Genomic DNA, 72,089 nt, shown 5'->3' with positions numbered 1-72,089 from the left:
GGTAGTTGGGAAAAATACTTGCCATTGGTAGAGTTCGCCTACAACAACAGTTTTCAAACGAGTTTGAAGATGAAACCTTATAAGGCCTTGTATGGCAGAGAGTGCCGAACTCTATTGTATCGGACAGAACTCAAGGAGAGTCAGATTCACAGAGTTGATCTAATCAAAGAAACTAAAGAAAAGGTTAAAGTGATACGTGACTGTTTAAAAGCGGCATCAGATAGGCAAAAGTCATATGCTGATCTGAAAAGAAAAGAGATTGAGTTCCAAGTCGGAGATAAAGTATTCTTGAAAGTATCTCCATGGAAAAAGGTATTAAGATCTGGCTAGAAAGGCAAACTGATTCGGCGATTTATCGGACCATACGAGATCACTGAAAGAGTTGGACCATTAGCCTATCACTTGGCATTGCCACCAGAACTGGAAAAGATTTATGATGTGATCCATGTATCTATGTTAAGGCGATATTGATCAGACCCCTCTCATGTGATTTCACCGATGGAGATTGAAATTAGACCGAACATGACCTATGGTGAGGAACCAGTCTAGATTTTGGCTCGTGAGGTTAAACAGTTGAGAAATAAAGATGTGGCTTTCGTAAAAGTCTTATGGCATCGACATGGTGTGGAAGAGGCTACATGGGAGCCAGAAGAAACCATGAGAATTCAATATCCAAACTTGTTTATTGGTAAGACTTTCGAGGACGAAAGTCCCTAAGGGGGGAGAAATATAACATCCCGAAATAGGGCCTAGTTGGAACAGTGGTTTTGGGACCACAAATCTGACGTTGAAATAATTTTTATGATTATTATGAGGTCTAGAATATGAAAATATGCATGTGTTAAAGTTTCATGAAGAAATTCTATGAATTAAGTGTCTAATTGGAAAATAATGACCAAATTGAACAAAGTGCAAAACTTGGATTCTAGAAGCAATTTGCATGAAATTTCTTTAAATTATTAATTAGAACTCCTTAAAGATCAATTTACCTAATTTCTAAGTTTTTGGACAAAAATGGGCATGTATAGACAAAATTTTAAAGAAATGGCTTAAGGGCATTTTGGTCATTTGGCTATTTAATGAAATAAAATGGGAAAATTAGCCAAAAATCAGCTCATCTTCTCCACCTTGCTACCAAAATTTGAGAGCCACCATAGCTAGGGTTTCTTCACTTTTCAAGCTCAATAGTAAGTGCTCCTTAGCCCCATTTTTAATGTTCTTCGTATTTTTGAAATCCCAGTAGCTTACTCTCTCCATTTCTACCCATATTTTGAGTTAGGGTTCATGTTTGCAAAGTGACCCATGTGTGACATGTTTATTCTTTGATGTTTTATGGAGGAATATGAAAGTTGGATGTGTGTTAAACATCTTTTTCTAGGTGATTTTCATGGAAAACCCCTAAAAAAACCTTTTTGCAAAATGTGTAAAATATGTGGTAGAAATGTGAAATAATAGGAAAATGTGGGCTTCCATAAGAGGAAAGAACATTCGGCTAGGCTTGGGTAATATAGAAAATTCATGCATTTCATCATACGAGCCTAGGGACTAAATCGTATATAATGTGAAAAGTTAGGGGTAAAATGGTCATTTTGTCTAAGGGTGAAATTTAGACTCGAAAAGTATAATGTGAGGTATTAATAATTCATTTTTATTGTTATAGGCCCCGAGGAACAAATTTCGGAGGTTGATCGAGGGAAACAAAAGGTTTCGGAATAACCGAAACATGGAACCGACACAAATACCAAGTAAGTTCGAATAACTTTAAATAAACTATTAATATGCCTAATTGTATATGTTATGAATGTATGATAATTGGTTATAATGATGGCATGAAAATCCATGAAATATGTTAATAATAATGACTTGATAATACATGTCCCAATTGAAGTAAAAAGGGAAATTCGATGGATAAACCATGGCTTACATGACTCGAGATCCTGTATGTGTTGCGGAAAAGGATTTAGCCTGGACGGGTAATCTGTTGATCTCAAATATAGAAAGGATCTAGCCCGAACGGGTGTTCCTAGAGTGATCGAACCTCCCGAAGAATATGTGTGCATTGTGAATTTAGCCCGGATGGGTAATCCGATTAGGGTCTGAATTTAGCCTGGACTGGTAATTCAGATCCGAGCTCATCAAGGGTGTTTGTCGTTATAAGAGATTTAGCTTGGACTGGTAATCCCGCCGTAAGATGTGAGGTTCGCGGGAGTGCGTACTTGAGATGATCGCTCTTATGACTTGACGGTAAATGGAAAGTCCATCGAGATTTCTGAGAAACTCAACGGGATTAACATGAGATGTAAAAATGAAATTGTTGGATGATGAGATTATCTGAGACAAATTACATGGTGTACTATTATGGGACTAACTTGTTGATTGAGTGCATGTAATAGGGAAACTATTTCATGCTTGTTAGGTTTACTGCCTAATATAGATGTATGCTAATTAATCAATAAGTTTACTTTCCAGTTATTCGGGCTTACTAAGCATGTAAGTGCTTACCCTTCTCTTTTCCCTGTCTTACAGAGCTCGAGGACTCATAGAGGTTGGAAGAAAGTTGGAGAATCAACACACTATCATCTTGTCTAGCTTTGGTATATAGATACTTTTATTTTGTTCAATGGCATGTATAGGGCTTTTGTTATTTTGTTTTATGTGTCATTTGATTAGCCAATATGAAGGCTTATAAAAGTATACATATTCACTTGTATATGGCCATGGGAATTGGCTCATTTTGGTGTAGGTTACAACCTACCAAATTGTGCATGATTATGTTCCAATGTTCTTGTGATGATTAAATATGGTATATTACAATTAGTCATGTGTAATATGACCAAATCACATGGGGTGGTTAGGCCACAATTTGGCAACGAGTTAAGACAACGAGCCAAGCTTAGTTGAGTTACAAGTCATAGAAATCCTTGATATAAAGGGGATAACCGAGCATGTATAAAACTGATGAGATGAGGTTTACATGCAATGAGGTATATTAAGGTCATTTAAGAGTATATTTAGACCATGTTAAGTGTTATGGAAAACTATAAGTGGGTATGAGCATTAGAGGGTGACCAAAGGCTTGGAAAATAGCCCAACAAGGTCCACAAAGGTAGACACATAGGCATGTGTCTAGGCCGTGTGTGACACACAGATAGCCCTATGGGCGTGTAGTCTGTCCGTGTGTCCCCTGCACCTAAAATTTTTATCTCAGACTGCATGGTAGTAAACACACGGGTAGAGGCACAGTTGTGTGTCTCAACCGCTTGGAGGGCATGGCCTAGCACACGAGCGTCTTGGTCGTGTGCCCCTAAATGCATGCTGACGTCATAAATAGAATGCTCGAGTTTTTGGACACGGGCCACCACACGGGCGTGTCTAGGCCATGTGAAGGACACGGGCGTGTGCTTGGCCGTGTGAAAACCCCCCGTAGGTTTGAAATGAGAAGTAAATTTAATAAAATATCCGAGTATTTGTCTAGTAATGCCTCGTGCCTAGTCCCGGTCTTGGGAATGGGTAAGGGGTGTTACATGGCCTTTTAACCAGCTCCCAGTTTTCATTCTTCATTTTCATTTTATCCAACATTGCTTCCTTCTAGACTTGTAATACTTCTGCTTCTTCATAATTGATTGGCTCAATAGCATCTCAACCCTTTCATACACCTCACAATTAATCTGGTTCCTCTAACAGGAAAATCATCAAAATCCATTTCTTGCTGAAACTAATCAACTTCATTTGACCCAGTTACTAAATGTTCAATAACATTTTCTAGCTCAGCTTTATCCTACTTTCATGTTAACTTCTTATCAAACACTACATCCTTGCTTACAAACACCTTGTAAGCTGATGGATCAAGTATTTTGTAGCTCTTTTTGACATTTTTATATCCCACAAAAATGCTTGGTTGAGCCTTCTTTTCCAATTTTTCATTTTTAACAGCAAGAACTTGTACATAACAGATGCAACCAAAGATTTCTAAGTGTGCAACCGAGGGTTTGAATCTAAACCAGGCTTCAAATGGAGTTTTGTCCAACAAGGCTTTGGTTGGTAGTCTATATGGAAGATAGACAGTAGTGTTTATTGTTTCAGCCTAGAAATTTTTTGGTAAAGTTCTTTCAAACATGAGACATCTGGCCATATCCATCAAGGTTCGATTCTTTCTTTCACTCACACCATTTTTCTGATGTATGTAGGTGTTGGTGAGTTGATGCTCAACCCTTGACTCTTCACAATACTTTTAAAACAAATCGGAAGTGTATAATGTCCCATTTTGTGACCTTACAATTGTAAGCTTGCAACTTGATTGAGTTTCAACTGCTACTTTAAACTTCTAAAATACAGAAGCAACCACTGTAATATCCCTAAATCGGGTCTAGAAGCTTTGAAGTATATTTTTCGGGTTCTGAGTGTAAAACTAGGAATTTATGGGGTTTCTAGTAATTTTTAATTTAATTTAGGAGGTTAATTTCATCTAAAATTGATTAAACAATAATCTGGAAATAAAAATATTTTTGGAAAATTAATTATAAAGTAATTAAATAATTATTAGTGAAAATAATTAATTTGGGTCAAAAAAGAATTTTAAAATAATTTTTATTAGGAGTTAATTTGAGCTAAATTTAAATATTAATTAAATTGGGTTTAATTGTAAAACAATGGAAAATTTAGAGTATTTATTTGACAAATAAACCTTAAAATTTAGAATTTTGGAGGGAAATGATTAAATGGTAAAACAAGAGAAATGTAGAAGTAGCTATTAGGCAAATTTTCTAATTTTTAAATTCTGGTGGATTGTTTCAGCTTTAAAAATAATGCATCTAGCCTACTTTTCACACAATTTACATCATATTACTTTTCACATGATTTACATCATATTAGAGAGCTATAAATTTTATTTTCTTTGCATGGTTTTAAAGATCTATAATTAGAAAATAGATCCAACAATTTCCCTTCTCAAAATACTCTCTCAATTCATTCAAAATTATTCTCAAAAGTAGCAAAAAATATTCTAAAATTTCTCAAAATTCTTGAATCAAGATTTTCAATCAAAGGATTTAGAACGAATCAAAGGTAATTATTATTCCTAAACTTGTTTTTATGAAGATTAGAAACATTTTTACATGATTTGAGAGTCAATTAAAGGATTTTTTTTATCAATGTAATCTTCTTCAAAAGCTTAAGGTGTTTTAATGGTGGATCTTGAATTTTGAGAGGAAATCCACAAATCAATGGATGTTCCAACTCAAAATGGATCTATTAGAAGGTTTTTGGTCTTATTTATCAAGATTAAACATGATTTGTGAGGTAATTTGAAGAAATCCAAATTTCATCATCTTCTTGAATTAAATTTCTAGATTTTTGTGCAATTGTGTAAATGTGAAATTGATGCTTCATTTATGTGTAATTGGTTTAGTATTGATGTTTGGAAGTGATTAGGTGGGTTGGAGAGGTCGATTTTGTGAGGAATCAAGTTTTCGACTTGATGTTACAAATTCAGTAAGGTATCTTAGTGAGTGAATTTCTATTAGCATAGTTAATTAAAAATTGTGTTTAATATAGCTTTGGAAAGGTGATAATGTCTACTTTACCTCTGTTGAAGCTCCGAATCTTGAAGAGGACCAACATAAACCAGAATTGAAGCACGAAATTGCCTAGTTGATCACTTGTTGTAATAGAATAAAATTGTGAGGTGAGTGTTTCTAAGGGAAATTTGGTAAATTAACCCTCAATTGTGTTTAATTAGTACATTGATTAATGATTAAAATTAATTAATTATGGATGAATGGTTGATTTTGCAAGATTTGTATTAAATGTGCAAAAAATTGAATTTGTATTGAAAAAAAATGGTAAGTGAATTTTTGGGTGGTGTTGTGCTATTTAATTAAATTAAATTAAGGATGATTTTAAGCATGTGTACTGAAATTATTTATCATGATATGTTGATGTTTCAATTGGTAATTAATTATGGAAAATTGGCAAATGAATTGCTTGATTTAATTGGATATTAAATGTTATGTTACATGTTACACATAAGCATCTTACCACATTAAATTGAGCACACTAATGATTGATTTCTATGCTATGTTTGATTGAATATATTGGCAACATGCATGGTGGATCCATTGGATATAGTTGGCATGCCATAGGATTTGTGGGTATTCACCTTTATTTATGACATTGTGAGCATATGGCTCTAGGTGGACTGATTTGTTGGAGTAGATAAGGGAGTGTTGAACATAAGTCTCTACTCAATGAGTTATTTGAGGCACTATAAGGGAGTGCGTGCTTTGGCTTGCTCAACTCGATGGACTGTATTTGATTTTTTTGGGAGTTCAGAGATCCATTTATCCGATGTATGATCACTCGATTAAGCCATGAGAAATGAATGCCAATATATTTATGTATGATTGTTGCTATATCAATTGATGATTAAAAGCCATGAATGATTGATTTTTGGTATTGAAAATGCTTATGAAAATTAAATTGACATGTTTAATTATTTTTCGCTGACAATTGGTGAATGATTGGTTGTGAAATAAGCATGAATTGGATGTTAATTTACTTATTATTTTTATTAACATTCATTGAACTTTTTAAAGCTTACACCCTCACATTTGTATAGATATTCGTAGGGATTGAGGAGCTGAGGAGCTGAGCAAGAGAGTTTCAAGAGATTTAGGCTTTGTATAGACTTTATTACACATTTTAGAGATTTTCGGGCATTGTGGAACTCCCAGAAAATAGTTTGATTTTTTGTTGTAAATGGACTTTGGATAATGAACATTTATTTTGAATGATTTTATAATAATTTTGAGGCATGTTTGAGTTTAATTATTGATTGATTTACTGTGTATTGTTGCTTGATAATACAGTGATTGATAACATAGTGTGCAAAGCATGAAATTTATACTAACAATTGTTTAAATGAAGCTTCCATGGAGTGGTTTACTAGCGACTAAGGTATGCCACTTGTTTGATTTATTTGGTGTTTGATGTGCATGAATATAATTGCTTAATTCTATTTAATTGAGGCTTAATTAATGTTAATAAATTCAATTAAAGTTGTGTGTATATTTATGTTAATTAACTGTAGTTAAATTGAGTTTAATTGATCTTTAAAATATGAAAAATGGGGTTTTAAATCGAGTTTTTTACAAAAATAGGTGCAGTGGTTTTCACACGAGTGTGTGCTTGTCCACACGGGCGTGTGAGGGGTTGCACACGGGCTTGTGGAATTTCCACATGGGCGTGTATGATATGCCACAAAGTTTTTCACAACACGAACATGAGCATTTAATGACACACGGGCTACGGTACATGGTCGTGTGGGTTTTTTGGGATTTGAATTTTTGTCTTTTTAAATTAATATTCTAATCTGTTAAAGTTACTATTCAGTCTTAAAAATTGATTAGTCTAATTAGAGCCCTAGATGATAAGGAAACTTGGTAAAATTTTAGGATTAGTCTTGTAACGGGTAAAATTCGTTAGAAACACATTTAATTGGTAATTTGGAATAGATTCTGATAGATTGTATTTGTTATAATTTAGTTCATAATAGTAAAACTTGAATTAGACATCGCAAACGAACTCAATTTAAGTTGAAATTTTTTGGATTGCAAAATTTTGACCAAAAAAGGTCTGTAACACCCCTAGCCCGTATCCGTCATCAGAATATGGTTTCAGAGCATTACCAGAACTTTTAGAAACATTTACACATAAGTCATGCAAGTTACTATTCAAACTCCAAAATCATTCATAACGTCCCTTGATTGGGCCCTCGAGTTTGTGTTTTCTAGATCTATATAAATTAATTTAACCATCAATTTCATATATTTCATCTTTAAATGGACTCAATTTTTGTCTTAGGAAAAATTACCATTTTGCCCCTAATTTTTCTATAAATTTCGATTTTGCCCCTAGACCCGAAAAATGAAATTTGTGCAAATTACTCCCTATTCCAAGCCTAACCAAAGCCCCATTACAAATTTTACAGCACATGTATACATAAAATTTCAAAATTTTTCCTTCAATTTTACAAGTTTACATTTTAGTCCCTAAATTAAGTTTTCAACAAAATCACTTTGTAAAAGTTGTTTATCTATCAATAATATTTCATTTTCTACCATAAATTTCTAATTTCCTGCATAATACATCCATGACCCATTTTTATACCTTGATAACTTTTCAAATTAATCGCTCAAATAGAGAGATTAAGCTATCTCGATTTCAAAAATACTAAAATTACTAAAAATGAGACAGGAGAACTTACCCAATTAGGCATTGAAAGTTTCTTTTCTCTCACTTAGGGTTTCTATGTATTTTTAAGGTTGAAGATGACAATAATAAGATGATATTTTCTTTTATCATCTTTTAATTAATTTAATTATTTTAAATTCCAATTTAGTCCTTTTTCTATATTTCCATTGATGAGTCACCATGAAAAATCTACATACTTTTTTTAATGGTCTAATTCCAAATAAGGACCTCTAGTTTTGAATTCCATAGCTATTTGATCCTTATAGCTACTAGAATTCAACTTTCATATTTTATGCGATTTATTCCTTCTTGTAATTAGGCACTAAATCGATAAAATTTTCATGTCAGAATTTTCACATGTCACGTCTATCATATTATAGACCATAAAATAAAATAAAATTATATTTTGAGTCGAATTTGTGGTCTCGAAACCACTGTTCCAATTTCACTGAAAAATAGGTTGTTACATGGTCAGTAAATATTTAGATCTAAAATTGGATTAGTTTTACCATAGGTGGTAAAATGACGAAATTTCCCTTAGGTTAAATTACCTAGGAAAAGTTTAAAATTGGCTCATAATTCGCTTCCGCATTAATAGATAACTAATATTTAGATAAGTTTGAGGTATTATAAGGTCGGGGTGTGTCTTGGGTGGTTGTTAGCCAGAGAGTCACTTAGATGGCTAATGTAACGCTTCGATCCAGTTCGTCTCATTCGAGTTTGGGGTGTCACAACTACTGACTTCATCTTAAGGAAAAAAACCCAACAAAACTTGGAATAATCATCAATGAAAAGGATGAAATACCTACTGCCATTCAAAGATTGAGTCCTTATTGGACCACACACATCAGTGTGAACTAATTGCAGTTTTTCAGCCTTGTTTGTTGGAAATAAGAGCCTAGCTTGCTTTCGCAATTGGCACACTTTGCAAACACCATGTTGTTAAACCATTTTTGTAAAATTGTCAACCAAATCCTCCTTAGATAAATAGAGTAAGGATATACAATTGACATGATCCATCTTCCTATGCCACAATTTAGACTTATCTAATGTAGTTGTATAAGCACTAGTAGTTGCTTTATTCTAGTCAATAACAAAGCTCCTATTAGTCATGGCCACTAACATAAGTTTACATCCACTTGGATAAAAAATTAAACATTCTTTGATCTTAAACACATTCAAACACCTTTTCTCAAGTAACTGATTAATACTTAGTAGATTTCTATCTATTTCATGTGCTAAAAAAACATTTGAGACAAGTTTAAAACCTGAAGGAGTGTCAATCAACACATGTCATTGTCCTTTTACTTTGATGTAGTATCTATTTCCAACTTTCACCTTAGAGTTGAAGTTTTTGTCAATCCACTTGAAGATACTAGCATTAGGAGTCATGTGATTGGTACAACCACTATCAATCAACCACCATTATATGTTCTTCTCTTGATTGCAGAACAAGAAACTGCAAACACTTGCTCCTCCTGAGCATGGCTTTCTTAAGCTATTTAGCTTGAGTGATCAGTTGTTGTGGTTTTTGTTACTTTTTTTGGCCTCTGTTTTTGCAAACTTTTTCAACATGGCCTAACTGCTTACAAGCTTAGCATTGCACATTAGGCCCTAACCAACAATATGCTTCTAAATGAGTAGTCTTTTTACAATGAGAGCATGATGGGTATTTTTTCTTTTTTTTAGACTTCTTTTTTTTGTCAACCTAACTCTTCTTCCATTTGTAACTAGAGAAGCTCAAACTTATTTTGCTTTTGGCTTGAAATTTACCTTCATGATGCTCCTGCTGTTTGTTGGCTCTTCTTTTTTTCCTAAGAATAGAGAGCATGAATTAGCTCAGTAAAAGAGATTATTGACAAATCTTTCGAGTCTTCCAAGGAAGATACCTTAGCTTCATATCTTTTAGGTAAGGTTACGATAACCTTTTCTACTATTCTGCTTTCACTGAATTAGTCTCCAAGTAGTCTTATATTGATCACAATAGTCATGATCCTGTCTAAGCATTGCTTAGGTATTTCAGTCTCCTTTATCTTCAAGTTTCCAAAGTCACTCTTCAAATTGATAAGTTATTGCTATCTTGTTTTCTCAGTGCCTTGAAACTCCTCTTTAGGCTTGTCGCAAGCCTACTTCGGAGTATCACAAGCCATAATCCTTGTAAAAATCAAGTCTGACATACTATTTTGAAGGCAGGACATTGCCTTGTATCTCTTGGCTCTATCATCAAGGTGTTGTCTGATCTGAGCTATCGTGGGGTTAGCTCTCAAAGATGGTAGTTTAAGATCAGCATTCACTACCTCCCATAAGTAAAATGCTTATAGGTATGTCTTCATTTTTACTACCAAAATATGGTAGCTTTCACCATTGAACACTGGTGGTGGAGTTGGAGAGAAACTAGATGAAGACATATTGACTTGAAAACAAAAAAGAAAAAATGGCCCTCTAAGAAACAGGCTCTTGATACCAATTACTGGTGTTTTTGAATAACAAAAGAAGAACAAGTACTTGTTTTAGCACAAAAATAGAGATGAAAAATGGATAAAAAGTTCATCATCAATATATTTCAATTGAAGCTTACATATAAACAAGCAATTAGCTTGAGTGAAAAGAAAACTATCACCTAATACTTTCCTAACACCACTGATACGTCTTGAAACTCATAAAACTAAACTTGTACACATAGCTAAGCTGATTTACTCAAGTTAATCAACATCTAATCACAACAAAAATCTTACTAACTTAATTCAAATGAAACTAAGCAACAAAAACAACAAAAGACAACATGCTATCGTGCTGCAACTACAAAAACAGAAAAACCTTAACTACATGTAAGCCAATTCTTAACATATGTCCTCCTACTGACATTTCTTGATGTCAAAGTTATTTTTTCTTTATTTCTCATTCCAATTTCCTATAATAGATGGGAAGATCAGTTTCTGTTATAAGGAAGGAAGATGAATTTCTTTCTCCTATGCTTGGTGGGTTTTGAGCCTTTTCTTTTTCCATGTTAGTGAGGAGATCACCTGTTGAATAGTTAGTTTATTTGCATAGTTATTTTGCTAGTAATACATGATAATCATTGATTAGCATGCACTTTAACCAATTAAATATTGTAATTCGTATGAACATATAACAATCAAGAAATTCATGTTGGAAAATATGGACATCACATATATAGTAAGGGTAATTACATGTTATTATTTACTATCATGATAGGTTAGCCCAAATTAAAAGTGATATAATTTGGTTAAAGTTTTATTGGGCTTTAATTATTAACTAAAGTATGGGTCAAATATGTGTAGATACTCTAGTAATTGAGTTCTAATCAAATTCTAATTAATGATGGGCTAATTAGGAATTAGAACTAATATGCCAAGGTTATAAATATTAGGGTTATGGTCTTAAAATTACACAATAAGATATCTTTTCTAATATCCGATCATTAGGAAAGGGAAAATATTCTCTCAATTTCTTGTGTGCTAATTTGGAAGATCAAATCCCCAATATCTAAAAAAAAAAAACTTCAAGGAATTCATGGATTCAGTTACACTTCCACATCTAGTTCTGTTATTTATTTATTCGTGATGATTTGACATGATAAATCTTGATTTACAATTCTAATTTTACATTAGATGTTATTTAAAATTCTAACAATTCAATGTAGTAATAACTTAAGTGTCAATCAATCTTCAATTTGTTTAAATTTCCCAAGCCTTGAGTAATCATCTAAAAGCCTCTTTTGCACATTCAGTTGGCTAATATCGCTACCTGTTTTGAAAACTTCACTTTTGAACACTTGATGGCTAGAACGTAAAAGAAGAGGAAAATTTTGATAAACCTTCTAGGTTAATCATACATAAAATAGATGTGATGTTATATACTGATGACATTTTACCTATGTTACTTGAACTTTTCAAGTATTAGATATGGACATGCGTCTGCCATGGGTTTCTCCAAGTTTTTCCTTATATTTGGAGTGTCTCAGATACCCATGTCTGAAAATGTAACGGACATCGGTGTTAAACACAAATGCTTCAAAAATACTGACAAGTCCGAGCAACATGGGTTTAGAGTTTTTACCGTGCCACTTTGTTGAAAAGCAATAGATTTTTACTTGTAGATTTGTGCACTGATAGAGGGCTAAATTCTTGCTATTTATGCTCATGCAGAAAGAATCGTAATGCCTTCTCCAAATAAAATTATTGTTATTGGTAAAGCAACAGAAAACAAACACATTCTCGGGTTAATTACATCCATTTTTGGTTGTGATGATTATACCAATGGATGGTCTAGTATGTTGTCATTCACTCTGGGTTGACAATGAATTTATATTGTAATTTGAACCTTTTATCAGTTTCTTTTGTTATATTTTGGTTTAGACCATATGTTGAAAGTTGGCAACATATCAGTAGCATGCAAGTGTCCAAGTAGAAATGAAGCAGCATACATGCAGCACGCAAATGTCCATGGTGTATTTCAGTCTTTGAAATTTTGTAACATGTGACTTGTATTTGATTTGATAGCAACCTTTTGATTAGCTAAGGTTAGCCAAGTACTTAGCAATTTTTAGTAGGTTTTAGGTTATCATTAAACTGATTTTACAGCTTAGTTATGTAACAACCCAATTTTGGGCTTAATCGGAATAGTGGTTTCGAGACAAAAAATTCAAAGTCAAGAAATTATTTTTATTATTATTTTTTGGTGTCGTAGTATGATTATATGATTGTATGAAAATTTTTGTGAATTAATTTTAGCATTGTGAGCCTAATTGCAAAAAAGGACTAAATCGCATAAAGGGAAAAAAGTTGTGATTTACTAGACAAAGCTGTTAAATAGCTAGAGAGCCATAATTGGAGGTCTTTAAAGTGTAATTAGACCCTTAAACAAGGCTTTTCCAACCATAGGGACAAGATTTGACCAAATTGTCAAGGTTAGGTGGGTGTTGGAGACTTAATTGATAAATAAATAAAATAAAGAGAAAAGCTATCATATTTTTTTACCACCTTATTCTCCACTTAAAATACCAAAAAATTAAGGGTTTTGGAAGCTTGAAACTTTCAGCCACTTATTCCTCTCTCAATAAGTGATTTAGGTAGTTATTTTTGATGATTTTGGTACTTTTGAAACCCTTGTAGCATGAGCTAACTAATGAGGGGACTATTGTGCAAAATGGTTGAGGGTCTAGGGTCTTGCCATGAAATCATATATGTTGTTAACTAAAATTTTATGGAAGAATATGAGTTATGGTTGTGAAATAAACAACTTTTGTGAAAGAACTTCTCATGAAAACCCTAATAGGACCATTTTGTAAAGATTGTAAAATAGATAGTAATGTGGTGAAGTAATGGAAATTTTGGGTTGCTATAAGAGTAAAAAGGGTTCAGCTAGGCTTAAGGCATGAAGAAATTCGATAAAAATCAATTTTCGAGACTAGGGGTAAAATAGTCATTTTGTGAAAGTTTAGGGGCAAAATGGTTATTTTGCCAAAAATGTGAATTTTTGGATTGTATAAATTTATCTAGTGATTAAATGGATGAATTTTTTTTATTTTAGATCAAGAAATACAAAATTTGAACCTAGACCGGGGGAAGGCCGAGCAAGTAGATTAAAACCGATTATTCGCCAACATTTTGTAATCCGAGGTCAGTTGTATGCTAATAATACAAGTATATTGTTATGATGTGTGATTGAATTGATATTGCATAATTTTTTTTGCTTGTGAATATAAGTATGCATGTTGAGAAATTAATGAAATAAAGACTCTCGGTTGAACAATAGGAATGGAATTGGATATTCATGCCATGACATTGGGTGATATGTGTGCTAGTGTAAGACATGTCTGGGACATGCATTGGCCACATTACGAGAACCAGTGTAAGACATGTCTGGGACATGCATCGAAATTGAGACGAGAGCTAGTGTAATACATGTCTAGGACATGCATCGGCCTCGAGATATACAAGCTAGTGTAAGACCTATCTGGGACATGCGTCTTCTTGTTGTGTGTCAGTGTAAGACCTGTCTAGGACATGGCATCGACACCGATAGATGAGAGCCAGTGTAAGACCTATTTCAGACACGGCATCGGCCTCCATATATGAAAGTCAGTGTAAAACCTGTCTGGGACATGGCATCGACTTTGATGTGCTAGCTAGTGTGAGACCATGTCTGGGACATGGCGTCGGCATCTTATCCCATGTTTGGGGCTATTGAATATCCTGTAGTATTCCAAATGGTTCAATAGGAGATTTATGTTTTATATCGAAATGATAGAGCTTATGACCATGTGGTGAGTGGTACAGGTACCTAAATGAGAATTACAACGTACGAGTTTCATTTACATTGTATGTTTAGTAAATGAGGAAAGTGAGTAAGTTATGCATATGACTACTTGTGTATTTTACACGAATTATGAAATGTGAATTCAAACTAATGTTGTATGATTGGTAAGAAAATAATATGAGCAAGTAGTGTTTGTGAATCCTTACTTTCATATGCAAAAAAAGATATGTTGGGAGTATGATCCCTTGTGGTAGCTTATAGTTACTCATTATTTGCATGCGACTTACTAAGCTTTATGCTTACCTCTTTTCCTTTCCATTTTCTTATAGTACTGCCAAAGTAGCTCATGGATCATCACCTTATGTTGGAGAAGCCAGTCACACTATCCCTAAAGCAATTGGTATATCTCGTTTTATCATTTTGAATATGGCATGTATAGGAACCAGTCTTTTTGTAATGGTCACATTGTTTTGGGCTAAATGAGTGGCTTGTCATAGCTCTTTAGTCATTTTGTATAATGCCATGGATGGTGGCTAATATTGGTTATTGATAAGTGCAAATGATGATGATTTCATAGGTGAGTAAATCGCATGACTAATCAAGTTCTTGTTAGATTGTTAAAGTGTAATATGGTTGTATTAGATATCTTGTTGTGGTTGAATTGGCTTTGTGTTGCCGTGTGAATTGTTAGTACGTATTGCTTTGTAGGTAGGTGTTAGTAAGGGTGGCAAAAAAGCTGGGTAGATAGCCTATTTTTGTCCACACGGGCGTGTGCCTAGGCTGTGTGTGACACACAGACAGCCCCATGGGCGTCTTGTTTGACTGTGTGTCCCCTGCACCTCGAATTTTCAAGTCACTATGCATGGTAGTAAACACACGGGTAGAGACACGGCCGTGTGTCTCAGCCATGTGGAGGACACGGCCTTTGGCCACGAGCGTGTGCCTTGACCGTGTGCCTCTAATTTGTTGCTGATGTCAGAAACAGAATGTCAAGTTTTTTACACACGTGTTGCAACATGGGCGTGTCATGGCCGTGTGAGGGACACGGGCTGTAGACACGGGTGTGTGCTCAGCCGTGTGAAAACCCCTATTGGTTTAAATTTTGAATTTAATTCACACAGGCTCGGGGCATGGGCATGTCCCCTTGTGCTTAGGCCGTGTAAACCACACGGGCCTTGTAGCTTATAGTTACTCATTATTTGTATGCGACTTACTAAGCTTTATGCTTACCTCTTTTCCTTTCCATTTTCTTATAGTACTGCCAAAGTAGCTCGTGGATCATCGCCTTATGTCGGAGAAACTAGTCACACAATCCCTGAAGCAATTGGTATAGCTAGTTTTATCATTTTGATTATAACCTGTATAGGAACTAGTTTTTTTTGTAATGGTCACATTGTTTTGGGCCAAACGAGTGACTTGTCATAGCTCTTTAGTCATTTTGTATAATGCCATGGATGGTGGCTAATATTGGTTATTGATAAGTGCAAATGATGATGATTTCATAGATGAGTAAGTCGCATGACTAATCAAGTTCTTGTTAGATTGTTAAAGTGTAATGTGGTTGTATTAGATATCTTGTTGTGGTTGAATTGGCTTTGTGTTGCTGTGTGAATTTGTGGTATGTATTGCTTTATAGGTAAGTGTTAGTAAGGGTGGCAAAAAGTCTTGGTAGATAGCTTATTTTTGTCCACACGGCTAGACACACGGGCGTGTGCCTAGGCCGTGTGTGACACACGGACATCCCCATAGGCGTGTTGTTCAACCGTGTGTCCCCTACACCTCGAATTTGCAAGCCAGTATGCATGGTAGTAAACACACGGGTAGAGACACGGCCGTGTGTCTCAACCATATGGAGGACACAGCCTTTGGTCACGGGCGCGTGCCTTGGCCGTGTGCCTCTAATTTGTTGTTGATGTCAGAAATAGAATGTCAAGATTTTTACACACGGGCTGCAACATGGGTATGTCATGACCGTGTGAAGGACACAGGCTGTAGACAAGGGGTGTGTGCTTAGCCGTATGAAAACCCCTATAGGTTCAAATTTTGAATTTAATTCACACGGGCTTGGGGCATGGGCATGTCCCCTTGTTCTTAGGCCGTGTAAACCACATGGGCCTTCAGCACGGCCTAATCAAAATGGCCACATGGGCGTGTCATCTTTCCACATGGGCGTGTGCCCCTATCTCAAGTTACATTTTTTTAAAGTCTTTTAAGATGTTCGATTTAATCCCGGATAGTTTCCCAAGGATGATTTGGGCCTTGTAGGCCCATATTAAGAATTATTAGATTAAGAGCGAAAAGTTTTAAATTTGATGTTGTTTTTATAACTCGAAAATGATCGTATGCATGAGTTTAAGTCAAGTAATGTCTCGTGCCCAGTCCTGGCCTCGGACTCGGGTGATGGGTGTTATAAGTTACTTGTACAAGCAAGTTTTTTTTACCTATTTAATTTGAACTACTTATGTATATGGCATATTGCTTTTTCAAGTAATGAAGTTAATCTTTTCTTCATCTGATTTTTTGCTTCTGTTTTTCATCTTTCAACATAAATTTTAGTTTTTTTGATATTGTTTGTGATTCAAAACCCAACAAATGGTATCAAGAGCCTGTCATCTTTAAAGGCCTTTACTATGTGTTAGTTGTTTGTGTTGATTCTTTGAGTAACTCGTGCTTGTAAGAAAAGAAATAGAAGCTATCTTTGTTGGCTTGTTCAGTTGCTGCAAAAGGATGAGCTTTTCACCACCGCCACCACCACCTGTCTTTGTTGGTGAATACCACAATATTTGGGCTATGAAAATGAAGACATATCTGCAAGCTCATGATTTGTGGAGTGTTGTTCTTGCTGATACAGAGCCACCACCTTTGAGAGCTAATCCGACCATAGCTCAAATCAGGCTGCATAATGAGGACACTGCCAAAAAGTATAAGGCTATGTCATGTCTTCAAAATGGAGTTTCAAATGTTATTTTTACAAGGATAATGGCTTGTGGCTCTCCAAAGCAGGCCTGGGACAGACTCAAGGAAGAGTTTCAAGGGTTAGACAAGACCATGCAGCAGCAGTTGATAAATTTGAGAAGGGACTTTGAGAATCCGAGGATGAAAGAGTTTGAAACCATCAAGCAGTATGCTGACTGGATTATGGCCACAGTCAACAACCTAAGACTACTTGGAGATGAGTTTAGTGACAATAGGGTAGTTGAAAAAGTCATCTACCAGAGAAGTATGAGTAAAAAAATTCTTCTTTGGAAGACTTGATGGGCCTATCAACTATACCCTTGACAGAGCTAATAAATGCTCTCTATGCATAAGAGAAAAGAAGAAAAAATAGAATAGAGGAGCATTCTGAGGAAGTCTTTTAGGACAGGAGTAGAGAGAGCTCAAGTTCGAACTCAGGTTACAAGGGAAAGAAGCTTTGGCTAGAAAAGAAAGAGAAAGGGAAGAAGGATGCTGCCAAAAAGAAGTTTCCACCATGCACTTACTGCAAGAAATCCACTCATTTGGAAAAATATTGCTGGTACAGGCCTGACATTCAATTTATAAGCTGCAAACAACTTGGCCACATTGAGAAAGTTTGCAAAAACAAGGCAAAAACACAACCACAGCAACAAAATCAAGCTCAGGCTGCTGAAGATGTCCAAGTTCAAGAGGAGTAAGTTTTTACTGCCTCCTACTTTGCAAGTTCAAGCAAAGTCAGCAAGAATTGGCTGATAGACAGTGGCTGCACTCATCATAGGGCTTTAGATAAAGGCATGTTCAGGGAGCTAGACACCAGCTTTGTGTCCAAATTTAGAAATGGAAATAGTGAGTTCATCAAGGCCAAAGGCAAGGGCAAGGCTATGATTTGCACTCAGTCAGGTAACAAAACTATCTCAAAAGTTCTCTTTGTACCTGATAGTGACCAGAACCTACTTAGTGTTGGTTAGTTCTTGAAGAAGGGTTACTCCTTTATTTTTGAAGGAAAGACTTGTACAATCAAAGATCCTTCTGATCAAGTGCTGGTGACAGTAGCCATGCATAATAGATCCTTCATTTTGGATGTGAATCAGTTAGAAGCAAAGGCACATACAACTTTGATTGATGAATCATGTTTGTGGCACAAAAGGCTGGGGTATGAGAACTATAACTCACTTGGTTTGCTGCACAAGATGAATTTAGTTGAAGACATGTCCAAGATCGAGCCTGAGAATGATGTGTATGAGGTTTGTCAGCTTGGCAAGCAGACCAGACTGCCTTTTCCTGTCAACAAAGCTTGGAGAGCTCAAAAGAGGCTTCAAGTGGTCCATACAGACATTTGTAGACCTATGAAGACCTCCTCCTTGAATGGCAGTAGGTACTTTGCTTTGTTTATAGATGATTGCACTAGATCCTGTTGGGTAAGCTTTCTAAAACAAAAGTCAGATGTGGCTGACTTCTTTTGCAAGTTCAAGGCATTGGCTTTGAATCAAACCAATTGCAAATTGAAGACTTTGAGGTCAGACAATAGGACTGAGTATGTATCTCAAAGGTTCCAAAAGATTTCTGATGAAGTTGGAATTCAACATCAATTGACCACCATCTACACACCACAACAGAATGGTGTTTATGAGAGGAAGAACAAGACTGTTTTTGATATGGCTAGGTGACTTTTTTTTAAAGGAAAAATGCCTAACAATTTTTGGGCTGAGGCAATAAATACCTTTTTCTATTTGCTAAACAGGCTGCCAACTAATGCAGTCAACGGTAAAACACCTTTTGAAGCTTGGTTTGGTCAAAAACCAATTGTCGCACACTTGAAAGTGTTTGGTTGTTTATGCTATACATTGGTGCCAGCTGAAAAGAGGACCAAGCTAGAAAAAAAGTCCGTACCTGAAGTCTTTGTTGGCTACAGCAATGTGAAAAAAGGGTACAGGGTCTTTCATCCATCTACTATGAAGATTTTTTTGAGCAGAGATGTGAAGTTCAATGAAGGAAGCTATTGAGAATGGGATGGAACAGATGCAAGCTTGTCTGAGCAAGACTAGCATGATCTCGATCTGAAGCATGTTGAGATTGAAGCTGAAACAGAAGATGATTATGATGATGCACCTCTCAAAGGCACTAGAACCTTAATGGACATATATGAGAGGTGTGATATGACCATTGTTGAGCCTTCCTGCTTTGATGAGGCTGCAAAGGAGGGCTGTTGGAAAGAAGCAATGGAAGCTGAATTGAGGATGATCTACAAGAATGACACATGGGTGTTTTAGGGCCAAACACAATGCTGATGGGTCACTGAACAAGCACAAGGCTAGGCTGGTTGTGAAAGGGTACAGTCAGCAACATGACATCGATTTCTTCGAAACCTTTGCACTAGTTGCAAGGTTGGACACCATAAGATTGTTGTTTGCCTTGGCTGCTCAGAAGTAGTGGAAAGTGCATTAGCTGGATGTTAAATCAACTTTTCTGAATGGATTTCTCAAGGAAAAGATCTTTTTTGAAAAACCTGATGGTTTCAAGGTCCTTAGTGAAGAACACAAGGTCTACAAACTCAAAAAGGCACTGTTGGCCTAAAACAAGCTCCAAGGGCCTAGTATGACAGGATTGATGCATACTTGTCAAGGCTGGGGTTCGAGAAGAGTATTAGTGAACCTACACTCTATGTGAAAAAGGCTGAGAAAGAAACCTTACTGATTGTGTCTCATTATATAGATGACTTATTGGTTGCAAGAGTGAGTTGATTGAAGAATTCAAGAAACATATGCAAGATGTTTTCGAGATGACTAATTTAGGCTTGATAACCTACTTCCTTGGTATGGAAGTGAATCAGAATGAACATGGTATTTTTATAAGCCAGTAAGCTTTTGCATTGAAGATTCTAAGCAAATTTTGCATGGCAAATAGCAAGCCTGCTAGCACTCCTATGGTACTACGAGAAAAACTCTCAAAACAATAGTGTACATGATTGTGTGGATGAAAAGAGCTACAGAAGTCTGATTGATTGCCTACTCTACTTGACAGCAACATGGCCAGACATCATGTATGCTGTTAGCCTTCTATTGAAGTTCATGCATTGCTGCAATGTAGCTTATTTCAAGGCCGCTAAAAGAGTCTTAAGGCATGTTAAAGGGACCTTAGGCTATGGTGTAAACTTTGAAAGAGCTGAAGAATTAAAGCTGATTGGCTATTCAGACAATGATTGGGCTGGTTCAATTGATGATATGAAGAGCACATCAGGCTACTTTTTCACTCTAGGTTTAGGAGTTTTTAGTTGGAGTTCTAAGAAGCAACAGATAATGGCTCAATCCATTGCAGAGGCAGAGTATATTGCAGCTGCTACTGCTGTTAATCAAGCCATTTGGCTTAGGAAACTTTTAAGAGATTTGAATGCTGATCAACTGGAAGCAACATAGATCAAAGTTGACAATCAGTCAGCTGTTGCAATTGCCAAAAATCTTGTGTTTCATGGCAAGAATAAGCATTTCAAGATCAAGTACCATTTTGTGAGGGAGGCACAGTTGTCAAAGGAAATCAACTTGGCCCATTGCTGCTCGGAGGCTCAATTCCCAGGCATTTTGACTAAGCCATTGGCTACCACAAGGTTCGAGTATTTGAAGAAAGAAATTGGAGTCTGTTGCTTTGTAGCCAAGGAGGAGTGTTGAAAGTTGGCAACATATCAGCAGCATACAAGTGTCCAAGCAGAAATGAAGCAGCATCCATGCAGCATGCAAATGTCCATGGTGTATTTCAGTCTTTGAACTTTTGTAACATTCGACTTGTATTTGATTTGATAGCAACCTTTTGATTAGTTAAGGTTAGCCAAGTACTTAGCAGTTTTTAGAGGTTTTAGGTTATCATTAAGCTGATTTTACAGCTTAGTTACTTGCACAAGCAAGTTTTGTTTTTTACCAATGTAATTTGAACTACTTATGTATATGGCATATTGCTTATTCAAGTAATGAAGTTAATCTTTTCTTCATTTGATTTTTTGCTTCTGTCTTTCATCTTTCAACACAAATTTTAGTTCTTTTGATCTTGTTTGTGATTCAAAACCCAACACCATAGATGCGTAGGACATATAAGTCCAATATCTGAGTTAACTGATTACCTTGTACTTCATTATTTCAACAGTGACGGATATGATTTCCACAGGAGCTGCATTGAGGGCTGCTCATGGTTGGTCTTGCCACACAAAAGGTAATAAGCCAATCTCATCTTTGTTCCAGGACAAGGTGTTGCAGGAGAACCTTTTGTACCAATCTCGCAGCGCCTGCGGGAGACCAGAATATGGCTTTCAAGTATGCCTTACTGATGAAGAAGAGAATGGAAATCGAGAGGAGTCTCGGCGGTTCAAACTAAAGTCAGTTTTATGAAATGAAGGCGGCAAAAGCTCATGACAGCATTGTAATAAAATGTCCACAAACAATAAACTTTCTTTGGGATTCGGGTGTAAGTTCCTCGGAGTTCAATCTGAAATGGTTGTGCTCTTCTACATTTTGCTATATCGATTGGTTGCTTGCTATATTATATTATATATATATATAATCTTTGCATATACTTTGACTGGGGAAGTCATGGATTCGAAAAACATATCATGCCCAACAGACCCCTCTGCTGGTTTTACTGATTATATAACTAGATTAAAATTATTTTTATACTAATATGTTTTATAACTAAATTAAAATATGTTTTACTAAAGCCTTATATATATAAACTATTTAAATAAAATACATATACATTTTTATCAAAGTTGGAATCCCATACCCAATCAGGAAATCAACATTCCACATTCAATCAATGGAGTTCCTGGCATAGTAAAAGCCTTGATAAACTTGTTTATTGAAAATACCATGAACTGGAAATATCACCCAAAGTTGCCAAAACCCAAAAAAAAAAAAAAAACATTGAAATCTAAAGCAACATCATAGTCGTAAAGGTGTAGTCGTCCCTGACCTTCGCTCAGTACTCATCTCCCTCATCCTCCTCATCTCCTTCAGCAGAGTCAGCTCCAACTTCCTCATAATCTTTTTCCAGGGCAGCAAGGTCCTCACGAGCCTCTGAGAACTCTCCTTCCTCCATGCCTTCACCAACATACCAGTGCACGAAGGCACGTTTGGCATACATGAGATCGAATTTGTGGTCAATGCGAGAGAACACTTCCGCAACACTGGTTGAGTTAGAGATCATGCATACTGCCCTCTGAACCTTGGCAAGGTCTCCACCCGGAACAACAGTTGGTGGCTGGTAGTTGATACCGCACTTAAATCCGGTGGGGCACCAATCGACAAATTGGATTGTGCGCTTGGTCTTGATGGTAGCCACAGCTGCATTCACATCTTTGGGCACAACATCACCTCGGTACATGAGACAGCAAGCCATGTACTTTCCGTGGCGTGGATCACATTTGGCCATCATGGAAGAGGGTTCAAAAGCAGTGTTGGTGATCTCAGCCACAGATAATTGCTCATGGTAAGCTTTTGCAGCTGAAATAACAGGAGCATAGGAGGAAAGCATAAAATGGATCCTGGGATAAGGGACCAGGTTTGTCTGGAACTCGGTCACATCCACATTCAGGGCTCCATCAAACCTCAAAGAGGCGGTAAGAGATGATATAACCTGAAAACATTAAAGCCAAACAGCACGATCAATGAACAAATTTCTTCACATTTATAACATAAAAGACTAGAAGTTGTGTAATAATTCTTATTATTACCTGAGAGACGAGGCGGTTAAGATTGGTATAAGTGGGCCGTTCAATGTCAAGGGAACGCCTGCAGATGTCATATATCGCTTCATTGTCGAGAAGCACAGAAACATCAGTGTGCTCAAGGAGTGAATGTGTGGACAGCACACTGTTGTAAGGCTCTACAACAGACGTAGAAACCTGAGGTGAAGGATAGACAGTGAAACCAAGCTTCGACTTCTTTCCATAGTCAACAGAGAGACGCTCAAGGAGAAGAGACCCAAGACCTGAACCAGTACCACCTCCAACAGCACTGAAAACCAAGAACCCTTGGAGCCCAGTACAATTATCAGCAAGCTTTCGGATACGATCCAAGCAGAGGTCAACAATCTCTTTTCCAATTGTATAATGGCCACGAGCAAAATTGTTTGCAGCGTCTTCTTTACCGCTGATGAGTTGCTCAGGGTGGAACAGTTGGCGGTATGTTCCAGTCCTCACTTCATCGATAACAGTAGGCTCCAGATCAACAAATATAGCTCGAGGGACGTGTTTTCCGGCACCGGTTTCGCTGAAAAAGGTGTTGAAAGCATCGTCTCCTCCACCAACAGTCTTGTCACTAGGCATTTGTCCATCAGGCTGAAAAGATACATTTCAAAAACAGAAAAAAAAAATCACGACCTAAAAAAACAGAAATCATTCAGCTGCAAACAGAAATCATTTCAATTGGTCAAATCTGTTGATTTAATAAGTTCCATCATAATTTTACAATTTACAACAACAGCGTTTCGATTCACCGCAATAAATTCAAATATAATCGAACAAAATCAAACTGTTAAAAGATATAAACAAATAAGACAAACAGAAATGCAACGAAACATAATCAACATCTAGAAACCGAATCTCGCCTAAATTATCCAAGGTAATGGAAACCGTTAATCTAATATTAAAATTGGTTCAAATCAGTTAAATTCATAAGTTCAATTACAATTTAGAAGAGAAGAATACTAATTAACCGCAACCAAATAAGATAAAATCGAGCAAATTCACAGTAAACCAAAAAAAAAATGAAGAAAGAAAAATCTAGCATCGAGGAGATGAATCTAATAATTCAAGAATAACGAAAAATCACCTGAATGCCATGCTCGAGACAGTAAAGTTCCCAACAAGCATTTCCGACCTGAATTCCGGCCTGGCCAATGTGAATCGAAATACACTCTCTCATTTTTCTTCGTTGATGAAAATTATTGAATGATAAAAGTAAGAAGGGGCGTGTATCAAGACGCCGCTGTGGATATGGGATTCGAAGTTATCGGGAGGGGGTTTATATAGGGAGAGGGAGGTTGTAGAAGAAGGATAAATCATTGGGGTAGAGAAACGAGGGTTAGTTAACCGCGGTTAATGATGCCAGCGAAAAGCCGGTTGTCGTTATTGTTAGTTAAGGAAGTGCCAGCCTGGCATTCTCTAACTGCGAATTAAAATTAGTTATGGTTATTATAATTCCCGCTTAAATTTGATTTTCTGATTTTGGGATTATAGCCATAAAAAGGGTTCCTCCCCTCATTTGTTTGAAATTGCGGACGTGGCTGGGATTTTGTTTCATCGACATCCATCGTTAAAACATATAGGTGGCTGCATGAGTAGTGCTTTTTTTTATTTTTAAATAATTTTGTTTTTAATTTTAGAATGGTAAAAGACATAATTATATTTTTCCAAATAAATCCTTTAAAAGATCGATTTTTTTTTGTATAATGATAAATTTAACCTTTAACATTTATTTTTTTGTTAATTTAGCTATTATTCTTTTTTTAAATAAACATGATCTTCAACATTTTAAAAAGAGTCAAATTTAACCATCAAATTTTCAAAAAGAGACAAGTCGTTTTCCTAAGGGAAATACTAACTAGAAAGTTATATTTTTAAATAGCCCGCATGGTAATGCACTTATATATCATGCTAATTTTTTGAATTGTTTATGAAAAATATTAGTTTGCAGTACAGAGAATTTATTAAACTCAGAGTTCGTTGCAACGATAAATAGAACGAAAATAAAATGTAAGACTAAGAAAGGTAAGGAAAGAGGAAGAAAAAAACAATCTTTATTTATGATTGTAGGAAATATACTACTGCAAAGTAAAATCGTTAGCACTGATTAGATAAATAAATCATGTGTAAATAAATTAAATAATAATTATGTCATTGAAGAACCAATGCCTTAGAAGCAAATTCGCCCAAATTAGTGTAATCATATATTGGACGTCGCCCCCCAAGGTTAGCACACTCTTCAATATTTGTACACCTGAATAAAGAGGATGAAACAAAATTGATGTTGGTCTTTTCAAAAAAATAGAAAAATAACTGGAAAATAGAGCTAAAAAATGATCGAAAAATATACTAAAAAGAAACATGTGGGCTATGGGAGAAAAGATAGGTTGTTGTTGAGTATTATTGTATACAATAAGGAGAATATTTGAGCAATTTATAGGACATTTTGAAGGAGAAAAATGGTAATTTACAGGGTTGGTCCAACGATCAGAAGTAACCATAAGTCAACGGTTAGAAACGCCTAGGTACATGTTAACACGGACGCGGGCCGACTGGGCGGGTAGTGACGCACGTGTGTTGGGCTTTTAGCCCTAATTACTCAATGAGGGTAAGAGGCAAGACTATATTTAAACTCTTTTATAAGTATTTCCTCAACCAATGTGGGATATGCCATTTTGCAATACAAACATTCCCCCACTAATGCAAAAGAATTGAAAATTTTGTAAACATGAGAAAAGGTAAAACGTGGGAAGAGAAACAACGAAATTAGTCGCTTAAGAACTAATATCTTGTGGATTTGAAGTAATACATAGTAAAATGAGTGATTCTTCTTTTTAACAAGTGAACGAATCTTGAACTTGTTAAGATAAGTATTAACTTATGGCACACTACTTATCTTAGATCAAATTTATGTTCAGTGATAAATCAACAAGTTTTAGCCAATATACCTTAAGGTGCTAGTAAGTGCACTAGAAAGACTACCCAATGTCTTTCATAGAAGGTGGCTAATTCTTCACACTTATGTAGGTGATTTCATCAAGTCTATCTCAATATAGACTACCCGAATCAAGTCTATGAAATCATTAAGAGCATTTATTAAGCTCATCCTCTAAATTTTAAAGTTGGTGAATTCATCAACTATGTTTCAGTAGGACCACCCAAACTCTGGGACATGAACTCATTATGAGTAAGAAACTCAACCTCACATGTTGGTGAATTCATCAAGTCCATCTCAATAGGACCACCAAAACTCGGGGCTATTAATTCATCAAAAGTAGGAATTCAACGTTATGCATGTACATCGTTCGTTAGAGGGATAGGTAAAATGTACACTATGAGTCTTTTCATGGTTTCGTTTGACCACATTAAACTTGGAAAACTAAGTTGGGTATCCACCATGAATTCCTCAACAACTAGGTTTGAAATCGATCCCCCTCAACGAATTAAGAACCATTTTCCTACTTAACCCTTTGGTTAGTAGATCAGTTAGGTTCCTTCCAGACCTCACGTACTCTAAAGTAAGTACTCTATTCTTTATTAAATGTCTCACAGATTCATGTCTTATTCAAATATGCTTCTTTTTACCATTGTAAGCTTGGCTCTTATCAACACAAATTGCAGCTTGTGAGTCACATAATAGAGATACGAGAGATGTTGGTTTTCCTCGTAAATATATCTTTACAAGTAGATTCTTAAGCCACTCGACTTCTTACCTAGCTAAGTCAAGAGCTATAAACTCTGATTCCATCGTGGAGCAAGCAATATACGCCTGTTTAACATACTTCCAAGAAATAACTGCTCCACCCAGAGTAAAGACATACCCACTTTTAGAACTAACTACATCGTTATCAGTTACCCAGTTTACATCACAAATATCCATCTATAAATGCAAGGTATTAAAAAAATTTCAATTTCCAAGTTATTGTACCTTTAAGGTATTTAAGCAAACACTTTAGAGCATTCCAATACTCATTGCTAGGATTATGGGAATATCTACTTAATCTACTAATTGCATAAGCAATACCAGGCCGAGTGTAGTTCATCAAGAACATAAGGCTTCCAATAATTTTAGCATACTCTGATTGAGAAACACTGTTTCCTTTATTCTTCATTAGTTGTACGCTAGAATCAAAAGGAGTTTTCACAAGGATTACATCAGAGCTATTAAACTTATTTATCACTTTCTCAATATAGTGAGATTAGTTTAAAGCAAATCCCTTTTTTGATTTAGTAAATTTAACTCCTAAGATTGCATCTACCTCTCCTAAATCAGTCACATCAAACTTGGTAGATAAGAAATTTTTGGTTCTGTTAATGGCTTCTATATTACTGTTGAAAAGTAACATGTCATCCACATACAGAGTTATGATGACTCAATCAGAACCAAACATTTTAGAATACTCATATGCATCTGCACCATTAACAATAAAACCAAAACTAAAAATAGTTTTATGAAATTTCTCATATCATTGTTTTGGAGCTTGTTTGAGACCATACAAAGATTTTTTGATCTGCAAACTTTATCTTCCATACCAGGTGCTACAAATCCTAGAGGTTGCTCCATGTACAACTCCTCGTCCAAATCACCATTTAAGAAATTTATCTTTACATCCATCTAATTTACTAGCAAATTGTGAAAGGAAGCTAAAGAAAAAAACACACGAATGGTTGATATCTTAGTCACAGGAAAGTACGTATCATAATAATCTATTCCAAATTTTTGAGTGAACCTTTTTACAACTAATTTTGCCTTATACCTTTGTATTGACCCATTTGGTCTAAGTTTCTTTCTAAAGACATATTTGATTTTAATAGGTCTAAAACCTCTAGGCAAGTCTACTAGTTCCCAAGTGTGATTAGACATAGTAGACTCTAGCTCATTATTGATGACATTTCTCCAAAAACTAGCATCTATTGATTTTATGGCTTTATCATAGGTTTTTTTATCTTCATATACCAAAAAGGCATGAGTAATAGAATCACTAATCATGTCTAAATCACTAATCTCAGTTACAAAGAAAGTGAAGAAATCAGGTCTGAAACTAATGGCAGTCCTTTGTCTTTTGCTCCTCTTAGGTTCAACATCATCATTAAGAACATCTCTATTATGTACACTAGAAAAAACATGCTCATCTAACTGTATATCAGTACTTATACTAGATTTCTTTAGAGGAAAACATTCTCAAAGAAAACAACATTTCTAGATTCACATATGAAATGATCATGTAAAGACATGAATCTATATGCAGCATTATTAAGAGCATAACCAACAAATACAACATCAACAATTTAGATCCGATGGTACTCTTTTAAAAGCAGGCAAGCCTTCTTTTACTAAGCACCCTCACACTTTCAAGTATTACAGATTAGAGACATAACCTTTCCACAGTTCATATGGTGTACAATCAAATTTTTTCTAAGACACTCTATTAAGAATATGGTTTGCATAAAGTACGGCCCTTCCCCACATATTGTCAAGTAAACTAGAACTGAGTAGTAAAGCTTTAGTAATTTCTTTTAGAGTTCTGTTTTCCTTTCAACTATGCCATTTTGTTATAGAAAATAAGGAGTTTAAAATTCAAATATAATGTTGTCTTTCTCACAAACCTTTTTAAGGAATTAGTGCCATATTTATCACATCTATCGGATCTAAGACATTTTATTCTCCTATCAAGCTGATTTTCCACTTCTTCTTTATAAAGTAGAAAAGCTTTATCAGCTTCATCTTTCGATATTAAGAGATAAACTTTTATATATCTAAAGTAGTCATCTACAAAGGTGATGTAGTAGCGTTTTCCACTCTTACTCTTTGTGTTTTTAAAGTCTTCTAGATTAGTATGACCTAACTCTAAAAGTTTAACTTTCCTATAAGAAAGAGTTTTAAAGGAAGATCTAGCATGATTGGTTTCAACACAAATTTCACATTTGTTAAAACTACTATAATTTAAAATGGGGAGTAGATTCATTTTCCTGAGTTTTTTTTAGAGAATGAATATTCACATGACTTAATCTAGCATGCCACATATCAATTAATTCAACAATATAAGTAGAAGTAGTGGTGTTATTATCATTAAACATAGTCTCAATCACAAATAGACCTCCATTAAATAACTTTTGTAACACCCTTCACCCGTATCTAGTACCGGGACAGGGCTCGAGGTATTACCGGAACTTTACACTTTCAGTATACTAACTCGGGTCACAAAATTTCACTTGAAATTAAAACTTTTCAATCATGAATATCTCGTCCTTTGTATAGGCCTTCGAGACCTATAACATACCTAAAGGCAATGCGGGACAAATTCGTGCATGTTTGATGAATCTTAGTCTCCTCAAAAAATTTTCCTTAACATAAAGGGTCACACGCCAGTGTAGATGGGCCGTGCAGACTCACAGGCCCTTGTGGCTTGGGGCACCCCATGCCCTTCAACCATGGGTAACACTGACTTGTTAACACGGCCAAGACACACACACGTTTTGCCTGCCCATGGACGACACTGTCATTTGAACACGGCCATGGCACACGCCCGTGTGGCCTACCCGTGTACAACTTTGAACTAAAATTTTAAGTGAGGGGACACATGGCCATAGTACACGCCCATGGGAGGGAACCATGTGTCACATACGGCCTAGACACACGCCCGTGTGTCTAACCATGTGGACTCTAATAGGCTACTTTCCAAGCCTTTAGTCACCCCTTTTTACTACTTGTGCTTAGTGGTTACCAAATTCAAAGTAAAACACAATTATACATTTGTAAATAATCTTGATTAAACTAGATGTATGGAAGCCTCATATCATTGCTTTCATACATGATAGGTTATTTCCCATTTAGTGATTATGGGTTTCCATGTCACTTTAATTCATCCAAAATTGGCCCGTTCATGTGACTTATTGCCAATTGGTAACGACCCATCACTTATAAATAAAACCATGCATAAATTCTTAGGTCATAGCCTACCTCAATTAAGCCAATTTTCGTGGCCATATACAAAGAGATAAACATATTTTTACATGCCTTCATTTGGAAAATCAAATGACACATATAACAAAATACTCAAAAATACTATACATGCCATTGATCAAAACAAACAAAGTCTTTATACCAAAGCTTGTCTAGTTGATAGTGTGTTGACTCTCCAATCATCTTCCAATCCTTTCAAGTCCTCGAGCTCTGTGAGATAGGGAAAAAGAGAGGGGTAAGCATTTTCATGCTTAGTAAGCTCGAATAACCAGAAAGTAAACTTACCGAGCAATTAGCATACATCCATATTTAAATAATGAAATCATCAATTATGAAATGATTCCCTATCACATGCACTCAATCAATGAGTTAGTCACATAACAAAGCATCATGTAATTTATGTAGATGAGCTCATCATTCATCATCTAATTGACATACATCATATTAATCCTGTTGAGTTTCTAGAAAATCTCGATGGAATACCCATTATCCGTCAATTCTTATGAATGATCATTTCACATATATGCACTCCCGCGAACCTCACATCCAATGGCAGGATTACCAGTCTAGGCTAAATCCCCCATATCATAAACTCATAAGTTGATGTTGGGATTACCAGTCTAGGCTAAATCCCATATAGCGACAAACACCCTTAATGAGTTCGGATCTGAATTACCAGTCCAGGCTAAATTCAGACCCTAATAGGATTACCCGTCTGGACTAAATCCATAATGCACACATATTCTTTGGGAGGCTTGATCATTCAAGGAACACCCGTCTGGGCTAGATCCTTTTCATACTTGAGATCATGGATTACCCATCTGGGCTAAATCCTTATTGCAACACATGCAGGATATTAGTTCATATGTCAAACAGGGTTTATCCATCGAATTCCCTTTTTCAACCTCAACCGAAACATTTTCCATATGTTACCATCCAATATGCATTTTATAAGATATTTCATGTCGATAATAAATGCTAAAATCATGCATTCATAAATCATGCAATTATGCATATTAGGGGTTTACTTTAAGCTATCCGAACTTACTTGGTATTCTTTTCGGAGTTGTGTTTCGATTATTCCGAAACCTTGCGTTTACCTCGATCGACCTTCGAAATTTGTTCCTTGGGATCGATAACAACAAAATTATGTCATTAATTCACAATGTTATGCATTTCAAGTTTAATATCTACCCCCAGTCCAAATGACCGTTTTGCCCCTAACCTTTCACATTTTTACAATTTAGTCCCTAGGCTCGTATAATGAAACACATGCACTTTTTATCTTACCCAAGCCTATCCGAACACTTTTCCTTCTTATGATAGCCCAAATTTCCCATTGTTTTTTTTCTCATTTCTATCACACATTTTATAACATTTGCAAAATGGTCCCTATAAGGGTTTTTCATGAAAATCAACTAGGAAAAGATGTTTAACACATATTCATCTTTCATATTCCTCCATAATCCATCAAAATAAAAATAACTCATGCATGGGTAAATTTTTAAACATGAACCCTAGCATGAAATATGGGTAGAAATGGAGAGAGCAAGCTGCCGAGATTTCAAAAGTACAAAGAGCATGAAAAACGGGGCTTGGGAGCACTTACTATTAAGCTTGAAAATGTTGAAAACCCTAGCTATGGTGTCCCTTCAATTTTCAGCAGCCATGGAGAAGAAAATGGCCAATTTTTGCCTTCTTTTTCCCATTTTATTTTATTAAAATGCCAAATGACCAAAATGCCCTTATGCCCTTTCTTTAAAATTTCATCCATGCAAGCCCATTTTTGTCCAAAAATTTAGAATCTGGGCAAATTGCTCTCCAATACCTTCTAATTCATAACCCAAAGCAATTTCATACAAATTGCTTCTAGAAATCAAGTTTTGCAATTTATTCAATTTAGTCCTTAATTTCCAATTGAACACCTTACTCAAAGAATTTCTTCATGAAACTTTAACACATGCACACACTCATATTCTAGGCCTCATAATAATCATAAAATAAATATTTTGATGTCAGATTTGTGGTCCCGAAACCACTATTTCGACTAGGCCCTATTTCGGGATGTTACAACTTTTCCCACTAGTTTAGTGATTGCCTTATTCAATAATCCACCACTGGTCAAATTACTACGCTGGGTAGGTACATAAAAAACATTATTTAATGCTAATATTTTGCTAGAAGTAAGTTTAAGTAAGATATTTCCTTTACCGAGTACTTCTGAATAACTAGAATTACTTATGTAGACTTGTTCACCTTTAGCTACACTTCCAAACTCGATCAAAATTTCTCTATTGGTGCAAAACAATTTGGAAGTGCCTGTGTCTACAATCCATTCAACATTGTTCTCGACTAGGTTCAATTCAAAAACCACCTCGACTATTGTGTCATATGGATTCTCAAGTAGATGTGCTTGTGGTTTGTTCTTATTCTGGCTGTCATAGCGTTGGTAACATTGGTATGCTTTGTGTCCAACTTTGCCACACACGTCGCAGTTCACTTATTTGTTAGATTTTTTATTCATCCCTAATTTCTTGAAGTTGATAGCCTTCTTGTTCCAGGGTTTTCCAATCTTTTTTAAGTTTTCAATCATTTTTGACCTATTAAACTTGGAACTAGAACCATATTCTGCTTGAATAGCTTTTAAATGAATTCACTTGAAGTAAATAAAGCCTTATCTTTAAGACGATTGGCTTCTTCAATCTTCATATGGAAAATCAGTTCCTCCAACGAAATGTCCCGTTAGTCGGACCAGGACTTCGACAACTTTTCAATTAAGACATTTGCTTAGGGATTTTCGCATATCTGCATCCCTCTTGCTAGGTTGTCAGAAACTAACTTGTCGTAGGCATGTACTTTATCCATTACTGGCTGATCAAAAGTTATATGGAATTTGAGCCACTCTCCAATAACATACTTCATGGTTCCAACATCATCAACTCAATACTTCTTCTCCAAGGTTTCCTAGATGGACTTGGTTGATTTATTCCTAAAAAACAGATCGAAAAGGTTGTTAGCCATATGAATTAACATGTGACATCTTACCATTCTATTTTCTGTGTCAAATTTGGCTTTCGTTATGGCATTGATGTATGAGTATCTGGTAACAGTAGTAGAATCTCCGGCTTCCTCAGTTATAGGTGGATTGAAGAGGACGTATTCAACTTCAAGTTGCTCGAAAAATATAACCATCCTTTAAGACTAGTGTCAGTAGTTGGTTCTATCAAGAGGCTCGTGCTTGGAGAGATTACAAATGTATTTGTTCATCATGGCAAACATGTTTAATAGTAGTAAAAAAATTGCTTCTAAATTGTAGGAAATATACTACTACAAAACAAAATCATTAGCACTGACTGGATAAATAAATCATGTATAAATAAATGAAATAACAATCGTGTCGTGGAAGAACCACTGCCTCAGAAGAAAATTCACCTCGAACGGTGTAATAGTATAGTGGATGTCGCCTCCCAAGGTTAATGTTGGAAAAATTTCTATTTGAAAATGGTTTTCTTGGACAATGAAAAATTAAAATTTTGAAAATTGACCCGATTTGTTATTTTTATAGCAATAAAACTTAGATTGAAATCGTACATGTATTTTCAAAAAAGCAGATTCATGATGTTTTTTGGCTTTCAACCAAATGATCTTCTCTACAATTCCTGTACCACGAACTACTTCGAGTGTGGGCTCGAGAACCAATTGAATTCAAAACACAAAACTAGAAAATAATTTCTTTTCATTTTTGGGTGAAATGAAAACTCTCTATATTTAATAGAAATCGGTAGAATCATTATTCTTGAAAAATATATTTAATAGTTGAGAATAAATTCTCTCTATTGTTTTAGCAGAGTAACAATCTTTCAAAGTCATGTTAATAGCCATACCGGTATCATCTATTTATAGGAAGAGTAGAACCCTTGTTGAACTGTAGAGGTTTATTTCAACTAGAAAAATAACTTCCTACTTAGAGTAGGAGTAGGGTGGATGACATCCCATAGTATTCCTACTAGGGTTGCCTCCCCTTCATATTCCTTGAGGGGATTTTGGGCCTCTCTCACATCAGGTCCAATTATGAGTACTTCCCAGACTTTTCGACACAGTACTTTTTAATTTGAACCAACTCAATTCTATTTTTCTATTTCCCAAAATAAACTTCAACATATTTATATTAAATAATTTTCTTATTCTAATTTTACCCCTAGTAAAATTATAATAATTTTACGTCTGGTAAAATTTCTAAAAAATTTATATATATTATATTTCACAATTCAACTTGTTCACCATGATTGAATGATTTATTTTCATTTTAGAGCTTTAAAATAGCTCAAAAACATAAACTCATTTTCCCAATCATTTTTAACTAATTCATTTACATTTGCAAATGTATCATTTCCCATTTTCATTTCCATTTTGAGAAAACCACGTTCATTTCCAAATGATTCCATTTCTCCATTTTAGATAAAACCATAACCATTCCTGAATGTTTCACATTTCTCTGTTTCTATTCATTCTGTTCATTTTGATTTAAACACACAATTCATTTTTGGTTTCAACAAGCTAGCGGAGGGACCAACTAGACATATGCAATTAGGACTTAATTGATTTATAATTAAGTTTCGACTTTGCACCTATTAATTATAATCTCATTTAGTCACAAAGTTGTTTTACTATAGTATCATGACTGAGCTCTCCCTAACGACATAGCATTACAAAAGGATCTACTCAATATTCATCCAATGACCTTGTCATAAGTGTGTTACCCTTATAGGATATCCTTAATCTCTTTCGGATAATATTTGCTCACCCAATATGATCCTATTTTATCTCATGGTAACCATTACATCTTCCTTAATGAAAAGTCAATTACTATCAAATAGTAATCAAGTCATTCATCAAAAAGATGAACGACTCGTGGCCACGTTTACTTTTCATTAGCCATGTAATGCCAATGAGAGTATATCATTTACCCATCTCTCGAGCTATGAATTATTCTATTGTGAATGATGCTACATATTGCAGAATTTATACACCCAACACACCAGCTTTCGGTTCCTTATATATTTGAATCCAGGCTTTTACTTACATCAATGTGTACGAGTCACACATGCATAGTCCGTCATCCACTCAGGATTTAGGTATGTCACACTATAACATCACAAGTGAATAAATCCATAAATGACTTTTAGATCTATCTTCTTGGGTCCTATCCGATTTACTGTTAGTCTAGTCAATCACATTTATATCTCTATCTTCTAAGCATCATCTGCTCCAATGGCCTTGATAGATGACATACTAGTCTTTCAATAAGTTTGCTTATTTCTAATTAGACTAAGACATGTTTAGGTTTGTGTTACACCCGAAACTATTAAAATTAAATATTGGTCTTTATTGCAAGGAAGACATTGATTAAAATGATTATATTGAATTATATTCCATGGTAAGTAGAGGTATCAAATTAAGAAACTTTCAGTTCATGAGGGATTTAGTGTGAATTATTGAATCTTGTGAACCAATTGGTAGACAAGTTAGTTACTGTTCTAGTTCCATTACATTTGAACTAGATAGTATAAGTGGGGAACAACATTATTATAGCATTAATATTTTATATTTTATATTGAATGTTGGAATTGGTGAGTGACAATGAGAGGGGTATAAGTAAGAAAACTGAAGAAACAATACATTAACATGATACATGACAAAAATAAAAAATAATTATTAACAATTAATATTATCGAATGAATTTAATTGATATATTTTCATTTTTTTTAAATAGAAAATAAAAAAAACTTAACTAATATTTTAAAAAAATTAGAGTGAAAAGAGTGATCTGCCATGGTAGACTTTGTGAAGTGCTCATAGTTTTGCTGCTATTTGGCAATTATCACATAAACCGACACTCATGATTTATGAAGATGACACCTTAATGATCTTTTGACTTATGCTACTGCTTTATCATATGGTTGATGAAATTGGATACTAACAACAATATCAATCATATTCTTCACATTTGCCATTGCAATGATTTTTTGAATTGATAATTGATTAAAAGGAAAAAAAATAGACGTATTAGCTTGAGACATTAAGAATCTAGTGAGCTGGTAATCTTTCTAACCCTTATGTAGCTTTTTGATTGAAGAAAAGAGGTAAGAAACTTACGATAAAGTTAACGACTGTGAACATAAAATCTTAGATTGCTTATAAAAATATTTTGCATGTTAATGAATTTTGATTGTTTCACTTATGAATGTTGCCATTTGGATTGACGAATGATTATTTTGTTTAGCTAGCCAAAGAGGAGGCCAGTATAACAAAGGAAAGGCTAATCATGTATGGGGTTTTAGTATTTAGGTTTTTTTTTGGGTGAGTTTCTGAACTCCAACTCTCAATTTTCATCTTGCATGTTATAGGGTTGTGATAGTTCGATTATGTTGTTGGTAAATTCTGTTATAATATTTGGTGATGTTGAACTTTGTTGTTACTGATGTTGTTGTTGATGTTGTTCTGTTGAGTGTGAATAAGCGATTTAAAGTGGAATTTTCTTACATGTATAATTGTTGTCCACATGAATAATTGAATGTGAAAAGGTATGTAAACCTCAAACCATTAAGGTATTGATTGGTATATGAATTGCTATTGTGTTAGCGAGCTGTAAAACTTAGAATAGGAGGCATGCTAATGTCATTTTGGTAGTAAATATTGTGTCCAAGAATGAGATATGTTATGACGTATTGGCATTGTGGTGGGATATTTATTAATGAAGTTCTAGCATTGTGGCAGGATGTTGATTGAATTAAGTATAGGGGTTGTGGCAAAAATTTAATTGAAAAAGTATTGGTGTTGTGGTGGATGATTGATAGAAGAAGTTTTGGCATTGTGGCGGGATGATTGGTAAAAGAAGTTCAGGTGTTGTGGCAAGAGTAATTGAAAAAAGCATTAGTGTTGTGCCGAGATGTTAATGCAGGAGGACTAGTGTCTGTAGAAACTTGTTCTCGTGTTTATAAATTACGACAGTCCATAGGGACATGCCCTCAGGTTTTAAGTCATTATAGTTGGCACCTGTCATGTTAATTCACACTTTCTTTAAGCTCACAAGTGTGCAACCATTCTAGAATGAATTTGCACACATAATAATATGCCAAGCTTGAATCTTCACAGATTATCATCCAAGTTTAAGTCCATAAGGACAATGTTGTAAGTAAGATAGTCGGTAAGTCTTGTCTTCAAGCTTTCAGGCTAAGTCGGTCCACTGAGACTCCGTTATATGAAAGTTAATGGAAATAAGTTTGCCAAGTACAAGTCCGTGTGAGGAAATCGCCTGGTGTAAGTTTGCAGGTCTAGGTTATCCAAGCATGATTGCACGAGAAATATTCATCGAGCAAGAGTCTGCAAGAAATATTTGTAAGTATAAATTGGTATATATGAGTGTACGTATGAATCCGCAAACTTGAGTCTGAAGAGTATGTGTCCGCAGACATGAAGCCACAAATGTGAATTCACGCATATGTGTCTGGTGTATATTAGCCAAGTATGACTTCGTTGAGATTTTTCACCTTGTATAAGTTGCATTGGTCAAATCAACCTAAATATTTCGTAATATGTATATCCGTCAAAAATAAAGGCGGTTTATTTATATGAGCAAAGTGTGTGTATGCATGTTACTTATACTCATACATGAACTATTTAATGTATTATTTGTCTTTATGTGAAATTATATTCCTCGAAAGCTATATGTGTGGGCGAGTAAGCATCTTGCAAACTCACTAAGTTCGCTTGAACTTACCATGATCCTTGATTTATTTTGTTTTCAGGTAACAATAGCTAGTTTGAGCTCAGAGTGAGGGACTAAGCCGGAATTTTTTGTATCTTGCGTGAGCTTAAAAAATTTTGAGTTTAAACATGTACATATTGGGGCGATCTATATACTTAGCTTATGAAAGTCTTGTGCCAACTATGATGTGTATATATTTAATGTTGGGTATATGAATGAGGAAAAAGTTATAAGAATGGTATTTGTTTTGGTTTGAAGCACTGTGAATAGTACATTGAGTGAAAAGTTCTAAAACTTAGATAAACTGTTCACCAAGTCTGAAATCTATCAGAGTAACACCTCGACTTGGTCGGCCGTCTGACCAATCGGCGAGTGTGTTACAATTAGAGGTATTAGAGCTTCAGTTTAGTCGATCTTTGGAAGTCATGAATTCAATATATACATGTTACATCTTTCTGGCTCAATCCTTCACGATGTTATTAAATCTAAATTTTGATGTGTAGTTTATATACGATGGAAAGTAACGATTCTCCTTCCCAATCCAGCAACCTTGTTGCTATAAGGAATTGAATGGCTAGAGGTGTTGAAGCGTAGGAGGCTCTTTTAGCAATGATGGGGCAATGGTTTGACTGCTTTATGGAAGTTGCACCACCAACGCCACCACATCCACAGAATAATCTACCCCAACCACAAGCTCCTACTCCTCCCGCCCAAGTTGCAGCAGTATTGAGTGGTGATCTAGTTAAGGAAATTAGGAAGTACAGTGCCAAGGAATTTAGGGAAGGAAAGAATGATGATTCTGTAGTAGCATAAAACTAGCTATTCCAAGTGTTATGAGTTATCGAAGAATTGTAATGTACATCATCTGATAGCTTTCCCTGTGCAATGTCTCTACTCGAAAATGAGGCATATCAGTGGTGGCATACCCTTCTCAGCATTTCCCCAAGTATGCAAATTAACTAGGATTTCTTTTTGTGGAAGTTTAGAGAAAAATATATCAACCGAATTTTCCTTGAGTAGATGATAAGAGAGTTCTTGAACCTTAAGTAAGGGCGGATGAAAGTATTTGGATACGAGTGAGAATTTGTTAGACTAAGCAAGTTCGCTCAAGAGTTGGCACCAATTGAGGAGGACCTTTGTGTCCGATTTGAGTGGGATTTAAATGAAAAGATTCGTATATTGTTAGCAACAATTGAAATTTAGGACTTGGATGATGTGATGGGTAAAGCTCAGAGGATGGAAATGATGATATAAGAAAGGAACAAGACAAAAGATCGGGGAAAAAGATAAATGGAGAGGTAGAAGTCCGTGTCTAGGCCCTGGAGTTAAGAGAACTTAGGGCGAACGTGTTAGTGTATGCCAAAAGACCAATCATGAGATGATTGTAATAACATATTTATTTTACCACATTTATTAATATAAGGCATAGCCATTATTATTTTAATTTATTTTCTGTGTATATAAATACACTGTTTTATAACAATGTCCTGAGAATAATATGATTATTCTTAAAAGGTCTTTAGTCGAGTATTATTAATGGTTTGGACAACAATAATGCATTAAGACTAACGTGTAGTTCATTGATGACAAAGTGTTGTCATAGACATGAGATGTAAAAATCAATACATGAGTATGTGTGTTAGAGAACAACATATTGGACTAACCCTTATGACTATGTTTCTTGGATTATTATGTAATAGTCGTAATAGTACTCATAGTGATTACTATATCCCCAGTCTTGGGATCATCATTATCCCAACATCGTGACTCGTATATTTGATACAGCCAAACGTCCACTATAACTGGTTGTTCTATAAAGGCTAATGTTGGATATACCACAATCTATGTAGTGGGATATGGTTGATCAATATAGAATTTGTCCCTCCTACATAATAGTTAATCATTATTATTATGTAATAGTCGCAATAGTACTCATAGTGATTACTATGTATACGATCCCCAGTCTTGGGATCATCATTATCCGAACATCGTGAGTCGTATATTTGATACAGCCAAACGTCTACCATAACTGGTTGTTCTATAAAGGCTAATGTTGGATATACCACAATCTATGTAGTGGTATATGGTTGATCAATATAGAATTTGTCCCTCCTACATAATGGGAGTAATATCCTAGGCACCTTGATTGAGTGAGACTAGAAATGCAAGACCATGCTCGAACAAGTTAATATGAGATATCATACTTACTTGTTTTTCATAGTCTACTAAGGATATCAAGAAACATTAGATGGGATATGCAAGTGTGACTATTCCATGACTTGTGTCTACTCTAGATATAAAGGATAAAAGGATTTAATACATGAAGGGTTAATCATAGAGAGGTTATATCGAATCATGACTTCTTGTAACATAGGTAGCAATGATGCATTGCTAGATGCAACTCATTGTTTGTAATGTTAGAATCGTTCTAGTGTTACTACTAAAGTTACAACAACTTACAGGGTCACATCCTATGGTTGAAACGAACGGAATCTAAACATAGTTGGTATTGCGTTTAGCTGTCACGTGAATTAAATTGATTATAGAATTAATTCAATTGGGCAGTTCAATATTGAAGGAATTATATGTACAAGTATGTTGTATACATAATGAAAAATATTGTTAAATTAATATATGAATTTGATTCGCATAAAAGTTAACTAAAAATAATTTACCAAAATCTTTGTTATAATTATTGTAATTATAATTTAGGATCAAATATGATTATAATTATTGTAATTGTATTTTTTTTGGTCAAGCATTTTTTAATTATGTTAATTATAACTATTATATTCGGTTAATTATTTTGATTTGATTCATATAAAAAAATCAGTTATTCCTGAATTAGGAAATATAAGGTTTTAAAGAAAAATCCTATATACCTGAAAAATAAAGTGTGTGAGGTCTAGCAGTCGTCAAGAGATTTTTCTCTCTGTAAAAAAGTTTTATAGAGTGCTTGCCGTTTGCTGTCACACCGGGTCGATTATGTAGAGGTCGAAACTTTTTGTAGTGGCTTTGAATCGACATTCAACAGCGTAATCTATTTCTTTGATTTTTCAGACGATTAAAGGTAATCGATCATACCCTTTTCACCCTGGTTCATTCCTTGCACATGGATCCCAAGATGTGATCATCATATTTATTTTTTTCTATGCCATTGGGTGTACCGGTGATCCTATAGAATGGTGTAACATCCTCACCCAACTTGATCGTCGAATTCAGGTATAGAGTGCCACAAATGGACCGGTTTGGACCTAACACAAATTTTTATACTTAACAATTTTGAGGATTGTCTTTATTACATAACAATAAATACTTCTTACAACGGAAACCTTAAATTAAAATAAAAACTTACAACCTCTAATTTCCAACTCTAGGGGAATTGTTTAATTACAATATATTTATCACGTTTCCTCCGCATCCACCACAAATCCCTTTTTTTTCTCAAATTATTTCTTCCACCAAGCGGGTCGTACCGCGAGTTTTTCGGGTTGGATGAAAACAAGTACCTCAATTGTAGGTAACAAAAGTAGAAGGGACTTTTAATGATTCATTTTTAAAAAATTGGATAAAATACGTTGTATTATGTTTGCTATGTAGGACATTCACAGTTTTTGAAATGTATAGTTATAGCCCAATAATCATTTGAGAAGGTTGTAAATTTTATAAATACGACTTGCATGTCGTGCCTTACTACATTTCTCTTGAATTTCTCTTCTCATCTTACTCCCTCGTATGTAAAACAAGTTTCTACAAATTGTAAGTTGCATTAGTTGCTGCAGGCCAGACGAGAAGAAAGATGGGCCAACTAAAATGGATGAGAAGCTTGTGAAGCCACTTACACCTTTAGGATTCCTTTTGGTTCTCCCTTTTTCTTAGGAGGAAATACCTTAGTTTATGGGAAATAACTATTGCATTTATTTATTGCTTTACTTATTCATGTATGAGATTCTATGAATGTTTGAAACATGCCAAATTTTAAGTATGTTAAAATTTGATAGCAATAAACAACATTAATTGATGAGATCAATTAAAGGACTAAATGAACTAAAGTAGACAATAATTAGTGAGATGCAACCTTAATAAAATTCCATCAATCAAAATATTAAGTCTATCTTGGTTAAACATGAAGAATAAGCAAGTGATATTTGCTGGTTAAAACATTGGTTAGTGACTCAACTAGGTTACTCTAATAGGATTAGAAACCTAGAGGCAAGTAATTTGGATAAATCATAAGATTATTAGAACAAGAGCTTTTCACCAAATATTTAGGAGTTAAATATGATGTAATTAGCAAGATTTCCTTACCTAAATAACCATAATCTTGAGAGCAAAGCCAAAGTTGACTTAAGAGGAGATGATATATGGATCTTTACCCACAAAAAACTTCCGAGAAAGTCTTTTCAAAATTAAAATATGATGGTTATTAATTTTTAATAAAATAGTGAGAGCATCATTTAATAGAGTCCTTTTAATGATTAGTATAAACTTGGTAAATTTACTCACTCGCATATTTTATTATTATAGATATATTATGGCTACAAACACAAATTCACTTTTATTGCGACTGGTCCTTAAGAAGGACAAATTGAATGGTTTAAACTTCCTTGAGTGGTTCCATAACTTGAGAATTGTCCTTAAATAAGAACTGAAATTATATGTCATTGAACAACCGCTTCCTGATAAACTATCTAGTAATGCCTCGAAGGCTGATAGAGATGTTTACAAGAAGCATCTCAATGATATGGTAAATTTGTATGTCTTATGCTTGCCACTATGAATCCTAAGCTTCAAAAGCAACACGAGGACATGGTTGCTTATGATATGATCGAGCACCTAAAAGAACTTTATCAGAGACAAGCATGGGAAGAGAGGTTCGATACCTCTAAGGCTATTTTCTAATGTAAGCTGATAGAAGGAAGCCCAATAGGACCTCATGTTTCTTAAAATGATAGGCTATATTAAATGCTTATCTAAACTTGGATTTCCACTAAGCCAAAAGTTGGCCACTAATGTTATTTTACAATCTTTTCCTAATAGTTGTAGCCAGTTTGTCCTCAATTTCAATATGAATGAACTTGACAAAACTCCGCCATAGTTATTTAGCATGTTGTGAACTGCTGAATGTAACATGAAAAAGGTTGGACTGAAGCCCGTTTTGATAGCCCGTAATAACAAGGGAAAGGGTAAAGCTAAAGCTAAGCCAAAGCCCAAAGGCAAAGGTAGGCCCAAACTTGAAAATGGAAAAGTTGCACTGAAGCCTAAAGGAGGGTGGCTAAGCAAGGAAATTGCTTCCATTGTGGTGTGACTAGACATTGGAAAGGAACTGCCTTGCCTATCTTGAGGAAGTTAAGAAGGCCAAAACAAACGGAGCATCTGCTTCAGGTATTTATGTTATTGATATTGATTTATCAACTACTACTTCTTGGGTATTAGATACTGGTTGTGGTTCTCATATTTGTACTTCTATACAGGGACTGCAAAGGAGTAAAACTCTAGCTAGAGGAGATGTGGAACTATAAGTTGGAAATGGAGAAAGAGTTGCTGCATTACTTGTAGGAGCATATACTTTGTCTTTCCCTAATAGACTTGTTTTATGTTTAGAGGATTTTCTTTTTGTGCCCAATTTGACTAAGAACATTATTTCAATTTCTTGTTTAGAAAAAATTAGTTTTGAGATAATAATTAAAAATAATTATTGTTCCTTTTATCTCAATAATATTTTCTATGCTTCGGCACAATTGGTAAACAACCTCTGTATTTTATATTAAGTTAATCCCATTTACAACATAAAGAGTAAAAGATCTAAAATAAATGACTCAAATCAAACTTATCTTTGGCATTACCGTTTGGGCCACATAAGTGTGAAACGCATATCCAAACTCTATAAAGATGGTCTCTTGGATTCATTTGTTTTTAAACAAATTGAATTATGTAAATCTTGCTTATTGGGAAAAATGACTAAAGCTCCTTTTATTGGTAAAAGTGAGCGAGCTAGTGATTTATTGACCCTAACAAATACTGATGTATGTGGACCAATGAATACATAGGCCAGAGGTGGATTTCAATTCTTCATTACTTTCACTGATGATTTTAGTAGATATGGGCATGTTTATCTCATGCACCATAACTCTGAAGCCCTTGAAAAGTTCAAAGAATTAAAAAATGAAGTACAAAATTAACTAGGAAAAACTATTAAGACACTTTGATCTGATCAAGGTGGAGAATTTTTATCCTAGAGTTTGATAACCTTTCGAAGGAATGTGGGATAGTCTCACAACTTACTCCTCTTGGTACTCCTCAATGGAATGGAGTTTTTGAGAGAAGAAATTGAACTCTGTTAGACATGATTCGATCAATGATGAGTCATGCTGATCTACCAACTTCCTTTTAGGGACATGCACTTGAGATAATTGCTTTCACATTGAATCATGTTCCATCCAAATCGGTGCAAAATATGCCATATGATTTGTGGACTGTGAAACGTTTCAGTATGCCTTTTATGAAGATTTGGGGTTCTGAAGCTCATGTTAAATGTCAGACCTTTACTAAGCTTGAACCCAAGTCAGAAAAATGCATCTTTATGGGATATACTAAGGAAACTAAAGGATATTTGTGACAGCCCTAATGTGACCCTAGTCGGAAAGTGGTTTCGGGACCACAAAACCGAGTCATAAAAATAATTAACCGTCATATTTGATGCTTATTATATGTATATATGCATGTGTGAAAATTTCAAGTTTGAATTTTGTTAATTGTAAGTGAATTTTATTAAATAGGACTTGTGTGAGAAAATTTAGAAATGTGCTAGGCAAATGTTAAAGTGGCCTATTGATGCATGTTAGAAAATGCTTGTACTTGCATGTCAAATTGGCCAAATTCTAGATGGTGGCCGGCCATGTTATGGACTAAAACATATTATAATTATTTTGTGTTAATATTTTATGCTAATAATTTTATGTTACAAAATGAAATAAGGAATAAGGTTAATAAAATACTAGTTAATGGGAGGAGAAACCAAAGTTTCTCCATCCTTGCTCCTCATTGCCGTAACTAGAAGAGAAAAAGCTTTGAGAAATTCAGCTATGGTGGTTAGCTAAATCAAGGTAAGTTCAAGGATGATTCTTGGATTTTTAGCATTTTTTTTGAGTTAGTCATTAAGTTCTTTGCTTAACCCATGACCAAATTTGAAATGGTGTGGTGTCTTGAGTATTCGGCCATGGTAGGAAATGGAAGAGATATATGGTTGTTTTCATGTTTAATGAATAAGTTACAAATGGTTGTTAATTAAGATAGTTTAAGGTATTTGTAAGTAGTTTGAATAAATGAACAATAATAATAATAAATCATCTAGTGAATTGGTGTAATTGTTGAATTTGAACTAGGAAATTATTGAGTAAAGTTTGTATTTTAAGTGATAGAATAGAGTGAATGCTTGGAATGTGATATGTATGAATTATAAGTTGGATTAAAGGCTGTTATATTGCCTTATCATTTTCGGAAATGTGCTTTGTCAAAGAAATTGAGGGTTGATGTTTAAGTGAGGTAAGTATAGGTATATTCGGCTTGTAGTTTTATAAATGTGATATGAGTATTTTGTTTTGTAAATGAGTAGTAAGTATGTTAAGAATGGTTATTGTATATATACGTATATGCAATGATGTTTAAGTACGAATGTATTTGGATGGATGTGCTTATAAGAATAACTTGAGACAAAATGGTATTTAGTCAATACAAATAACCATATTTGTAGAATGTATTAAATATATAATCGGCCTTAACATAGATATGCATATATCTATAAAAATTGTTAATGCCTAAGTAAGATGTTGGGTTGTGCATGACTAGAGAAAATATATATATGCGTATGGTGTTTGATAGTTAACCATTAAGTCATATGTACCTCAACCTTATAATATACATGTATTATATTAAATCGCCTATTTGATTTGAAATTAAATGAATTCAATTGTTTTAAATTAAGCTCAAGAGCAAAGAGGATCTAGATCTGATAAGGGAAAGGAAAAAGTGATCGAATAGTCGTTGAAGTCGTTCGACAACATCCGAGGTAAGTCTTTGAGTAATGGAACTTAGTTTACGATTTGATTAAGCCATGACATATAATCATAACAAATAAACGATGATATAATGATTCTACTTGAATTATATATCGAGGTAATTAGTTTATACTATGACTAGTAGCCGAATGTGTAAAGAGATCGTGCTCTTTGTATGTGGCTATTGAGCCGAAAATGGTAATGGTTGATAAGTGTCTTGTGTTTGAGTTCTAGTAACGAAAATGAAAAATAGATGTGTTATGATTTATTGATATATGTGCATGATTATTCGGATGATATCCGGGCTAAGACCCGAAGGCACTTTGTGCTAGTGGCTATATCCGGGTTAAGTCCCGAAGGCATTTGTGCTAGTGACGATATCCGGGCTAAGACCCGAAGGCATTTTGTGCTAGTGACTATATCCGGGCTAAGTCCCGAAGGCATTTGTGCGAGTTACTATATCCGGGCTAAGTCCCGAAGGCATTTGTGCGATTTTCTATATCCGGTTAAATCCCGAAGGTACTTGGGTTTGGAAATGAGCGATCTTGCTGTAATAATTTCAATTAATATGCTCATAAAATCCAAACAATAAGGTATGTTTCGTATATGCATCAGAAAGTTGATTTTCTTTTAAATAGTATTCGCTCAATTGATTAACAAACTTCCGGCCTTAGTTAGGTTTGATCCCTTGTGTATGAATATACTGGTTGAAGCCTGAAGTAAGTGTGATTTTGGGAATATGCGTATATGCAATTATTCATTTAGTCATATGAACGCTATACTTTAGTCGTAAATAATTTCATTACTTAAACTTACTAAGCATTAAAATGCTTATTCCGTTGCTTTGATTCTCTGTTTTATAGATTTTGTTCGTCAGCTATCAGACTCGGGAGTGTCAAAGTCGAAGTTGTCCACACTATCAAATCCCTTTTGGTACTCTTTTAGTTGAACTTTGGTAATGGCATGTATAGGACTGACCTTTGTTGTTAATCAAGTACCTTTTGGTAATGTATATATTCGGATAGCCATGTGAAAATGGCTTATACATATTTTGAGCATAGCATTATAATCATTTTGTATATTGTTCATTGAGTGGTATGGAAATTCTTGGTAATGATTAGCCATTGGAATGGTTAATCACAATCATTTTGGTGCTATGTATGACAAATGGCTAGTTGACTCATGGAAAACTATGAAATAGGTGAGATTTTCCTTAAACTAGATGCTGATAGCAGCAGTGATGTGAGTTTGAAAAATCACTAAATATAGTATAAATGTAATTAAATAATGAATAAATTATGTAATCGAATATTGATGAGTCTATTTTCATATGAAAGAAACAGAACGACCATATGAGCCGTATTTTATGAGATGTTTAAGTTTTCGTGAAATAGGGCCAGAGCGATTTCTGGATTCCCTGTTCTGACTTTGGAAATTCACTATAATTTAACAAGAGATAAGTAGAATTCATGCCTTATATGTACAGATTCCGTTTTGAGTCTAGTTTCATTAAAAACAAATGGCATAAGCATTGAAGCCCTGTACAGGGAGATATCTAAGTCGTAATGCATGAAGGTCAGAGTAGTCAAACCTTGAAACAGGGGAGACTTTAACTAATAAACTGTACTAATTGGCCTGACCAAAAATTCTAGAAAACAATTTTTAGATGGACATATGAGTCTAGTTTCAGGAAAAATTTACAGAATCGGTTTTCGAGTTTTGGAACTCGAGATATGATTTTTAAAGTAACTGTGATGCAGTTAGCCAGCTTGTCTGGAAATTTTAAAATGAACTGTGCAAGTAAATGAATTAAGTCCGTTAACACCTCGTGTTCGAATCCGGCAACGGTCTCGGGTACGGGGCTTTACAATTTTATTGGTATCAGAGCTACGGTTTAGTCGATTCTAGGACTACCGTAATACGTCCGGGTCTAGCTATACATGCCATTATGTGTTTATTTGATAGTGTGGTGATTTCTGACAGTTAAAAATGTGTTTATTTATAGTAATGGATCCCGATCCCAATCGAGCGGTAGCTGATGATCTTGAGAGTGTAGCGCCTGCTCCCGCACAAGGGACAGCACCGGTGGACTCTCAACCTATTGCTAGTAATCAGAATGATGAAGCTAGACAGGCTTTTTATAGCGTGATGAATGATTGGTTCAATCAGTATATTCGAACTAATACGGCTGTTCCACAACCCCCATTCCCGACTAATACAACCCCTACACCTGCGATACCTCCGGTAACTGACCAAATAAGGTTAAATAAGCCCCCAGTTGACAAAATCCGAAAACACGGGGCTACTAAATTTAAAGCTATAGACAGCGACGATGCCGAGTAAGCTGAATTTTGGTTGGACAACACTATTCGGGTACTTGATGAACTATCTTGCACACCCGATGAATGCCTAAAGTGTACTATCTCCTTGCTACGTGATTCTGCCTACTATTGGTGGAATACGTTGATTTCTGTTGTGCCCAGAGAGCAAGTAACTTGGGAGTTTTTCCAAACCGAGTTTCGAAAAAAGTATATCAGCCAGAGATTCATGGATCAAAAACGGAAAGAATTTCTTGAACTTAAACAAGGTTCCATGTCGGTTACTGACTATGAACGAAAGTTTGTAAGGCTTAGCCGCTACGCTCGAGAATGCATTTCTTCAGAAGCTGTAATGTGTAAACGTTTCGAAGATGGACTGAACGATGATATAAAACTGTATGTTGGCATTTTAGAAATCAGAAAATTTGTGGTACTTGTCGAGCGAGCTTGCAAAGCCGAAGAGCTCAGTAAGGAGAAAAGAAAAGCTGATATGGGAGCAAAGGAGTTTCGTAAGAGATCTTCGGGAAAGCCCTTTCAACAGTCACCGAAGAAATTTAGAGGTGATTTAGGCCGGTCTAAAGACACTTCGGGCTTTTCTAGACGAGATCGTGATCAACCCCCTGTGAGTACACGAGTCACTTCGGTTGCTAGTGTTGGAAATGATCGTCGAGATAGAACAGAGTGCCAGTATTGTGGTAAATGGCATTCGGGGAGTTGTAGATTCCATGATCGCTCCTGTTATAAGTGCGGATCAGCTGACCACTTTATCAAGGATTGCTCGAGACTGTTAGAACGAAATGTAAATCAGAGTGGGAAACCAGGTGCTACTACTGCTCGGGGTAGACCATCCAGAAATACGGGGAATGCTAGGGGTGGTCAGAGAGGATCTAGAGATGCTACAACCAGATCTGAGGCTAGTGCTCCTACTAGAGCTTATGCTATACGCGCACGCGAGGATGCTTTCTCGCCAGATGTTATTACCGGCACTTTCACTCTCTTTGATACTAATGTAATTGCATTGATTGACCCTGGTTCTACTCATTCATATGTATGTGAGACCTTAGCATCCAGTAAGACTTTACCTGTTGAGTCTACTGAGTTCGTAATTCGAGTGTCGAATCCCTTGGGTCGTTATGTGCTTGTCGACAAGGTGTGTAAGAAATGTCCCTTAATAATTTGAGGCTCCTGTTTTCCGGCTGACTTGATGCTTTTACCATTTGATGAATTTGATGTTATTCTCGGTTTGGATTGGTTGACCATACATAATGCAGTTGTGAATTGCAAAAGTAAGATTATTGATTTGAGGTGTGCAAATAATGAGATAATCTGAGTCGAGTCTACTATTTTGAATGGATTGCCAACAATAATATCCTCGATGTTAGCTCAAAAATATGTGAGAAAGGGGTGTGAAGCGTATCTTGCATACGTATTTGATAATAAAGAACCAGAAAAGAAACTTGAATCGGTACCAGTGGTATGTAAATATTCGGATGTTTTTCCCGAAGAATTACCGGGGTTACCACCTGTTCGGGAGGTAGAGTTTGGTATCGAACTTGTACCTGGGACTACACCGATTTCGATAGCTCCGTATCGTATGGCACCAACGGAATTAAAGGAATTGAAAGCTCAGTTGCAAGAGTTGATGGATAGAGGTTTCGCTCGACCAAGTTTCTCACCTTGGGGTGCACCAGTATTGTTTTTGAAAAAGAAGGACGGAACCATGAGGTTGTGCATCGACTATCGTCAGCTGAATAAAGTGACAATAAAGAATAAATATCCGTTACCACGTATTGATGATTTGTTTGATCAACTAAAGGGAGCCTCAGTGTTTTCAAAGATAGATTTGATATCAAGCTATTATCAGTTGCGAATTCGAGATTTGGATATACCCAAAACTGCTTTCAGAACGAGATACGGTCACTACGAGTTCTTAGTGATGCCGTTTGGGCTCACTAATGCCCCTGCGGTATTTATGGATTTGATGAATCGGATCTTCAGACTGTTTTTGGATGGGTTTGTAGTTGTGTTTATTGATGACATCTTGGTCTATTCAAGAGATGAAACTGAACATGCTGAGCACCTGAGATTAGTGTTGCAGATTTTACGGGATAAGCAGTTATATGCCAAGTTCAGTAAATGTGAGTTCTGGTTTAGAGAAGTTAGCTTTTTGGGTCATGTGGTATCTGCATCGGGTATTCGAGTTGATCCGAGCAAAATTTCAGCCATACTTAACTGGAAGCCTCCGAGAAATATTACTGAGGTTCGGAGCTTTTTGGGACTTGCCGGTTACTACAGACGGTTCGTAAAGGGTTTCTCGATGATAGCCACACCAATGACGAAACTACTTCAGAAAGATGTTAAGTTTGAATGGACAGAAAAATGTCAGAAAGTTTCGATCAACTAAAAGCTTATTTGACTGAAGCTCCAGTACTAGTGCAGCCTGAATCAGGCAAAGAGTTTGTCATTTACAGTGACGCATCCTTACTTGGGTTGGGTTGTGTATTGATGCAAGAAGGTCGAGTTGTAGCTTATGCATCGAGGCAATTGAAGCCACATGAGAAAAATTATCCAACCCATGATCTCGAATTAGCTGCCATCATTTTCGCTTTGAAAATATGGCGACATTACTTATTTGGTGAGAGGTGCCATGTATTTTCGGATCACAAAAGTCTCAAATATTTGATGACTCAAAGAGATTTGAATCTGCGACAAAGACGTTGGCTTGAGTTGTTAAAAGATTATGAGCTTGTCATTGACTATCACCCGAGAAAGGCTAATGTGGTTGCGAATGCTTTAAGTCGTAAATCACTGTTTGCTTTATGAGCAATGAATGTATACTTTTCTGTTCTATCTAACAATGTGTTAGTAGCAGAATTAAAGGCCAAACCCTTGTTGATTCATCAAATTCGTGAAGCTTAGAAAGTTGATGATGAATTGGTTGCAAAACGGGCTGAATGTGTTTCGAATATGGAATCAGAGTTTCAAATTGACGATGACGATTGTTTGAGGTTCAGAAGTCGTTTGTGTGTTCCAAGAAATTCAGAACTTATTTTGATGATTCTGAACGAAGCTTATTGTAGCCGAATGTCAATTCACCCAGGGAGTACGAAAATGTACAACGATCTGAGATGTCAGTTTTGGTGGCATGGTATTAGACGAGACATTTCCAATTTTGTTTTGAAGTGTTTAATATGTCAACAAGTGAAAGCGGAACATCAAGTGCCTACAGGTTTACTTCAGCCGATCATGATACCTGAATGGAAATGGGATTGAGTCACGATGGATTTTGTATCTGGGTTGCCATTGTCGGCAAGTAAGAAAGATGCGATTTGGGTTGTTGTTGATAGACTGACTAAGTCGGCTCATTTTATTCCCGTACGTACGGATTATTCATTGGATAAACTAGCTGAATTGTATGTTTCTCAGATTGTAAGATTGCACGGGGTACCCATTTCTATTGTGTCGGATAGAGATCCGAGATTCACCTCGCGATTTTGGAAGAAATTGCAAGAAGCTTTAGGTACCAAGTTGCATTTTAGCACCGCTTTCCATCCCCAGACTGATGGTCAATCTGAACGAATAATTCAGATACTCGAGGATATGTTGAGATGTTGCATCCTTGAGTTTAGTGGTTCATGGGAGCGATATTTACCTTTGATTGAATTCGCTTACAACAATAGTTTTAAGTCAAGCATTAAGATGGCACCCTACGAGGCTTTGTATGGTCGTAAATGCCGTACACCGTTGTTTTGGACCGAGCTTAGTGAAAATAATTTCTTCGGGGTTGATTTGATTAAAGATGCTGAACAGAAAGTAAAAGTAATCCGTGAAAGTCTGAAGGCAGCCTCAGATCATCAGAAGTCGTACGCGGATTTGAAACGAAAAGACATTGAGTATCAGGTGGGAGATAAAGTGTTTCTTAAAGTTTCACCTTGGAAAAAGATACTCAGATTTGATCGTAAGGGCAAATTGAGTCCGAGGTTCATCGGGCCATATGAAATATCCGAACGAGTTGGTCCAGTTGCGTATAGATTGATTTTACCCCCTGAACTTGAAAAGATTCACGACGTCTTTCATGTTTCGATGCTTCGACGTTATAGATCTGATCCATCGCACATAATTAATCCATCAGAGGTTGAAATTCAATCCGATGTGAGTTATGAAGAAGAACCGATTCGTATCCTAGCACGTGAAGTGAAAGAGTTGCGAAATAAAAGGGTTCCGTTAGTAAAGGTGTTATGGCTCAAACACGGGATCAAAGAAGCTACTTGGGAAACTGAGAACTTTATGAAAGAACGATACCCAAACCTATTTACCGGTAAGATTTTCGGGGACGAAAATTTCTTAAAGTAGGGGAGAGTTGTGACAGCCCTAATGTGACCCTAGTCGGAAAGTGGTTTCGGGACCACAAAACCGAGTCATAAAAATAATTAACCGTCATATTTGATGCTTATTATATGTATATATGCATGTGTGAAAATTTCATGTTTGAATTTTGTTAATTGTAAGTGAATTTTATTAAATAGAACTTGTGTGAGAAAATTTAGAAATGTGCTAGGCAAATGTTAAAGTGGCCTATTGATGCATGTTAGAAAATGCTTGTACTTGCATGTTAAATTGGCCAAATTCTAGATGGTGGCCGGCCATGTTATGGACTAAAACATATTATAATTATTTTGTGTTAATATTTTATGCTAATAATTTTATGTTACAAAATGAAATAAGGAATAAGGTTAATAAAATACTAGTTAATGGGAGGAGAAACCAAAGTTTCTCCATCCTTGCTCCTCATTGCCGTAACTAGAAGAGAAAAAGCTTTGAGAAATTCAGCTATGGTGGTTAGCTAAATCAAGGTAAGTTCAAGGATGATTCTTGGATTTTTAGCATTTTTTTTAGTTAGTCATTAAGTTCTTTGCTTAACCCATGACCAAATTTGAAATGGTGTGGTGTCTTGAGTATTCGGCCATGGTAGGAAATGGAAGAGATATATGGTTGTTTTCATGTTTAATGAATAAGTTACAAATGGTTGTTAATTAAGATAGTTTAAGGTATTTGTAAGTAGTTTGAATAAATGAACAATAATAATAATAAATCATCTAGTGAATTGGTGTAATTGCCGAATTTGAACTAGGAAATTATTGAGTAATGTTTGTATTTTAAGTGATAGAATAGAGTGAATGCTTGGAATGTGATATGTATGAATTATAAGTTGGATTAAAGGCTGTTATATTGCCTTATCATTTTCGGAAATGTGCTTTGTCAAAGAAATTGAGGGTTGATGTTTAAGTGAGGTAAGTCTAGGTATATTCGGCTTGTAGTTTTATAAATGTGATATGAGTATTTTGTTTTGTAAATGAGTAGTAAGTATGTTAAGAATGGTTATTGTATATATACGTATATGCAATGATGTTTAAGTACGAATGTATTTGGATGGATGTGCTTATAAGAATAACTTGAGACAAAATGGTATTTAGTCAATACAAATAACCATATTTGTAGAATGTATTAAATATATAATCGGCCTTAACATAGATATGCATATATCTATAAAAATTGTTAATGCCTAAGTAAGATGTTGGGTTGTGCATGGCTAGAGAAAATATATATATATGCGTATGGTGTTTGATAGTTAACCATTAAGTCATATGTACCTCAACCTCATAATATACATGTATTATATTAAATCGCCTATTTGATTTGAAATTAAATGAATTCAATTGTTTTAAATTAAGCTCAAGAGCAAAGAGGATCTAGATCTGATAAGGTAAAGGAAAAAGTAAACGAATAGCAGTTGAAGTCGTTCGACAACATCCGAGGTAAGTCTTTGAGTAATGGAACTTAGTTTACGATTTGATTAAGCCATGACATATAATCATAACAAATAAACGACGATATAATGATTCTACTTGAATTATATATCGAGGTAATTAGTTTATACTATGACTAGTAGCCGAATTTGTAAAGAGATCGTGCTCTTTGTATGTGGCTATTGAGCCGAAAATGGTAATGGTTGATAAGTGTCTTGTGTTTGAGTTCTAGTAACGAAAATGAAAAATAGATGTGTTATGATTTATTGATATATGTGCATGATTATTCGGATGATATCCGGGCTAAGACCCGAAGGCACTTTGAGCTAGTGGCTATATCCGGGTTAAGTCCCGAAGGCATTTGTGCTAGTGACGATATCCGGGCTAAGACCCGAAGGCATTTTGTGCTAGTGACTATATCCGGGCTAAGTCCCGAAGGCATTTGTGCGATTTGCTATATCCGGTTAAATCCCGAAGGTACTTGGGTTTGGAAATGAGCGATCTTGCTGTAATAATTTCAATTAATACACTCATAAAATCCAAACAATAAGGTATGTTTCGTATATGCATCGGAAAGTTGATTTTCTTTTAAATAGTATTCGCTCAATTGATTAACAAACTTCCGGCCTTAGTTAGGTTTGATCCCTTGTGTATGAATATACTGGTTGAAGCGTGAAGTAAGTGTGATTTTGGGAATATGCGTATATGCAATTATTCATTTAGTCATATGAAATATTGAACTTGAAAAAATTTGAGAACCATAAAGTACTACTGAACCAGAGATAGAACAACAATAGGTTCCACAAGAAATTGAGGAACTAGTAACTATTGTAGAAACATAACCACTGCGTAGATCTTTAAGAGAAACCAAAGCACCTGAGAGATATGGATTTCTCATTACAGCACATGGTGATGTTCTGCTTATGGATCAATATGAGCCTAAGACTTATCAAGAAGCGATGACGAGCCCAGATTTTGAGAAATGGTTAGAGGCCATAAGGTCTAAAATGGATTACATGTCAGAAAACCAAGTATGGATCTTGGTTGACCCACCTAAAAGGGTTAAACCCATAGGATGCAAGTGGGTTTTCAAAAAGAAAATTGACATAGATGGTAATATACAAACATACAAAGGGTGATTGGCCACTAAATGTTTTCGCCAAGTTCATGGTGTCAACTATGATGAAACTTTTTCTCCTGCTGTTATGTTTAAATACATCCGAATCTTTCTCATAATAGTTGTATTTCATGATTATGAAATCTAGCAGATGGATGTCAAAACTACTTTCTTTAATGGAAAACTTGAAGAGGATGTGTACATGACACAACCTGAAGGTTTTGTAAATTCAAAAGATGTTAAAAAATATGCAAGCTACAAAGATCCATTTATGGATTAAAACAAGCTTCTCGAAGTTGGAATCTTCATTTTAATGATGCAATCAAAGAGTTTCATTTTGTCAAAAATGAAGATGAGCCATGTGTTTACAAGAAATTTAGTGGGAGCATTATCACATTCTTGGTATTGTATGTGGATGACATATGTAACAGCCCGTTTTTAGTCAAATCAGAACAATAGTTTTGGGGCCATAAATATGAGGTTGAAATAATTATTTTATTATTATTTTAATGTCTACAATATGATAGTATGATTGTGTAAAATTTACGTTAAGAAATTTTATTATTTGACTGCTCAATTCGATAAAAAGGACTAAATCGCATAAAGTGTAAAAGTTGGGTTCTAATAGCCAAAGGTGTCTAATAGCTATAGAACTTTAAAGTAGAGGTCCTTAATTGATAATTAGACTATTAATATTATTAGTGGAAAAATATGGACATCATTTATGTGATTTTCAAAGGTTTAAGTTAAGGTTAATTAAGTAAATTAGTAAATAAAAGTAAAATTAATTAAAAAAAGGTGTCATCTTCTTCATTTCACCAATGTTCAGCCGAACTTAGATTCGGCTAAGCTATTTTTCATGCATGTTTTTAATGATTTTTATGTTTTTGGAGTCATTGTAACTTAATCTAGCTAGCCCATGAACTAATTTGCAAAACTGTTAAAAGTATAGGGTTTTACCATTGATGAATATGTGTGTGTTTTGATGTTTGACGAGAGAAAATGGAAGGTTTTGTTAGAAAAACAACATTTGTTAAGTGATTTTGGTTGAAATTACAAATTAGGGATTTATTTGTAAAATGTGAAAAATTCATGATGAAATGTGGGAAATAATGAAAAATATGGGCTATTATGGATATATATATAATTCAGCTAGCATGGGTGTGGGTTAAATTGCATGAATTTGTATTTTTGTGGACTAGGGACTAAATTGTAAAGAATTCAAAATTTAAGGTGAAAAGTGTAATTTTTACAAAAACATATTTTTGGATTGAATTGAATAGAATTTTTTTTGAATGAGTTAAAGTTGATTATATAGATGAAGAAAAGCAATGTACGGATCTAGATCGGGGGAAAAATAAAGTATTGGACTAGTCGATCTTGTTCTGATGTTTTTGTTATCGAGGTAAGTTCGTATGTTAATAAGCATTAATGTAATTGTGTTTTAAATACTTTATAATTGTATTGTTAATGAAAATGACCTTACGAAAATGTTCGATGAAGATTTGACAATGTGAAATCCCGGTTGAACCTTAGGAATAGATAGGATACAAATGACATGTTATTAGGGGTTATTGTGTTTTGGGTGCTAGTCCATACGTTCTACCGGTGGTTGAGTTTTCTGACATGTGTTGAGAATTCTCGTCAGCTTGTGTGAGTAGCATCATGTAGTTACATCTTGACCGTCAGCTTGTGTGAGTAGACCTGGTGATAGCTTGAGAGTGAACATTATATAGGATTTGAGATTTAGATGGTTTTGACCATGTATTGGCACTTAGGGTTCTAGATTCCCGAGTATCCGATATTATTCCAAATGGTTCAGTGGGTATATTGATGATATGTGTAACATTCTGAATTAGGGCCTAGTTGGAATAGTGGTTTTGAGACCACAAATTCGAAGTAGAAATAATTATTTTATGATTCTTATGAGGTCTATGATATGATTGCATGCTTGTGTGAAAATTTCATGAAGAAATTCTATTGATAAAGTGTCCAATTTGACATTTAAGACTAAATTGCAAAAGTTGCAAAATGTGAGTTCTAGAAGCTTTAAGCATGAAAGTGGATTATTAATTAGAGGTTCTTAAATAGCAATTTGTCCAATTTCTATAATTATAGACAAAAATGGGCATGAATAGGAAAAATTTAAAAGAAAGGCCTTAAGGGCATTTTGGTCATTTGGTTAATAAAAGAATAAAAAGGGAAAAATGAAGCAAAAATTTGCTCATCTTCTTCAAGCTAGGTCTGAAACTTTGAAGCTCTCTATAGCTAGGGTTTCTTCACTTGCCAAGCTTGATTGTAAGAGCCTCGTTTTTAATGTTCTTTACATTTTTGAAGTTCTCATCAACCGATCTAGCTATTTCTACCATTATTTTGAGTTAGGATTCATGTTCAAAAACTTACCGATGTGTGTCATGCATGTATTTTGATGTTTAATGGAGGAATACGAAAGCTTGATGTGTTTTTAATATCTTTTACTAAGTTATTTTTTATGGAAATACATGAAAATGACCTAGTTGTAAAAGATGCAAAATGAGTAGTAAGATGTATGTTTTAATGAGAAATGTGGGCTGCTATGAGCATGTTATAAGTTCGATTAGGCTTGGGTAACAAAGAAAATGAACACATTTCATTTTACGAGCCTAAGGGAATATTTGTAATTATGTGAAAGTTTAAGGGCAAAATTGTAATTTTGCCAAAGAATGATTTATGGACTGATTTGAAAAATGTAATAATTAAATAAGTGAAATTTTCTATTATAGGTCAGGAAAAATAGTGTCCGGACCTAAACCGAGGAAAAAACAAGGTTGTGGACTAAATCAAATAGTTAGCCATATTTTAGCACTGAGGTAAGTTCGTGTGTAAATAATGCAACATTACATTATTATGTTTTTAATGCTTTAATATTTCATGAATTGTGTAATTGTCTTTGTGGATTTAATTAATGATGACTCGATGACAATTCGACGAAGTTTAATATCTCGAAACCCCGTTTCAACCTTAAGAGATACAAATGTCATGACATTTGGGTTATGTGCGATCCAATGTAAGACCATGTCTGGGACATGGCTTTGGCATCAATATGTAATTTCGTGTAAGACCATAGCTGAGCTATCGGCATCGATATGTGGTCCCATGTAAGACCATGTCTAGGACATGGCATTGGCATCGATCTACGATCCCATGCAAGACCATGTCTAGGACATGGCATTGGCATCAAAATGTGATCCCATGTAAGACCATATCTGGGATATTGCATTGGCATCCTACCATGTGTATGACAGTTCCTGAGTATCCTTTAGTATTTCAAGTGGTTCAATGGGTAATCCAATGATTATGTCAAAGACATGACAAGGTATGATCATGTTGAAAGGGTACAGGTACGTACACAAAGCTCATAAACATTGAGATTATGAATCGATGAGTCCTCGGAAGAAGTGAATGAATGAATCATGATCATGAGTTTTATTGTACATTATGTAAATGTCATGACTTAAAATGTACCTATGATACTTGATGACCTTGTGATAAATATTATTGTGTTATGTGTATAATAATGCATGATTAATGTTGTTAATTATTTACATGCAAACTTACTAAGCTTTATGCTTACTCCCCTTTCCTTTCCACTTCCTTATAGTATTGCCAAGCTAGCTCGGGGATCGACAGACGTTGGAGCTCGATTCACACTATCAAACTAATCTTTTGGGTATAGTAAAATTTAAGTATTTTAAGTATGACATGTACAGGGACTTGGTCTTTTTGTTATATGTCATATTTATGTAGCCAAATGTGTTGGCTTATAATGATTTAATGATTTATTTTGTATACAGCCATGAGATATGGCCCATATTAATTATGGGGATGTAATCTTATTCATACATGCATACATGTGCTATGGTCACTTATGTTGTGGTTAAATTCATTTGGCATGGATGTTTGATGATGGAAATGTGAGTAAATGACATAATAACAACTAAGGCATGAATGTATGAAATGGAAGTAAATTGATGTTTCATATTGCATGTGATTTGGTAAGCTTAGTTTAAATAAAATATGTAGTCTTAAGCAGGTATAAATTGATAAGAAGTTGATATGGATGAACCATGTTTGTGAATGTGTAAGTGCTCATTTATGCTATGTAGGATGTCATTGAGATGTGCAGGTGTGCATGTGTTATTGAGGGTGGCAAAAGGCTTGGAAAATAGTCTCAAAATTTTCCATACGGGTAAGCACACGGGCATGCGTCTAGACCGTGTATGATACACGGTCTGCTCCATGGATGTGTGATCCAGTCGTGTGTCCTCTGCACCCTCATTAGGTAAAACAAAATGCCCAGTAGTAAACACACGGACAGAGACACGGCTGTGTGCCTCAGCCGTGTGAAGGACACTGTCTCAGGGCATGTGCATGTGCCCAGGCCATGTGAAGTCTGCACCTGATTTTTGGAATTTAATTCGCCATACGACCTAAGCACACGGGCGTGTGACTTGGCCGTGTGACCCTATTTAGTTGATGATGTCATAAATAGAGAGTTACATGGGTTGAGGACACGGGCGTGTGTGACTACACGGCCTACCCACACTGTCGTGTGACCCTCCAAAACAAGGAAATTTTTTAAGTTTCCCAAAAGTTTTCAAAGTTCTCGGTTTAGTCTCGAACCACACCCAATGTACGTTTTAGGCCTCGTGGGACCGTATAAAGGAAGAGATGCATGTTTATGAATGGTTTTAAACTGAATGAAATTCTATGGCCCAGTTTTGTATGAATGTTTATGTTTGAGTCTGGTAATGCCTCGGACCCTGTCCCAGTGTCAGATACGGGTAAGGGGTGTTACAATATTAAAAAGTATGAGATTCATATGTACCGGTACAGGTATGTTCATGAATTGTATAAGCATTGAATCTATAAGAATTATGAGTTCATTTATAACCTTTTTATAGAATATGTGCTAGGCTTTTGGGATTCAAGTTAGATTGTATTATGTTATGTTTATTTCTTTAATTTATGAATGAATGGTAAGTTTTATTTATTAGCCATACGAGCTTACTAAGCTTTATAGCTTACTTTGTTTACTTTTCCGTGTTTTATAGTGATTTTCAATGCTTGCTCGGATTGGGAGTTGTCAGAGATCTCATCACACTATCAAGTTGTCATTTTGGTACTTTTGAGCTTGTGTATTTTGGTTATATGGCATGTATAGGTCATTTGGCTAATGAAAGCCTATATGTTTGGTTACGTAACTAGTCATGTAATATGACTTGATTTGGCATATGTTGCTTTATATATGTATATATGTGGTTAGTTACATCTTGTGTACATTTGGGTTGCAATGGGATATGTTTGGATATGTGAATGTGTAAATGGCCTTTTGTTATGTGGTTTATATTTACTTGGTAAATGTCTTGTTGAGAATTGGTATTGAAGGTAGCATATAGATTAAATTGAGAATGTATTAGGTAAGTTAATGCATATATGAAGTTAACCATTTAGGTGATTTTGAATGTGAAAATGGTATGTTTTGAATTAGAAAAACATGATGTTATGAGTATTATAATTTTTGGTATTGAAATAGCATGATTTAGGCTTAGTTAACATTGGTTTGAATGCCTGTTGATGCTATGTTATATGTAATTTGACATGTTTAGGTTGATGCAAATTTGGGTGAGAAAGATGGCTTGGAAAATGACCTTTTTTTGGTCCACACGGGCAGAGACACGGGCGTGTGTCTCGGCCATGTGTAACACACGGTCAGTCCCCTAATGCTTAATTAGAATCCAAGTCAGTAGCTCCACACAGTTTAGCACACAGTTTTGTGACTTGGTCGTGTGGCATAAGTCAGTATACCCTCTAGTTTTTACACGGCCTAGCACACGGTCTGGCACACGGGCGTGTGAGGTAATTTCTTCGGGTACACGGGCTAGTCACATGGGCATGTGGTTGGCTGTGTACCCAAGTCAGGGACTTACACGGGGTAGGACACGAGTTGGGACACGACCATGTGATCCTATTTCGAATGTCGACACAGCCTGTGACATGGGCATGTCTTTGGTCATGTGAAACACACGGACGGGCCACATGGGCGTGTGTCCCCTGTACTTTGAAAATTTTCTATGTTTTCCAAAAAATTTTCTAAGTTCTCTGTTTATTCCTGAACCACTTCTAATGTTTGATTTGAGCCTCTAGGTCTCGTATTAGGGACAATATGATTGATTGTGATGGACTTTTATTTGGATATGAAAAATGTATGAGAAATGTATGTTTGTTTTAGTAATAAGTCCGATAATGTTTCGTAACCCTATTCCGGTGATGAATACGGGTTAGAGGTGTTACGACATACTTATCATAGGAAATGACATACCTACCTTACAGTCTATTAAGACTTGGTTAGGAGGTTATTTTTCTATGAAAGACTTGGGCAAAGCTACTTACATCTTAGGTGTCAAGATCTATAGAGATAGATCAAGACGACTCCTAGGTTTAAGCCAAATAACATACATAGATAAAGTACTAAAAAGGTTCAGTATGGAAGAATCTAAGAGAGGATTCCTACCTATGAGACATGGTATTTCACTCTCAAAGGAAATATGTCCTTTAACTCCACAAGAGAGAGTAAGACTCCATATGCTTCAGCTATAGGGTCTATCAAGTATGCCATGCTATGTACTCATCCCGACATGTCACATGCTTTAAGCATGAAAAGTCAATACCAAGTAGATCTTAGTAAAGGTCATTGGGTGGCAATTAAAACCCTCCTTAAGTACTTGAAAAGGAATAAGGGTACATTCCTTATGTATAGAGGTGAGGAAGAGCTAAGTGTAAAGGGTTACACTAATGCTAGCTTCCAAAACAATAAGGATGATTCTCGATCACAACCAGGTTTTATGTTTTGCCTTAATGGTGGTGCTATGAGCTGGAAGAGTTCAAAGCAAGATACAGTGGCTGATTCTACAATAGAGGCTGAGTATATTGCAACTAGTGAGGCAGCAAAAGAAGTTGTTTGGATCAAGAAGTTCATTACTGAACTAAGGGTAGTACCTAGCATATCAGATACTACAAAACTCTGTTATGACAACAACGGAGCTATTGAACAAGCCAAGGAACCCAGATCTCACCAACGATCCAAATAGATACTTAGTGATATCATATTATTCGAGAGATTACCGATCAATGGATGTAGAGATATGCAGAGTACCTATAGATGATAACATTGTTGATCCACTAACGAAGCCTATGACACAATAGAAGCATGATCGTCACACTAAGTCACTTGGTATTAGATATATGAGTAATTGGTCTTACTGCTAGTGGGAGATTTTTAGAGTATGCCCAAAGATCAATCATGAGATGATTGTAATAACATACTTATTTTACCTCGTTTATTAATATAAGGCGTAGCCATTATTATTTTATTTTATTTTTTGTGCATATAAATAAATTGTTTTATAATAATGTCCTGAGAATAATATGATTACTATTAAAAGGTCCTTAGTCGAGTATTATTGTTGGTTTGGACAATAATAATGTATTAAGACTAACGTGTAGTTGATTGATGACAAGGTGTTGTCATTGACATGAGATGTCAAAATCAATATATGAGTATGTGTGTTAGAGAACAACATATTGGACTAACATGTTATGAGTATGTTTCTTGGATTATTATGTAATAGTCACAATAGTACTCATAGAGAATACTATGTATATGATCCCCAGACTTGATATCATCATTATCTCAACATCCTGAGTTGTATTTTTTGATACAGTCAAACATCCACTGTAACTGGTTGTTCTATAAAGGCTGATGTTAGATATACCACAATCTATGTAGTGGGATATAGTTAACCAATATAGAATTTGTCCCTCCTACATAATGGGAGTAATATCCTAGGCCACTTGATTGAGTGGGACTAGAAATGCATGGCCATACTCAAATAAGATGTTATGAGATATCATACTTTTTTTTTCATAGTCTACTTAGGATATCAAGAAACATTAGATAGGCTATGCAAGTGTGACTACTCCATGACTTGTGTCCATTCTAGATATAAAGGACAAAAGGATTTAATACATGAATGGTTAATCACAGAGAGGTTATGTCGAATCATGACTTCTTGTAACTTAGGTAGCAATGATGCATTGCTAGATGCCACTCATTGTTTGTAATGTTAGAATCGTTCTAGTATTACTGCTAAAATTACAATAACCTACAGGGTCACACCATATGGTTGAAATGAACGGAATCCAAACATAGTTAGTATGGAGTGTAGTTGTCACATGGATTAAATTGATTATAGAATTAATTCAATTGGGCAGCTAAATATCGAAGGAATTATATGTACAAGTATGTTGCACACATAATGAAAAATATGGTTAAATTAATATATGAATTTGATTCATATAAAATTTAACGAAAAATAATTTACCGAAATCCTTGTTATAATTACTGTAATTATAATTTAGGACAAACATGATTATAATTACTATAATTGTAATTTTTTTGGTCAAGCGTTATTTTAATTATGGTAATTATAATTATTATATTCGGTTAATTATTATAATTTGATTCATATAAAAAAATATCATCTTGATGGTCCACCCCGTGATTAATGTCCCGGTGGACTACCCCGCGTTTAATATCTCGGCAGACCCCATATGCTTCCATAGCCAAGATATGGTCTTACACCTATAATCCCCATGTTTAATGTCCTGGAAAACTCTCTATGTTGCCATAACCGAGCCATGGTCGTACACATTTTTACCCTATGTTTAGCACCCTGGTGGAGTACCCTGTGATTAATGTCTCGATGGGTTATGTTGATTTCCATAGCTGAGCTATGGTCTTACACCTTAAACCTCTTTGAGATGTCACCCCGAAGGACCTTACCACTGTCACGGTGTCACCCCATGGATATTGTTGATCATCTTCATGATGTTTCTCTTTGGAACTTAATAACCATAACCAAGGTGACGCCTTGAAGGACCTGTCGATATCATTCAATTTAACATTTAACCTTTATGCTCGAACACTGCAGTTTCCCCTCAGCAACATCCAAAGCTTCACACAACACATTTTGCACCCAGCAACACCGTATGATAGAATCTTAACGAAATTCTATTTCCCTATCCATCCACCCATTCCTCTATTTTTCCACTTTTAACCTTGATGCTCGAACACCACAGTGTCCCCTCCGTAAGTCCTAGAGCATCACACATCAAGGTTTGCACCCAACAATACTATATAGTGGTGAACAGAAACATTACTTTTCAAATCCAAACTTCAACTAACCCGTCAATAATTTCTCCGTTGTACTCCACTGTCACAAACATGCAATATATGCAATTCATATACATATTATCATGGAGTATGCTACTTTTGAAGCATAAAATCATAACCTTCTTTTATATATACCGACACACTTTTCGGTACTCATTTACTTATGCAAATTTTGCAAATTTTATGCATACAAAGCATGTTCAAATAGTAGAGTTCATACATCATCAAAGAACTCAACAATTGTTCATACTAGCTATACAGCCTCCTAAAAATGAATTATATAAACTCACCCGTTGCTTCTTTGCCTCCTAAACTTAGCTTTTCCGAGTGTTAGAACTTTTATTCTTTTAGCAGCTAAGCATTACAACCAAGGTCATAAGTTAAACTCAGCATTTCTAGCTTAAAACTCAGTTTTCCAGAAACATGTAGAACCCCTAAAGTGGTTCTAAAAACCCTTAACTTTGTTTTTCTAAATCTTACATACATCGAAGTACTTAGAACCTTACCAGCTCCCTAGATTCTCTACTTTTTCGATTAAATTCTCATGATCACCACTCCATGCAGAGTTTTCCATAATTATCTCTCCTTCGAAGCAACCAAAGAAGAAGACGAAAAAGAGATGAAAATGAAACAAGATTGAGGTGAATCCTCCCCATAAAGTCACTTCTTAGCTATTTATATCCCTTCACGTATGATCTTCAACCATACAGAAACTATCCATTGATAATAATTTTGTCTCCTACTAAAGAACCAATTGGTTTTAATCCAATTGAACTAGAATTTGATTTTAACCATGTCCAAAGTCAATTACTAAATTTTCTAGATTTTCTAGTATAGGCTGCCAACTTACAATTTCTTTCAATTTAACCCTCAATTATTTCTAATTTCTGGACTTTAAGGAAATCGAGTGTGACAATAAAGAATTCTCTTTTAGCCTAATGTTGTTAGACGAGACCGTGGTAGATGCCAAACCACGTCAGTAGCTAGGACAGGAGGATCAATGAGGATGTCCGGTCCCACTTACGGTAAATGTGGGAAGAACTAGAAGGGTAATTACTTAAAGGCATCGATTGTTTTCTTCAAACGTGGAGAATAGGTCACTTCAAGATAGACTAGCCACAGCTAGCTAATAGAAGTATCAAACAAATCGCAAGAGTAAGCCCGGTGGTTCTATTAGCTTTTGTGAGGTCGGGCTCCACACATGAAAATGCGAGGATCCTCGGTGGTTTAGAGTTGAAAGCCATAGCTAAGAAATACGTGATGGGAGCAGAGGGAGACACTGAGAGCCTAGAAGCTATTACAGCTAACTTTTATTTGTTTGATGTTAGCCATTTGTGTATAAATTGATAACGGGGTGATGCATTCGTACTCATGCCTTAAGCTAGCAAATAAGGAAAGTCTGAATATTGTTTTCACCAAAACGAGCATATTGGTCACTAACCCCCTCAGTTAAAGTATAACTATTATGCATATTGCATCGACTCAGATCATGGGAAAAATTAGGAACTCTAGAAGTTAAATCGAATCTCTCATATGAAAAGGAACCTTGAAAGAAGAGTACATCATGGATAAAAGTACTCTTAGAAGGATTACAAAATGATAAAAAGGCTATTAGGGAAGGAAAGTGTAACACCCCAGGTCTAGCGGGTCTAAGGTTTTGGCGTATAGTAGTAGAATAGTCTGTATGGCGAAGTATAATCCACCCAATATGTAACAGCCCATTTTCAATGAGATCGGAATAGTGGTTTCGGGTCCAGAAATCCGAACCAAAAAAAAAAATTATTTTATTTTACTTTATGGTTGGTATCATGATAGGAAGGTCACATGAAAATTTTTATACAAAAATTTTACCGATTGTGTGTTTAATTACGGAAAGGACTAAATTGCATAAAACGTAAAAGTTGGGTTCTAGTAGCTATAGGTATCAAATAGCTATGGAATTCAAAACTTAAGGTCCTTATATGGTAATTATACCATTGAAGAGTCCATGGAAAAATTAGAAAAGGGTAGGGACTAAATTGGAAATCAATAAAATTAATAGATGATAATTAATTAAAAAGAAAAAAATCACCTAATTTCATATAATCTTCCCCAAATTTTCTATGGAAACCCTAGGAGAGAGGAAGAAAACTTTTCAAGCTTCATAAGGTATGAAATCAAGTTCAGTTTTTAGTAATTTTTATATTTTTGGAATCGAGATAGTCTAATTTTTCTATTTATGGGATTTATTTGAAAAGTTATCAAGGTATGAAATTTGGGTCATGGATGAATATGCTGGGAATTTAAAATTTATGGTAGAAAATGAAAAGTTATTCATAAATAAATAGCTTTTACAAAACAATTTTTGATGAAAACTTGATTTAGGGACTACAATGAAAAAGTGGTAAAACGCATGGAAAATTCTGAAATTTTTGAAATGTATGTGCTGTAAGTATAATATGTAAATTTTAGCTAGGCTTGGAAAGAGGGTTAAATTTCATGAATTTCATTTTTCGGGCCTAAGGACGAAATCAGAATTTTTAGAAAAGATAGGGGCAAAATGGTAATTTTGCCGAGGTTGTAATAGGAAGCAAATGTATATGAAATGTGATAGATTAATAGTTAAATTTACCCATATAGATTCAGAAAGACCAACCATGAAACTAGATCGAGGAAAGCAGAAGGTTTCAAATTAGTTGAAATTCAAATACAAACCATTTTCAAGCTAAGTTCGTGTAACTTAAATAGGTATGTTAATATGCTTAAATTGAATTGTATGATTGTGTTGATATGTGAGATGATATATACATAATTAAATAGTCCTTGAAGTGTGGAAAGGTTAAATTGATGGAAGTTTGTAATTTGATGAGCTCATCTATGTTTACTTGATATTCATATGAGATTGTGTGACTAACTTGTTGAATAAGTGTATGTGTTTAGGTAACTTACCCAAAATTGATGGAATGTAAATTTATGTATGCTTGTATTAATAAATATGACTGGTAAGTTTACTTTCCGTTATATGAACTTACTAAGATAAAATGCTTACTCCATTTAATTTTCCCTATTTTATAGTGCTCAAAGCTCGCGAAGGTTGAAAGTCGGTCGGAGCAGTCATCACACTATCCACTATCACGTTTTGGTATAAATAGCAATCTCGTTTTGGTATAATGGCATGTATAAGCTTATTTGGCCAATGATGGCTTGTAATTGTTATTTTGTAATCTAGCCATTGGAGTGGCTAGTGATGGTCTAAGTTTGGATATTTTAAAGCAATATTTTGGTAATCACATAAGTACTTATTATGTGTTAGTTTGTTGAAATTATGTTAGCATATAAGCTTATGTTAAGAGTAACTTTATATCCATTGATGCATGAGATAATACCATATGATTGATGTCAAATTTTATGTGAAATGATGTTGGATTGGTGAATATATGCTTGTGAATTTTGGTGCAGGAAAATGGTAAGTTTTTGGTGACAAATGAGGCTAGGAAATGGCCTTATTTTGTCCACACGGGCAGTCACACGGGCGTGTGTCTTGGCCATGTGTGGCACATGGCTTGTCCTTTGGGCATCTGGTCCAACCGTCTATCCCCTGCATCTTAAAAATGAGAAACAGAATGCTCAAAATTGGGCACACGAGCAGAGGCATGGGCGTGTCTCTCTGTCATGTGGTTGACACGGCCTTGAACAAGGCGTGTTACACAGCCGTGTGAAAACTGCACCTAAATTTCGAAAATAAAATTTGCCACACGGCCTCGCACACGGGCATGTGACTTGGCCGTGTGACTTAAATTTCTTCATGCCTTAAAAGTCAGAGAGTTACACGGGTTAAGGACACAGGCGTGTATAGTACACGGCCTGACCACACGGGCGTGTCCCTAGACCACACGGCCGTCTAAGTCCTGCAACTTTGGAAATTTTTTGAAATGTCGCAAAAAATTTTATGAGTTTCCAATTAAGTCCCGACTTGTTTCTAATGCTCGTATTAGACCTTGAAGGTCCAATTAAGGGACGTTTTGAATGGTCTCGGTAAATGAATAGTAATTTATGTAAATTAAGTGTAAAATGTTCTGAATGTTCTGCTAATACTCTGAAACCCTGTTCTGACGACGGATACAGATTAGGGGTGTTACACAATGACTTATTATAGCGTATACATGTAGGCGTATTGTGACCGCCACATCAATGACTAAATATTCTATACCAAGATATTCTATTATGTTAAGGAGATATTTGTGTTATGTGATAAAGAGTACCACGGTTATAATGCACCTGGTTTGTATGGAATATTTTATTAGTTAAATTTTAAGTAACATGGTTAGAAATGAACTAGATATCCTAGTTTGATAATTATGAATGCAAGGTATTTATTTATATTTCTCTCAGAAATTGTAAGCCATTAAGAAGGCAAATTCTAAAACATATGACACTTGTTAAATTCCAATAAGTAAGTTGAGTCATATTTATATGCGTAAGATGAGTTTTGAAGGAAGTTCTTCTTTTTTCTTCTTCTTCCTTACGTCCTTCCTTAAATTTGAATGTATCTCTTCCTCGATAATCCAAAAGTTACAGTTTATTTACAATGAGTAGTTATTCCATCTCAGGGTAAGTAATTCAGCTTTGCATGTTAAGTTCTGAATGAGTAAGCTTGTACGTGGTATTAGAATAATAAGTTGTAAATGCAAGGTTTTGAATGAAGTTGTCATCAATTTAAATAATGAGTAAATTGTATGTATAAGAGTTGTAACAATGAAATTTTGTTTCTAAGTAGTGGTTGTTGCTGGTTTGAGAGAGATTACTAAGTTTGGAGCTTAGAATTGTAGAAAGTGAGAATCAGGTGAGTCTCTACCCTGACTCTTTTTTTGTAAACTTTTAAAGTAAAAGTGTTTATATATAACACATGATGATATCTATATTAATCAATAAATGTATGATTTTGGTAAAAGTGAAGTGGTGTTAAGGTGATATGTGTACAGTTCTGTTGAAAATAATATTGATTGATAAGAATGTTGGTATAGTTGTGATACGAAAAGAATGTCAGTCCAGAATACGATCACATTTGGGTAAGTAAGAAATGAGAAATGTTCCATTGTGAAGCTTCTGGTAGGCAGTTATATTGCTAACTAGACTGAAATATCACAAATTAGAAACAGATGTAAAACTATGAGGTATAGGCCCATATCAGAACCTTAATTGGGCTTATGGAACACTTAAAACAAACCAAAATCAATTTGAATTAAAATGAAACTTCTACAAAACTTTGAATAAGAAGTGTAAACAGGGGTCGTACAACCGTGTGATAGAGGCCAGCTCGTATGGCTCTAAGCATTGTCGTATGGCCACTCCACATACCTGTGTTCTCAAACCGTGTATAATTTGAAATAAGGACCACACGGCCATGTCTCCAAGTCAACTGATGCTGTGTGGACCAATCTGCACCAAAATTTACTAAGATACATGGTCGTGTAAGGAGACCGTGTGTGGCACACGGTTGTGTGACAACCTTTGTCCCAAGCCGTGTGAACCTAAAATAACTTCCAAGTCAAGCCAAAACATCAACCTATTCTTAGGTACCAAGCCAAAACAATTCTTACCATATTCACATGTTCACATGCACTTAATTATACCTAAAACATACCAAATTCATTCATCAATTGTACCTATTCATTATAACCACAATAACAACATATTACAACCATAAAATAGCTAACGATTAACTCATACAATTCATTGGTTCTAAATTTCAAATTTTTTTGACATTCATGCCTCAACTTGCTAACATAAAAAACACCACTATTAACTATCAAACTTGAATCATATTAACACATTACTAGAATACCAAATATGCACTAAACAAAGCATACATCAAAATGGCACAAAATTTCATTTACAACCAAGTACCAAACATGTTCACCACCTGAAAACATAAGCAACCTATATACATGCCACAAGTAACCACAAATGAAACTTCAAAATCTACCAAGTCAGAAGATGATAGGTTTGAGCTCCGTCGATTTGATTGTCACATTCCAGCTATCCCAAAATCTATAGAACAAAATAAAACGAAGTAAGTATATAAAATACTTAGTAAGCTCATAAAATTCAATTAAATAACTTTCCATATTCATTTAATAGTTAACTGTAAATAGCCATTCAATACATTAACCCTATCACAACATAGTTCAATAATTTCGGGTTAATAAATAATAAACATACGGATATTCAGAATTTTTATTTCATTTGCTTTATAGAGACAATTTCAAAATGAACATTCTTTTATTCTTCTGATGGAACTTTGTAAAAGAACTCAATACACAAGTGTAGAAATGTATAATGCTCGTCTGAGCTAATCGGAAACAGAAATATATATGTCAAGTTACCCGTCTGGGCTAAACCAGTGACAACAAAAAAAAATCCTAGTCAGGGCTATATATACATGTAAGGTTACCAGTCCAGGCTAAATCTATGTCACATGTATATCCTAGTCCGTAACAAATGCTGGATCTCGATCCAAAACAGTAATCATTCAGAACCTTCTATATGAGAACTTTACTTGGTCCATCGGAATTATCTTGGAGTTCAATGTATTTTCTCATATTCTAATTACTATTTCAACAATATATATAAACAATTGTCAACATTTAATAACAAATTTTTAACTACAAAAAGATGGTATGAACTTACCTGACAAAACCGTAGCAATTTAGATACAAGGGACTATTCAACAGTTTTATTCCTTTTTTACCAAAGTCAACAACTTGATCTAAATTATAACATCCTGATTTTCGGGTTTTTTGCGATTCTCGATATTTTGGTAAAGTTTTTAAAATTTGGTATTTGGTTGTGGAATTCATAATTTGGGGAGGTAAATGGGCTTATGGAAGGCTCATGTGTTGGCCAAAAACCCGGTGGAATTTTTAAATTTTGGACTTAAGAAGTTAGGGGCCTTGGATAGGTGGTCTTATTAAAATTTGTGGGTAAAATGTAACATAAATGAGCCTTTGGTAAAGTTGCTAAGTGACGCCACTAGGGAGCTATAAAGGTGGCGTGTAAGTGTTGGGGGAAGACCTGGGTTCGATTCCCTGGGATGGCAAAGGTAATGTTATTTTTATGCTTGTGCATGCTAGAGTTTAAAGCTGGATGGAACTCTGTGGGAGAGAGTTTGAAACAGTCAGATGCATGGATTAAGGAGGGATAAGGGGAGAGATTTTAGGGATTTGAGAGAAGGATAGAGCTTAGCCGAATTGAGGGGATTAGAGAGGGGATTTCGACAGAGGGGTTTTAGTTAGGGATTTTTGGCATTAGGGTCTAGGTTGTGTCGTTTTCTCCTTTTGGTGTAGTCTTTTTCTCTCTTTTCTTTTCCAGCCGAATCTACCTTCCTCCCATTCATCTTTTCCTTTTTTTTCTTTTCCAAAACCAGCCCACTACTCCCCTTCGTTCACCTATTGTTTTTCTTGTTGACCAGCAAACCTCTTTTTCTTTTCACCTTTTAGTGGCCAATTCCCTTATCTTCTAGGCATAAACGGATTCAAGAGGAGAGACTATGGTAAGTGCTCGAACTCTAAACGATTCCTATAGTAACTGTTG

The 72,089-nt window shown here is 35.2% G+C and overlaps 1 protein-coding gene across 1 annotated transcript; it reads right to left on the bottom strand.

Annotated features, from left to right (window-relative positions):
• Positions 1-22,299: 22,299 nt before the first annotated feature.
• Positions 22,300-24,518, bottom strand: LOC107951130 (tubulin alpha-1 chain). The gene is made up of 3 exons (XM_016886061.2): positions 24,300-24,518; positions 23,201-23,806; positions 22,300-23,103 (listed from the first exon to the last, which is right to left on the bottom strand). Exons 1-3 carry the CDS (start codon positions 24,390-24,392, stop codon positions 22,447-22,449), a joined length of 1,356 nt encoding a protein of 451 aa, XP_016741550.1. The 5' UTR covers positions 24,393-24,518; the 3' UTR covers positions 22,300-22,446.
• Between the last annotated feature and the right edge of the window lie 47,571 nt (positions 24,519-72,089).

This window comes from Gossypium hirsutum, chromosome A02, assembly GCF_007990345.1.
Source record: "Gossypium hirsutum isolate 1008001.06 chromosome A02, Gossypium_hirsutum_v2.1, whole genome shotgun sequence".
NCBI classification, from domain to species: Eukaryota; Viridiplantae; Streptophyta; class Magnoliopsida; order Malvales; family Malvaceae; genus Gossypium; species Gossypium hirsutum.
The sequence above is the reverse complement of the archived record's forward strand: the minus strand, read 5'-3'. Positions and strand labels throughout refer to the sequence as shown.

Bases quoted from the DNA above. Each gene is read 5' to 3' on its own strand.
- LOC107951130 (XM_016886061.2), bottom strand. From the start codon at position 24,392: ATGAGAGAGTGTATTTCGATTCACATTGGCCAGGCCGGAATTCAGGTC. The intron at 23,807-24,299 runs GTGATTTTTCGT...GTATCTTTTCAG, and splicing joins GTCTCGAGCATGGCATTCAG to CCTGATGGACAAATGCCTAG. The intron at 23,104-23,200 runs GTAATAATAAGA...TAATGTTTTCAG, and splicing joins TTAACCGCCTCGTCTCTCAG to GTTATATCATCTCTTACCGC.